General features: G+C 38.9%; 3 protein-coding genes across 3 annotated transcripts; all 3 read right to left on the bottom strand.

Annotated features, from left to right (window-relative positions):
• Positions 1–20,017: 20,017 nt before the first annotated feature.
• Positions 20,018–27,610, bottom strand: LOC140038979 (uncharacterized). Its single transcript, XM_072084758.1, has 4 exons — positions 26,887–27,610; positions 26,570–26,793; positions 24,530–26,191; positions 20,018–20,107 (listed from the first exon to the last, which is right to left on the bottom strand). The coding sequence occupies exons 1-4, from the start codon at positions 27,608–27,610 to the stop codon at positions 20,018–20,020; spliced, it is 2,700 nt and encodes an 899-aa protein (XP_071940859.1).
• A 16,943-nt stretch (positions 27,611–44,553) lies between these two features.
• Positions 44,554–52,146, bottom strand: LOC140038977 (uncharacterized). Its single transcript, XM_072084750.1, has 4 exons — positions 51,423–52,146; positions 51,106–51,329; positions 49,066–50,727; positions 44,554–44,643 (listed from the first exon to the last, which is right to left on the bottom strand). The coding sequence occupies exons 1-4, from the start codon at positions 52,144–52,146 to the stop codon at positions 44,554–44,556; spliced, it is 2,700 nt and encodes an 899-aa protein (XP_071940851.1).
• A 7,233-nt stretch (positions 52,147–59,379) lies between these two features.
• On the bottom strand, positions 59,380–66,972 carry LOC140038976 (uncharacterized). Its single transcript, XM_072084749.1, has 4 exons — positions 66,249–66,972; positions 65,932–66,155; positions 63,892–65,553; positions 59,380–59,469 (listed from the first exon to the last, which is right to left on the bottom strand). The coding sequence occupies exons 1-4, from the start codon at positions 66,970–66,972 to the stop codon at positions 59,380–59,382; spliced, it is 2,700 nt and encodes an 899-aa protein (XP_071940850.1).
• Between the last annotated feature and the right edge of the window lie 4,504 nt (positions 66,973–71,476).

The raw sequence follows: 71,476 nt of genomic DNA, 5'->3' as shown, positions 1-71,476 counted from the left end.
GATGCATGTCCTATTTGGGGGGCCCTTTTTGTGCCAAGGGTAGGCCTAAAAATGGTATGGCATTAATTTATGAACAAGATATATCACAATTTTCACATGTGCAATAGCCTATCTACAAGGGTAGGTTTCTAAAAAAAGTCATGCCAGACCTCTTATTTGCTAGGGTTTGTGAATGCAATTGGGACACAAAACCAAGAAAAGTTAACTCAGTCCGATAAATACACATAACACATTGTAGCAACAAAATCAACACAAGGAAATAAAGCAATAAAAAGAAGAAAGGGGTTGGACCCCTCCCCTCGTGAATAGTGTCCCTAATAGGGTATGGCTGACTCTACCCTAGGCAAGCTAAAATGGATGCATGAGGTTAGGGTTTACTAATGCATCTAGACTCGATAAGCTCAGGTCCCCCGAGCCTTCAGACTTGGAAACCAAGGGTCAAGAACCAACGCGAGGCTCTAGGGTGACCCATACCTCCCAAAAATGCAATGCAAGCGCGAGATAACAAGTAAACATTCACTCAAACATACATTCGTGAGTCGAGGGATTGGTTTGATTACGTACATAAGACAAAAGGTCCTAAAAATAAAAAATGCAATCCTAATATCCACATGCCATGCATAGAAAGGGTAGAAAAAAAAGAAACAAATGGTTAAGTCAAAATGCTTGGACCCACTTAGGAATTCCCCAGTGGAGTCGCCAACTGTCGCGCCCCATTTTTTGGAAAAATAAAATGATTGCTTTTGGGATTTTATTGGTTTGGAAAAAGTGAATTTTTTGATAAAAATAAAAATGGGTTTAAATGGGACTTTTGAAAATGCGACGATTTGACCCAAGAAAATAGTTCAAAAAGGGTTTTTTATATGAAAAATGGAGTCGCCACTTAGTATAGAGTTAGGGTGTACCAAGTCACCCAAAAAGTGAAATTTTTAAGGAAAAAAGTAAGAAACCCTTTTGAACGACTCCTAGTCTACGCAAACAAAGAAAAAGGTTCGGGAGTCACATTTGACGAAGGGGAAGGCAAGGATAAAAATCCAAGGCACCCCTTCGACCTAGCCAAGGCTAGTTGCGTGATTTAACCCTTATTTTCCTAATTTTTTCTACCCAAAGTATGTATTCACAATTTGGACAAAGACTAATGAATGAGAAATGCAATCCTAAATTCTACGATGTCTCTCGTGAGGTTTTTGGTCCCAAACCACATGAATTGTGACGGCCAATAAAGGGAAACCTCATAGAGGTCGATTGATGCAAATGGTGACTCAAGTGCAAGTGTGCAAGTGTATGAAAAAATTCATGTATGAAATGATGTAAAAAACAAAGTGTTTGTGTGCGAATGTGTAAAGAAAGTGCATGTGTGAATTTGTATGAAAATCAAAGTGTTTGTGTGTGCAAATGAATGAAGATAGAATAGTACATATATAAGTGAAACTTGAATTTCATTTGTGAAGTAAAGTAAATAAATGATAAAGATGTAGTGAAAAATATGGATGGAGAAATGTAAGAAAAATGTGATTAAAAGAGTATGGAAGTGATAAAAATGAAAGTATGACCCTAGGGGAATGCAACAAGTCGGGTACGGGGGTTGACTTCTAACTTTTCGACTTCGATTTTCCCTTTGATTAGAAGGCGAAACTAGCGTGCTAAGGCTATCGAGTAGCCACACTCGCTCGTTTCCCTTATCGGAAGGGGATTTTCACACAAATGAACCCTAACTAGCATGAGATGCAAGTCCTAAAGTGAAGGGGAAGGGGTTTGAGGAACATGCCAAATGATAAACTAAGGAAATGCATGATATGTGGTGATCATGCACTTAATGAAAAAGGAAAGAAGAGAAAAAAAACCTATTGGGTCTAGCATTGGACTAGCCCATTCTATGAATTCCGACCAGCGTTGGACTAGTGGAAACAATAAAAGAAGCCACAACTAGCGTTGGACTAGTGTGGTGACGTACATTCATCCATTCCATTCATCTATACTACAAAAAGCGAGTAGACATGCGATTCACTTATAAACACGTAGCACATAACACTTAGCATGCTTGACTAGATGCAAAATCCTAATAAAGCGTTTAACATATAACACATAGGCATGCAACCATTACATTTGCTAATTAAAACAAAAGGGAAAGGGAAAATGGACCAAATTACTTGCTATGCCCTATCTATTACAAGCCAAGAGGTGTACACATACCCCATAATGAATAATTTAAATAAAAGTAAAAGTAAATGAAATAAATGCAAGGAATTAAGAAAGCAAAGTAGACATGCATATTCACGTAACACGTAGGAGCACGTAAGAGAGAAGTAAAGAGGATAAAAGAAAGTTATACCTTCCCCTAATGGTAAGCAAATGAAGGAAAATGGCTTCAAAACAATAAAGGGGTCAAGGCATCAATTTAAAAGTAAAGTATAAGCAAAAACATCAAAAACCACCTAATTGCAACTTGAATGAGCTCAAAAAATGCTTAAAGACCAAGAAAACGGAATAACCCGTTCAATTTCCAAATATAGCATCTACTAAAGACCCAAAACAAGCATTACTCGAACATTCAAGTCCAAATAAATCGTTTAAGCACTTCAAAGATCTTAAAAATAAAGGAAAAGTCAAACAATGATTGAAGTTGCAATGATTTTAGGACTTAATTACAAGATACTAGAACATGCTTGGGCTCTTGTGGAACAAAAAGAAACTTAGAAGGATCAAATTGATTAAATGTTCCAATTACTTGGGCCCTAGTGAGTCAAGAGGGGACTTGGGGGTTAAAAATGTAATTTTCAGAGATTAATTCATGCAGTTTTCATGCAAGCTACGTGAAAATCAACATGAGAAACAACATTCTGCAGCAGAAATTTCTGCTGAAAGCTTTCGGCAACCCAGAAGACAACCGTGACTTTCATTTTCTCAACCTTAACACCATTTTGATCGAAAAATCTTCTAACCAACACATTAAAGCATGAATCTAACAACCAAACAAGCAGGTAAATCAAATTCAAAGTGAGTTTCTGCAATATTTTCTCTCATGTTTGCTCAAACGAAACCCAACTCAAACTCACATCTTATTTTCCAAAAAATCAGATCTCAAGCTCACATACATAGCTTTAACTAAGCTGCAAACTATGTCATTACCATCGCCTCAACAGGTAGAAAACTTAGAAGGAAAAAACATGCAAATTCTATGCAATAGCCATGAAACAAGTTTCTGCAATTACTTCACATACTCTAGCAACCGAAGACTGCTGCACTTTTGTTACAAAAACCCACTCAAAGATTGGTGCATTTTCATTTTTTTTTCAAACAGATTTTGGCAAAACTAACGCCAAGCTTGGACAAATTTTATCTAGCAACATCCCCACTTTGAGTCAAACAACATAACTCCCAACTTGATTCCCCAAACAAACCAAAACATATCAGGAACAAACATGCAAGTGCTAGGAAATTTTATGCCAAGAAGATTCAACATTTCTAATCTCATCAAAAATCCAGCAATGTTTAAAAATGGGTTCACAATGTTTAGAGCCGAGCATACAACTTCAAAACCAATCAAACACCACCCCTTTCTACACCTAATTCAGCTAGCGAAAAGAAATGAGCAAACCAGCTTATGTATTGTTGCGAAAAGCTAGGAAAACAGCAAATTATGAAGATGAACTGCAGCAAAAGAAAGAAAACCATCTACGACGAAAATTTCTGTTGCTATGTCGCAACTCCCTTCACATGAACCTCGCACATATAAAGCTCATCAAGCTTATGGGTTTATGAAAAATGCAGCGAAGGAAACAAAATGATAACTCACGGCTAAATGAAAAGTGCAGCTAAGGAACTAAGATGTGCAACTCATGGCTAGATGAAAAGTGCAGCAAAGGAATGACCAAAGGAAACCACGGCTAAATGAAAGTGCAGCAAGGGAACAATTATGAAAGCTCACGTCTAAACTGGAAAAATTCTTTCTCCCTCCCTCGGATAAATTGAAACATTTCCAGCAGCTATGTGTCAACAATTTTGGCCAAATCACTGAATTATGTACTCAAAGCTATCATGCATGACTAATAAATGAAGTTACTATCAATTCTATTCCAAAGCAGGGTCGGTCACCAACAACATTCATCCAAAATTCCAGAATTTGCTCAACTATTTACGGATGACATGCATGCAACAGATTTTTGGTTTCATTCAAATTTCTGGTTTACACACAGCTAAATCATCTCATGCAGGGCTTAATCATCCAGCATTTAGTTAGCTAAACACACAACCAAGTGAGAATCAAACACTTTCCAGCAAATCTCATACTAAAATACCCATACAACTCCCAAAACAACTCCATCAGCTAAGCTGGGAAAATTGGTTTAGCAGTCCAACAACTTCCAATAAAAATTTCCAGCCATGCAACCGAATTTCTGGCCATAAAGTTCACATGCAAAACCAAATAACAAGTTATCTATCAGATTAGATCCAAAACCAAGTTCGAATGTCATCAAAATCACCATCTTACCAGAAATTCATCCAAACTCTCTCTCGGTTAACATGCATGTAAACAGATTCTATATTCTTTCACTATTCTTGCTTAAACAAGGTTGATTAACCTCATGCAAAGAATAATCATCCAGCTATTAACTAACTAACCACACAACTAAGCTCAGATCATCATAAAGTAACAAGTTAAAGCTGAAATTTCTAGTTCAAACTCACGGCATTTCCAATTCTTTTGAAACCCATTTCTGGTAACTCAATTCTTCATCTAAACGTACAACTCTCACATGCATGCCTCTAAACAGCTTCATCTACCCATAATCAATTAGTTCAAGTCTAGAAATTACCTTAGCTTGAAGCCTAAAACACACGACTAGCAGCTGCAAATCCTCCACTCTCGGCTGTCCAGAATTGCAGTCCGCAACTCTCCCTCTCCCTGGCTCAAACTTGCGGCTGGATTGGAGGAAGTTTGACTCTCGGTTCTCTCTCTCCCTCTCTCGGTTGGGATAATTAATCTACTCCTACACTAACCTAATCTAACCTAAGATCTAAGATCTAGTTAAGATCTACATGATTGTGGTGGTTTTTCTCCTTGTTTTCCTCCCCTTTTCTCCAAAAATTTCATCCATGAGAAGCCGTCTTTTATACGGAAAAGGAAAGGCTCAATTAATATGCAAATTGACCAAGTTGTAGCTTTTGTTTAGACTCAAATCTGGCCGACAATCCATGCACAAATTGTTGGCCAGATTGCTTGTAAGAACCCGAAAAAAATTCTTTATTTTCTAGTCAGTAGTTTATTTTCTGGCATACAATTTCTATACTTTTCTTTATGATATTAATGTTTGAAAGATTTTTATAAAGGAATTAAGTTGTTAAGACATTTTTTCCGGTACAAGTTAGTCTATGTGACGATAGTAGTGTATATTGGACGTGGGACCCACTAGTGCGATAAAATTTTGACGAGTTGTGACATTGTATTAGGGAATATTATTTTTTTACAAGGTGCTAGGGGATAATTAGCTAGGCAAATTAACCATTGGTAGCCAAAAGAATGAGAATAAACCCTAGTGCGCCATTTGTCGCGAACCCAATGGATGGTAGACTTTGACCAAGATCTTCTTACTTTACTAAATACAAAATTTGACTAAAATTCCCTTTTATTTTGACTCAATTACTTTATGATACTTTTATTACTCATTTACACCCTCAATAGTTGTAATGAATAACAGATTTAAGAGTTTTACCCTTAGTTTTATAGTTCGGGTAAATTAGGGTTTCGCGTATTTTGGCCGTGTGATCACTTGGTAAGGTATGTATACTAAATTTGATGTTTAAGAGTGAGTTTTATATAAGAAAAAGTGTGTGATTAGAAGTGATAATAATAAGTGAGTGAATCACAAGTAAAAACCCTAGTACGCACGAGTTAAGGAAAATAAGTTTGAACCGACATGCACTGTTTGCTACCGAATGAGTACACCACTTGAACACTACTTTATTACCTTAATGCCCTTGCTTTTATTTCAGCTAATTAACCCTAAAATATCCCTTAAACCAGTCACAATCTTTGACCAAGAATAAGAGAGAGAAAAGACAATTTTAAGATTCCATCTTGTTGCGACATGTGGCAGAAATCCAACCAACTTTGACCAAGGTTTAATAACTTTCCTAAAATCAGATTTTTGACCAAAAATCTCTTCATTTCCTTGTCTTGTTTGCCGGCCACCTTGAGAGGAAGAACAAGAGAGACTACTTCATTTTTTAGCTACCAAACTTGCTTCAATCTTGAGTTTTACCCAATAACTTTGCAAACCACTCCATACAAGTATTCACTGAGGAGGATTAGAGGTGTTGGTGGAGTGATTTTTGAGGAGGAAGTATTAAGCTACCATCTTTCTAGTGGTTCTAAGGTAACTTGTCTAAGAAATCCCTCTTTGCTCTCAATAATTGCAAATTAGTGGATTAGAGTTATTAAAGATGTAGTTTTGTGAGAATATTTCATAGTTTGAAGTAGTATTATGGCATTTTCAGTTTTATTGCTGATTTTTCTGCCCTCATGTGATGATTAATGATGGCAATGGAATGATAGCTTTGTTATGTGTAAAATTAAAGATTTTATATGTTGGTTTTGGTTGCTTACAAAAATTCCAGCTTGTGTGGTTAATTTCTAGCTTTAGTGATGAACTGCCCTGTTCTAACCAGCTTCATTCGACCATGCTAAAGGCTGAATTAGGCTTATATTAAAACATAAAAATTGTAGGAAATGATGTTATATAGTAGTCTATAAAATTTCAGCTCAATCAGAGCACTGTAGCATATAAAATGACTAAAATACCCGTGACTGCCAAAAGTCTCATTTCGCGGAAAATTTTGTGATTCCACAAGTTTGGCTTCATTTTTCACCTTGATCTGTACCAAATCACCCTTTGGCCAAAACACAAAACTTTTAACCCTATGTTTCAGATTTCCAACGCATCTAAAAGCGCCTCAATCGGACTTTTGTAGCCTAAGTTATTGCCATTTGAATCCAGTGCTGACAACCAGACTGATAATGAACTTCTCGTTCTGTAATCTGCAAATTCGATCTGGATCAACTATGAAATGGGTTGAGTTGTCTTCATGAAAGTTGTGACCCTTTGTCTTAGCTTCAAAACAGTGTAAAGTACACCCCAATCAGATAAATGTAGCTTCAGTTGTCACCGAAATGCGAAGAGACGTTAAACCTGCAATTTAGTTTTTGTTCTTAAAACTTGGTTTCCAGTAGCATTGTTAGACTTGTGTTGAAATTGGATGATTTTGGAGCCTAATTGAAGAGATATTGTGGTAACATTTCTTGTCTGTGACTTTGAGGCTGATTTGAAGAAAATAATGAAGCCATAAATAGCTGGAAAATAGCTAAACACCAAGGGCATGCTATCCAAATTTTCACTCGAGGGCTAGTTGGACGTACTTATGACTTGAGCGAAAGGTTTTAGGGTTGTTTATGCTTTTAAGACCAATTGCTACCTTTTTACTCCAACGTCACATTGTTATTTCTTCGCACTAGTAGTTAACTTGACTAGGTACACAACTTGTAGTTGAGCCTCATTTGTTTGTTCCATTTAGTGGGTTTGTGGATGGGGGAAACCATAATTGTCTTATCTTTGTTATTGTTAGGATGTGACGATGATCAAAGCCATCCTTTGGGAGAAAATTTTGAAGTTATCTTTGCTAAAACTGGTGAGTGTACCATTCCCCTAATTTGTTGCTGTTATTCTTGGTTTTGATGATCACAAAGTACTTTGAAATGTTTGTCTAACTTTCTTCAAATATAAGTGTTTTTGCCTATCAAAGAATCAGGTAAATGCAAATCAACCAAAAGAAGGAGCAAAAACAGGACACTCATGTCGGACGTCCGAAAGGAGAAAGAACATCAAGAAGGAAGCTCTGTCGGACGCTCATAAGGAAGCATCGGACGTCCGGAAGGATCGGACGCACACCTCGGACGCACATCAACCGCATTGGACGTCCGAAAAATTCCAAGATGACTTGTCAACTCTCTGCCAACGATCGGACGCTATGCTGTCGGACGATAAAAACGCATCGGACGTCCGAACTTCAACTTGGCTGCTTTCGGACGATTGGTTCGGACGATGATTTGGTCGTCGGACGTCCGACAGCCCCAACGGCTAGCTGACTCTTCATCTGCCTTCTATCCGTTGGAAGCATTGATGAAACCCATTTTTGGTCCCCTTTAAAACAAACTGTTCTGAACCAAGATGGGACTTTTGTACACTTTGTTTACAAGATCTCAAGAGATATTTTAGCTAGAAAATAGTCTCCAAAACTAGATTTGTTCTCCAAGTGGTGTGAATTTCTTGTGAGTATTTCTTTTGTGGTTGAAAGCTTCATTAGTGTAGCTCTGTTGAGGGTTATCTGAGTGTTTGTAAAACTTCTTAACTTGACTAAGTGAGGCTTAGGGCAAGGAGGAAGTGCTCCCTCCATTGTACATCTAGTTGAACATCTTTCATCAAAGAGAAGTTGCTCAACCTAGTGATTGGTCTTCAAGTTTGAGGAAAGCTTGGTAGTCAATCGGTTTGATATTCTATCTTATTTTTGTTTAATAAAAATCTCATTACTTATCTATACTTGTTTTTCTGATCAATAGTGTTCTCTTATTCTAATCTACTTGGTTGATCATTACTAGAAAAGAAGGTAAATTTTTATTAAAGAAAAAGGTGCATAAATTTGATTAAGATTTTAATCAACCTAATTCACCCCCCCTCTTAGGTTGTATTTGGGCCTTACAATTGGTATCAGAGCTTGGTCTCCTAGAGATTAACCTCAAGCGACTTGGAGTAAAGATGACAACCAGTCATGCTATGTTTGTTGAGGGGCAATCTGTTACTAGGCCTCCCATGTTTAGTGGCTCAAATTATGTTAGCTGGAAAGAAAAAATGATTATTTTTTTGCAATCTATTGATATGGAGTTATGGTTTATTGTGAGTGAAGGACCGCATGAAACTAACTTTCTTGATGCAGATACAGGTTTGCTTCGGCCAAAAACGAGAGCTGAAATGAATGCTCAAGATAGGACTAACCTCACATTGAATGCCAAGGCCATGAACGTTCTTTATAGTGCCTTAGATTCAAATGAATCAATTAGAGTAAAAGGCTGTAAATCGGTCAAAGAAATGTGGGATAAGCTAAGAGAAATCCATGAGGGTGGTGACAACGTGAGAGAACAGAAAAAGGCTATCTTGATCACAAAGTATGAATCATTTAAAATTGAACCTCTTGAGGATATTGACAAAATGTATTGCAGGTTCAATGACTTGATCAAAGATCTCGAGGTGTTGGGCAAAGAGTACACCTTGGGAGAGAAGAACAGGAAAATTCTCAATGCATTGGGTAAAGAATGGGAAAATAAAGTGACTGCAATAGAGGAGGCTAAGGATTTAAATTCTGTGCCTATTGAATCTCTCATTAACTCACTAACCTCTTATGAGTTGAAATTGAAATCCAAAGTGCAGGAGGAAGAGGATGCTAGAGCAAAGAGAAATATTACTTTAAAGACTACTCAAGGTAAAGATGATCCAACTCACCTGGATGATGAAGACTCGGATGGTGATGATAATGACCTTACTCTCATCACAAGAGGCTTCAAGAGAATCTTGAATAAAAGGAAGTTTAGAAAGGGAGGACCTAGCAATCAATTTCAAAATTATTCATCAAATGCAAGGAACAAAGGAAAACAAGAATTCAACAAGAAGCAAGTGGACAAATGCTATGAATGTGGACAACCTGGACACTATGCAAATGAATGTCCCATGAAGAAAATGAAAGATGGTAAAGCTGATCGAAAACCAAGATTCAACAACTTCCAAATTACTTGGAATGAATGTAACTCCGAAGGGGAAGTTGAAGAAGAGGAAGAATCAGCTCAAATGGCCTTCATGGCTATTGGGAATAATGAGGTAACTTTCACACACTCTCAATCTGAAAGTGATGATGATGAAGATGATGATCTTGAATCCTTTATTGAAAAACTGCATAATACCTTGAAGGAATCTTATGATAAAAACAAGCAGTTAAAACAGAAAATGGCTTTTCTCATTCAAGAAAATACAAGTCTTTTTCAACAAAATAAACAACTAAAGACTGACAATGAAAGTCTTGTAAGAGCCGGATGTGATGTTCAAAATGAGCTTGATAGAAAGACAAATATTTGTGAAATGCTGAAGGAAAGACATGGTGATTTGAAAAAAAGAATGGACAACTTGGATGAAACTTTGAAAGCAAGAAAGCAGGATTTTATCAAAAGAAACATGTCATCTACCCATCCTACTGCTCATCAAAGAACTTTAGCACACAACAAAAATGCACATGGTTTCACAACATATAGAAGAGGTGGATTGAGATATGTCAAACCATTACATGTTAAGGACTCTTCCATTATGTGTGGTTTTTGTTGTCAAAAAGGGCATTTGAAAGGTGATTGCTATGTGAAAAGAAATCTGAACAAAGGGATGAAATGCATGTGGTTAGTTAGATACAATGCTAACTATTGTGGACTCAAAAATTAAAAAGGGTACCAAACACTTTCTCTTTTCAGGAAAAAGGCTCAAACAAGTCAAAATAATTTATTGATAGCGGCTGCTCAAGGCATATGACCGGTGATCCTTCTTTGTTCATAAAGCTAAAATCAAAATCAAGTGGGAAGGTGACATTTGGTGATGATGTGAAAGCTAAGACAATTGGAATAGGTGATGTTGGTAAGGATGGTGAAACTTTTGTTCATAATGTGCTCTTAGTTGATAATTTAGGTTATAACTTGCTTAGTGTTAGTCAATTGTGTGATAAAGACTTGAATGTGTTGTTTAAAAAGCATGAATGCATTGTGCTTGATTCCAAATATAATGTTGTGTTCAAAGGTAAGAGGTTCAACGACATATATATTGTGGTTCTTGATAGAATTGATTCATCTAGCTTAAAATGTCTTAAAGCTTCAAATGAAGATCCTTGGTTGTGGCATAGGAGACTTTGTCATTTTAACATGGATTTACTAAAGGAAATTTTGAAAAAGGAGCTTGTTAGAGGCTTGCTAAAAATCAGTTTTGAAAAGGATAAAATTTGTGATGCATGTCAATTTGGAAAGCAAACAAAAGTTTCTTTTAAACCAAAGAAGTGTGTATCTACTTCCAAACTTTTAGAACTCTTGCATCTTGACTTATTTGGTCCTACTCAAATCACTAGCTTGGGAGGTAAGAAATACTGCTTTGTGATTGTGGATGATTATTCTAGATATACTTGGATAATATTTCTTGCTCATAAGGATGATGCGTTCAAGAATTTCACTTCATTGTTTGCTAAAGTGTAAAATCTGCTTGGTTTAACAATTGTTAGAATTAGAAGTAATAATGGAACAGAATTCAAATATTGTGGTTTTTCAGAATTTTGTGATTATAATGGCATAACACATGAGTTTTCTATTGCAAGAACTCCACAGCAAAATGGTATTGTAGAAAGGAAAAATAGGACTCTACAAGAAGCTGCTAGAACCATGTTAAGTGAATGTAGTTTGCCAAAGTACCTGTGGGCTGAAGCGGTAAACACTGCATGTTATGTGATGAATCGAATCCTTTTGAGACCCATTTTGAATAAAACATCTTATGAACTGATTTTTGACAAGAAACCTACAGTTGGATATTTCAAGGTCTTTGGTTGTAAATGTTTTATTTTAAATTTAAAGGAACATCTTGGCAAGTTTGAGAAAAAATCTGATGAAGGAATATTTTTGAGATATTGCGAGAACAAAAGAGGATATAGAGTCTTTAATAGAAGGACTCTTGTGATGGAAGAAGCCATACACATAACATTTGATGAAACTAATGATGATAATTCCAAACGTTCGTGTGAGAATGATGATATAGGTGTTCGTGAAGGAATGGAAAAGCTGAAAATTGGAGATGGAGGAAACTCTGAACCGGAAGCAAAGGAAATGGAGAATGAAGCTCATGAAGATCAAGAAAGGGAAGATGAGGACAGAAATGATGATCCATTCAAAGATCTTCCCAAGGCTTGGAAATTTAGCCAAAATCATCCGAAAGAACTTATAATTGGTGATCCATCCGAGAAGGTAAAGACTCGTTCCTCTTCTAGAAAATTGATAGACAATTTTGCTTTAGTTTCTCTTTTTGAACCCAAAAATATCAATGATGCTTTAAAGGATGAAAACTGGATGTTGGCAATGCAAGAGGAACTTAATCAATTTGAGAGAAATAAGGTTTGGACACTTATTGATAGACCTCAAAATCAACATATCATTGGCACAAAGTGGATATTTAGAAATAAATTGGATGATAAAGGTGTTGTTGTAAGAAATAAAGCCAGATTAGTTGCTAAAGGATATGCACAAGAAGAAGGAATTGATTTTGATGAAACATTTGCTCCCGTAGCTAGATTAGAATCTATTAGAATGCTTCTTGCTTTTGCTTGCTTCAAAGGCTTCAAATTGTTTCAAATGGATGTTAAAAGTGCTTTTTTTTAAATGGTTTTATTGATCAAGAAGTATATGTGGATCAACCCCCCGATTTTGAAAATACAAAATTTCCAAGTCATGTGTTTAAACTATCTAAAGCTTTATATGGTTTAAAACAGGCTCCAAGAACTTGGTATGAAAGACTAAGTGGTTTCTTGATTGAAAATGGTTTCAAAAGAGGTATTGTGGACACCACACTTTTTACTAAGCAAGTGTTGAATGACCTTCTTATTGTGCAAATATATGTTGATGATATTATTTTTAGTGCTACTAATGAGTATTTATGCAAGGATTTTTCCACCACTATGCAAAGTGAATTTGAAATGAGTATGATGGGAGAATTAAATTTCTTTCTTGGACTTCAAATACATCAAGCTCTTGAGGGAATTTTTATAAATCAAGCAAAATATACCAAGGAATTGCTGAAAAGGTTTGGCATGGAGGACTCAAAGCAAGTTGGAACTCCAATGTGCACTTCTACAAAACTTGACAAAGATGAAGAAGGTAATCATGTGGATGAAAAGCACTATAGAGGTATGATCGCAAGCCTACTCTATTTAACCGCAAGTAGACCTGATATTATGTTTACTGTTTGCTTGTGTGCTAGATTTCAATCGTGTCCAAAAGAATCACATTTCAATGCTGTAAAAAGGATTTTTAAGTATTTGAAAGGTACATTAGACTATGGTCTTTGGTATGCTAGATCTAGTGAGTTTGCACTATATGGTTATTCGGATGCTGATTTTGGAGGTTGTCGTGTGGATAGAAAGAGTACTAGTGGAACTTGTCACTTTCTTGGAAATTGTTTAGTCTCTTGGTTTAGCAAGAAACAAAATGCAATCTCTTTGTCTACAACCGAAGCGGAATATATTGCCGCTAGTGCATGTTGTGCTCAACTTTTATGGATGAAGCATACCTTGAATGATTTTGGATTGTTGTATGACTGCATGCCTGTATTCTGTGATAATACTAGTGCTATAAATTTGACCAAAAATCTTATTCAGCATTCTAGGACAAAGCATATAGATATAAAGCACCACTTTATTCGTGATCTTGTTCAAAAAGGTGAAATTTGTGCAAATTATGTTTGTTCTAAAGATCAATTTGCTGATATTTTTACAAAAGCTTTGCCATTAGATCAGTTCATTCATCTAAGATCAAAATTAGGGATAATTGAAAAATCAGCTTAAAATTTTTTTTTTTTGCCTTCGGACGTCCGAAAGAGGATGAACGGACGTCCGATGATGTTCTTCAGCTATTTTCCCAGAATGTACCTGTTCGGACGCACGACTTCGTTCGGCCATTGTCGCGCCCCATTTTTTGGAAAAATAAAATGATTGCTTTTGGGATTTTATTGGTTTGGAAAAAGTGAATTTTTTGATAAAAATAAAAATGGGTCTAAATGGGACTTTTGAAAATGCAACGATTTGACCCAAGAAAATAGTTCAAAAAGGGTTTTTTATATGAAAAATGGAGTCGCCACTTAGTATAGAGTTAGGGTGTACCAAGTCACCCAAAAAGTGAAACTTTTAAGGAAAAAAGTAAGAAACCCTTTTGAACGACTCCTAGTCTACGCAAACAAAGAAAAAGGTTCGGGAGTCACATTTGACGAAGGGGAAGGCAAGGATAAAAATCCAAGGCACCCCTTCGACCTAGCCAAGGCTAGTTGCGTGATTTAACCCTTATTTTCCTACTTTTTTCTACCCAAAGTATGTATTCACAATTTGGACAAAGACTAATGAATGAGAAATGCAATCCTAAATTCTACGATGTCTCTCGTGAGGTTTTTGGTCCCAAACCACATGAATTGTGGCGGCCAATAAAGGGAAACCTCATAGAGGTCGATTGATGCAAATGGTGACTCAAGTGCAAGTGTGCAAGTGTATGAAAAAATTCATGTATGAAATGATGTAAAAAACAAAGTGTTTGTGTGCGAATGTGTAAAGAAAGTGCATGTGTGAATTTGTATGAAAATCAAAGTGTTTGTGTGTGCAAATGAATGAAGATAGAATAGTACATATATAAGTGAAACTTGAATTTCATTTGTGAAGTAAAGTAAATAAATGATAAAGATGTAGTGAAAAATATGGATGGAGAAATGTAAGAAAAATGTGATTAAAAGAGTATGGAAGTGATAAAAATGAAAGTATGACCCTAGGGGAATGCAACAAGTCGGGTACGGGGGTTGACTTCTAACTTTTCGACTTCGATTTTCCCTTTGATTAGAAGGCGAAACTAGCGTGCTAAGGCTATCGAGTAGCCACACTCGCTCGTTTCCCTTATCGGAAGGGGATTTTCACACAAATGAACCCTAACTAGCATGAGATGCAAGTCCTAAAGTGAAGGGGAAGGGGTTTGAGGAACATGCCAAATGATAAACTAAGGAAATGCATGATATGTGGTGATCATGCACTTAATGAAAAAGGAAAGAAGAGAAAAAAAACCTATTGGGTCTAGCATTGGACTAGCCCATTCTATGAATTCCGACCAGCGTTGGACTAGTGGAAACAATAAAAGAAGCCACAACTAGCGTTGGACTAGTGTGGTGACGTACATTCATCCATTCCATTCATCTATACTACAAAAAGCGAGTAGACATGCGATTCACTTATAAACACGTAGCACATAACACTTAGCATGCTTGACTAGATGCAAAATCCTAATAAAGCGTTTAACATATAACACATAGGCATGCAACCATTACATTTGCTAATTAAAACAAAAGGGAAAGGGAAAATGGACCAAATTACTTGCTATGCCCTATCTATTACAAGCCAAGAGGTGTACACATACCCCATAATGAATAATTTAAATAAAAGTAAAAGTAAATGAAATAAATGCAAGGAATTAAGAAAGCAAAGTAGACATGCATATTCACGTAACACGTAGGAGCACGTAAGAGAGAAGTAAAGAGGATAAAAGAAAGTTATACCTTCCCCTAATGGTAAGCAAATGAAGGAAAATGGCTTCAAAACAATAAAGGGGTCAAGGCATCAATTTAAAAGTAAAGTATAAGCAAAAACATCAAAAACCACCTAATTGCAACTTGAATGAGCTCAAAAAATGCTTAAAGACCAAGAAAACGGAATAACCCGTTCAATTTCCAAATATAGCATCTACTAAAGACCCAAAACAAGCATTACTCGAACATTCAAGTCCAAATAAATCGTTTAAGCACTTCAAAGATCTTAAAAATAAAGGAAAAGTCAAACAATGATTGAAGTTGCAATGATTTTAGGACTTAATTACAAGATACTAGAACATGCTTGGGCTCTTGTGGAACAAAAAGAAACTTAGAAGGATCAAATTGATTAAATGTTCCAATTACTTGGGCCCTAGTGAGTCAAGAGGGGACTTGGGGGTTAAAAATGTAATTTTCAGAGATTAATTCATGCAGTTTTCATGCAAGCTACGTGAAAATCAACATGAGAAACAACATTCTGCAGCAGAAATTTCTGCTGAAAGCTTTCGGCAACCCAGAAGACAACCGTGACTTTCATTTTCTCAACCTTAACACCATTTTGATCGAAAAATCTTCTAACCAACACATTAAAGCATGAATCTAACAACCAAACAAGCAGGTAAATCAAATTCAAAGTGAGTTTCTGCAATATTTTCTCTCATGTTTGCTCAAACGAAACCCAACTCAAACTCACATCTTATTTTCCAAAAAATCAGATCTCAAGCTCACATACATAGCTTTAACTAAGCTGCAAACTATGTCATTACCATCGCCTCAACAGGTAGAAAACTTAGAAGGAAAAAACATGCAAATTCTATGCAATAGCCATGAAACAAGTTTCTGCAATTACTTCACATACTCTAGCAACCGAAGACTGCTGCACTTTTGTTACAAAAACCCACTCAAAGATTGGTGCATTTTCATTTTTTTTTCAAACAGATTTTGGCAAAACTAACGCCAAGCTTGGACAAATTTTATCTAGCAACATCCCCACTTTGAGTCAAACAACATAACTCCCAACTTGATTCCCCAAACAAACCAAAACATATCAGGAACAAACATGCAAGTGCTAGGAAATTTTATGCCAAGAAGATTCAACATTTCTAATCTCATCAAAAATCCAGCAATGTTTAAAAATGGGTTCACAATGTTTAGAGCCGAGCATACAACTTCAAAACCAATCAAACACCACCCCTTTCTACACCTAATTCAGCTAGCGAAAAGAAATGAGCAAACCAGCTTATGTATTGTTGCGAAAAGCTAGGAAAACAGCAAATTATGAAGATGAACTGCAGCAAAAGAAAGAAAACCATCTACGACGAAAATTTCTGTTGCTATGTCGCAACTCCCTTCACATGAACCTCGCACATATAAAGCTCATCAAGCTTATGGGTTTATGAAAAATGCAGCGAAGGAAACAAAATGATAACTCACGGCTAAATGAAAAGTGCAGCTAAGGAACTAAGATGTGCAACTCATGGCTAGATGAAAAGTGCAGCAAAGGAATGACCAAAGGAAACCACGGCTAAATGAAAGTGCAGCAAGGGAACAATTATGAAAGCTCACGTCTAAACTGGAAAAATTCTTTCTCCCTCCCTCGGATAAATTGAAACATTTCCAGCAGCTATGTGTCAACAATTTTGGCCAAATCACTGAATTATGTACTCAAAGCTATCATGCATGACTAATAAATGAAGTTACTATCAATTCTATTCCAAAGCAGGGTCGGTCACCAACAACATTCATCCAAAATTCCAGAATTTGCTCAACTATTTACGGATGACATGCATGCAACAGATTTTTGGTTTCATTCAAATTTCTGGTTTACACACAGCTAAATCATCTCATGCAGGGCTTAATCATCCAGCATTTAGTTAGCTAAACACACAACCAAGTGAGAATCAAACACTTTCCAGCAAATCTCATACTAAAATACCCATACAACTCCCAAAACAACTCCATCAGCTAAGCTGGGAAAATTGGTTTAGCAGTCCAACAACTTCCAATAAAAATTTCCAGCCATGCAACCGAATTTCTGGCCATAAAGTTCACATGCAAAACCAAATAACAAGTTATCTATCAGATTAGATCCAAAACCAAGTTCGAATGTCATCAAAATCACCATCTTACCAGAAATTCATCCAAACTCTCTCTCGGTTAACATGCATGTAAACAGATTCTATATTCTTTCACTATTCTTGCTTAAACAAGGTTGATTAACCTCATGCAAAGAATAATCATCCAGCTATTAACTAACTAACCACACAACTAAGCTCAGATCATCATAAAGTAACAAGTTAAAGCTGAAATTTCTAGTTCAAACTCACGGCATTTCCAATTCTTTTGAAACCCATTTCTGGTAACTCAATTCTTCATCTAAACGTACAACTCTCACATGCATGCCTCTAAACAGCTTCATCTACCCATAATCAATTAGTTCAAGTCTAGAAATTACCTTAGCTTGAAGCCTAAAACACACGACTAGCAGCTGCAAATCCTCCACTCTCGGCTGTCCAGAATTGCAGTCCGCAACTCTCCCTCTCCCTGGCTCAAACTTGCGGCTGGATTGGAGGAAGTTTGACTCTCGGTTCTCTCTCTCCCTCTCTCGGTTGGTCTTGAAGTGAGGCTGGAAGATAAGCTAAGTCCTCACCTCTCTCTCTCTCGTCGTTATTTCCAAAGAAGCTGATCACTTCACAGCTCACGGCATAGGAACAATTGAAATGAGAATGTTATGGTGAGTGGTAATGATTGTAGTGAATTGGAAATGATATAGCGTAGTGGGATGTATATATTGAGGTATTGGGAGTGGAGTGGAGTCGGCAATAACAATGGAAAGTGCTAGGTTGAGAAGTGGAAATGGAACCGGCAGAAATAGAATTGTGATTTTTTGATTTTTTTTTTTGAAATTAATTAAATAAAACTGATAATAAAAATAGATAACAAACAACAAAAACAACAAAAAAGGTAATTTAATTAACATTGGATAGAAACTAAATAAACTAGAATCAACAAAGCACAATTTTTCATTTTTCATCAATTTCCTCTTTTCTTTTTTTTTTTCACAAATTTTACGTTAAAACTTAAAACTAAAACTAAAACTAAAACGTGAACAAAATTAATATGACAAATAATTAGCAAATAAAAGACAAATAAAAAGGTAACAACTAAAATGCAGACAATCTAAAACCAAATCATGAATTAGATGCAACATACAAATTATTTAAAAATTTGGTGTCTACAGTTTGCCCCTCTTTGTTTGAGTTTTGAAAAAACTTGAGACAAAGAAGTAGACACCAAATACTTACCTGTGTTATTCAGCTGCAAAATGATTTGAACGGACAGGAATTTTAAAAACGGGACTGACCCGAACAAGGAATTTAAAACGGGACTGACCCGAACAGGAATTTAAAACGGGACTGGCCCGAACAGGAATCTAAAACGGGACTGACCCGAACAGGAATTTAAAACGGGACTGACCCGAACAAGGATTTAAAACGGGACTGGCCCGAACAGGAATTTAAAACGGGACTGGCCCGAACAGGAATTTAAAACGGGACTGACCCGAACAGGAATTTAAAACGAAACTTCATTGGGGAAGTTTAAACAATGAATTGAGTTTTTTTTTTTTTTTTTTTTTACCTGAGAATAGTTCAACTTTTGTACCAAGAGGGAAATTTGGATTTCTGTGACTGAAACGATAGCTGATGCTATTTCTTATGATCGAGTCTTGCAAATAACATCGATCCTTGTTTACTGGAAAGTTTTGTCTGACATCGGTTTAGGTGCCAAAAAGAGAGTGGCTGCTTTTGTTTGTAAATGCAACATTCCTGCAAGAAAAGAAGAAATAATGGGTTTGCCACCATTATTTGATCCGGTTTGCCTTGAGAGTCGTGTAAACATGAGTCTTGTGATGCTTTTATTTCTGCTCGGCGGCGCCTGCCTTAAACCTTTCAATTTCTGAGACTGATAAAATGCAGATTTACCACGTCACCCAATCCAGGTGGTAGCTTTGTTGTATGTTACTTCCTGTAACTGATGATTGAATCCCCTATCTTTGCACAAACCTCAGGGTTTATCATTCATTTGAATTTAATGGTAAAAGAATGATGCATGAAAATTAGTATATGCAAGATGATTTCCTATGTTAGGCAAAGATGAGCATGCAAAAGAATGTAGACAATCATAAGCATTCACACACAAATAATTTGAGAAAACCAAGAGGTTTATAAAGATACATTTTGCAAAAGAATATTTGTAAAGAACAAATACAAATTTAACCAACGAATATCATATTCAAAACTTTGGATATTTTCTCTTCGGAATCCGATATTGGCAGAAGTATCACAAATATGAGGAAAACCCCAAATGAACCAGGTCACCGGCTGTTCCTTCTTGAGCTTGTCTGTCGAGAAAACCTACCTTGGCGCCCTTTCGGGTTTTCACCAAGGTTGCCCCCACCCTTTTTGTTGTTTTTTTTTTCTTTTCTTTTCTTTTCTTTCTTTCTTTCCTTTTTTTTTCGAGGCGCCCTTTCGGGTTTTCACCTAGAGAACCATGAAATATCTCGACCATTATCGGCTCAGAAATATGAATTGAAGATTTCTGTCATCAGTAGAATGCATTTCCCTTGTGAGATTAGGCGAAAGCATTATAGACATCACCTGCCAGTTGATTAACAAATTTCCTAATAGAAATGCAGCAAGTGACGAAAACCAGGACTTTGGGCTTTTGTAATGAGATCCGGTAGGGTGTTTTTCAAGAAAGGTTGAGGCTTGAAAGCAGATTTGATACGAGGGGTGAAATAACTTGAGATTGCACCCTTTTGAAAACAACTCCGAAACTGAGGAAAATTTGCCCCAGTTTGATCAGTTTTTCTCTCTTTGCATTTTTCATTGTATTTTCCTCACTTTTTGCATTTTTCTTTGAAAACTAAATTTGCCCCAGTGTAGGGTTTTTTTTTTTTTTTTTTTTTTCCGAAACAAATTTGCCCCAGTGTGGGGTTTGCAATTCTCAAGAGTTATCAAACGAAATTTGTCAATTCTGACGGCTCAAAGGGGACAAGTAGAGATAAAATGTTTTTAGTGTAAAAGAAGATGGCCTGACTTGCATTTTCGCCATTTGCATGAATTTCTAAAGAAAATTTGCATGATCAAATGAAAAACTTTTTGCACATATCTGAGTTGATGGGTTGAGGGAAAACCCGTCCATCCATTTCCGCCAAAATAAGAGCTCCGCCAGGTAATACCTTTTGGATAATGAACGGCCCTTGCCAATTTTGAGCGAACTTGCCTTTAGCTTCATCTTGCATTGACAAAATTCGCTTCAGTACCTTATCACCTTCTTCAAATGCCCGCCGATGGACTTTTTTGTTGTAAGCTCGGGCCACACGTTTTTGATAGCATTGCCCATGACAGATAGCATTGAATCGCTTCTCATCTATCAAAGTCAATTGCTCATGGCGCTGCTTGATCCAATCGGCCTCCTCCAATTTAGCTTCCATAAGGATTCGTAGCGACGGAATTTCAACCTCAGCTGGTAATACAGCTTCCATCCCATACATAAGTGAATATGGCGTTGCCCCAGTCGATGTCCGAATAGAAGTCCGGTACGCCATCAATGCATAAGGCAACTTTTCATGCCAATCGCGATGCTTTTCTGTCATTTTGCGAATAATTTTCTTCAGATTCTTATTTGCGGCTTCTACAGCTCCATTCATCTGAGGCCTATAAATGGCAGAATTGCGGTGTTTGATTTTGAACTGCTCACATAGTCCATCTACCATGTCATTGTTCAGATTCTTAGCATTGTCTGTAATAAGGGTTTCGGGTACTCCAAAACGACAGATGATGTGATCCCTCAAGAAATTGGCCACTACCTTCTTCGTGACATGTTTGAATGACTCCGCTTCAACCCATTTGGTAAAGTACTCGATCGCCACCAATATAAATCGATGTCCATTTGAAGCGGGAGGATCGATTGTACCAATCACGTCCATACCCCACATTAAACAGGGCCATGGGGCGGTCATGCTATGCAGTTCAGTGGGTGGAGCGCGTATAATGTCACCGTGCATTTGGCATTTTATACATCTCCGGACAAAATCTATACAATCATGCTCCATGGTAAGCCAGAAGTATCCGATTCTCATGATTTTTTTCGCTAGCAAATGGCCGTTCATGTGAGGTCCACAAACGCCACTATGCACCTCTTTCATCATATGTTGAGCTTCATCTTCATCAATGCACCTTAAAAGGTTCAAATCTGAGGTTCTTTTGTATAACACTTCTCCATTTAAGAAAAATTTTGAAGCCATTCTACGCAGAAAATTCTTGTCCTTTGTATTAGCATGCAGAGGGTAAGACCCAGTTTTAAGAAACTCCTTAAGATCACTATACCAAGGAACATTGTCAAAAGACTCATCTGCAACCCAGCAGTGGGCAGGCTTGTCTTGAAGTTGAATTTGGATTGGTTCGATCTTTAATTCATCTGGATACTGGATCATGGAAGCCAAGGTGGCCAAAGCATCAGCAAATGCGTTTCGGGCTCGAGGGAGATGTCTGAATTCCAAATTTTGAAATTGCTTGGCCAGAGTGAGCAGACTACAATGGTAGGGTAGAATTTTTGAATCTTTGGTTATCCACTGCTTCAAAGTTTGGTTCACGAGCAAATCTGAATCACTGAAAGCTATCAACTCTTTGATTTCCATTTCTAAAGCCATTTTGAGACCAAAAATACAGGCTTCATATTCAGCCATGTTGTTTGTGCAGGCAAATTGCAATTTGGCAGCGGCAGGGTAATGTTTCCCTTCGGGTGAAACCAGAACGGCTCCAATTCCAACTCCGAGAGAATTCGAAGCTCCATCGAAGAAAAGCCTCCATTCAGGGCTTTGTTCACTCATATCATCTGTAGCGCCTACGAATAAAACTTTCTCATCAGGGAAATAAGTATGAAGTGGCTGATAATCATCATCCCTTGGATTTTCCGCCAAATGATCAGCTATAGCTTGCCCCTTGACCGCCTTTTGTGAAGTGAAAACAATGTCGAACTCTGATAGAATTATCTGCCATTTGGCCAGGCGTCCGGTTAACATCGGCTTCTCCAAAAGAAACTTCAGAGGATCAGATCGGGAAATAAGATAAGTGGTATGGCTCAACAAGTAGTGTCTCAACTTTTGAGCCGCCCAGGCCAATGCACAACAGCTTTTCTCAATGAATGAATAATTAGCCTCGTACTGCGTGAACTTCTTACTTAGATAGTAAATGGCTTGTTCTTTCCTTCCAGAGTCATCGTGCTGACCTAGAACACACCCTACTGCTCCATCGAGTACAGGTAAATACATAATCAAAGGTCGGCCCGGTTTGGGTGGCACTAAGACTGGTGGATGCAACAAATAATCTTTAATCTTGTCGAAAGCCTGTTGACACTCCTCATTCCAATACAACGGCACATTCTTTCTCAATAATTTGAACAACGGCTCGCATGTGGCAGTTAGTTGGCCGATGAACCTCCCAATAAAATTAATCTTCCCTAAGAAGCTTTTCACGTCCTTCTGAGTTTTTGGCACTGGCATATCTCGAATTGCTTTGATTTTGACTGGATCTATCTCTATGCCCTTCTTGCTGACAATGAAACCCAACAGCTTACCCGCAGGTGCTCCGAAGGCGCATTTTGCAGGATTTAGCTTCAAATTGTACTTCCGTAACCTCCCGAATAATTTCTTCAGATCAACCAAGTGGTCCTCTGCCCTTTTAGACTTGATTATAATATCATCCACGTAGACCTCCATCTCCCGGTGGATCATATCATGAAATAGGGTTGTCATGGTCCTCTGATATGTTGCTCCAGCATTCTTTAAACCGAAAGGCATGACTCGGTAGCAAAAGGTACCCCAAGGGGTAATGAAAGCAGTCTTCTCCCTATCCTCCTCTGCCATCAAAATTTGGTGGTAGCCAGCAAAACAATCACAAAAGGATTCAATCTCATGTCCGGCAGTATTGTCTAAGAGAATGTGAATGTTTGGTAGAGGGAAATCATCTTTAGGATTGGCTTTATTAAGGTCTCTATAATCAACGCAAACTCGCACCTCTCCATTCTTTTTTGGAACAGGGACTGGATTCGAAAGCCAAATTGGGTAATGGGAAACAATGATAATGTTGGCTTTGAGTTGTTTTTCAATTTGCTCTTTTATTTTGAGGCTCATATCTGGTTTGAATTTTCTGGGTTTTTGCTTTACGGGTGGAAAAGAAGGGTCTGTGGGTAACCTATGCACTACTACGTCAGTTGAAATGCCAGTCATATCATCATAGGACCACGCAAATACATCCTGGAACATGGTCAAGAATTCAAGCATCTCATTTTTCTGTCTTTCACTCAAATGAATACTAATTTGAACCTCCTTAACTTCATCCTCAGTGCCAATGTTAACCTTTTCTGTTTCTTCCAGGTTCGGTTTTGGTTTTTCCTCATATTGTTCAAGGTCCTTTGCAAAAGAATCGAATACTTCCTCATTATCACTCTCGCTTTGGAGCTCGGATTCACAGACCTCCAAGTCGTGAGTGATATAGAGATTGCCATTATCGAATTCCAGAATTGTGATATCCAAAGGGTCAAATAATTTTATTTTTGGCCATCTGAAAGAATTAACGAATGTGGGATAATAAGCAAATAAGCATACAACAAACAAATGGTCAAGCAATACAACGAAAATATAAACAAATGAATAAACAAAACAACATGACAAGAACAACTTGTACATTTTCATAAAACCTTTGATTGAAAGCAAATGGAAATGAAAACTTAACAATATTTACATGCGAAAATGTTAGTCAAAAAGTAAAATTGTTTTCATTGGCTATTTACAGATGCAACTTTTCATGAATTCACATGAATGAAAAACCCCTTTCAGTTTACCGAAACTCCTTCCGAACGGGCAGGAACTCGGCTGTCCAATTGGGAATTGATCCTTCGGGGATGTCAGGAAATTCAGCTTCGCCTGGAACACTATCTTCAAATGTTGCCCCAACGAACAATCGGGCCAAACTAGCTTCAATTTCGTCAACTGGGTTGATTTCTGACATGATCACCTCGGCTGGTCGTGGGAAAGTATAATGCAGGGGTGGAATGTCAAGAGCTCTTTGTCTTCCTTCTTTCTCCGCTTTCTTGCGCTCCTTCATTTCTCTGATATCCTTAGCAGTCGGTCGGAAGCCTAAACCAAACGAATCCTTTTTCTCAATAATCTCCACTGGCTTCGAAATTCCTTGCAGATCTCGTCCCAGCCCTTTGTCAAATTCATAGCCTCCACGGATCATTTCTTCAGCCATCATGACACTGGCCCTTGATAGAGCTTGCTCCTCCTTTGTTATCCAACTGACGGAGACAATATCAGATGTGCTATGAGGGGTCACTGTGGAGCTTCGGCTACCCTCTTCTTTGGACTCGGAATCGGTGATTACAAGGCAATCCTCTTCGGCAAATATAGTTATCAGCTTGTCGTTTACTACAAATTTCAGCAACTGATGCAATGAAGACGGCACAGCTCCGGACTTATGAATCCAGGGCCTTCCAAGCAAAACGTTGTAAACACTAGGAAAGTGCATGACTTGGCAGGTTATTTGAAATTGTGCGGGTCCCATCTCGACCACTAAGTCTACTTCTCCTATTGGCTCTCTTTGTGCTCCATCAAAACCTCGGACTACGGTCCCTGAAGGCCTCAGCTTGATGTCTTGCAATCCTAGCTTCTCCAAGGTGCTCCAAGGACAGATATTAAGCGCAGATCCGTTGTCAATCAACACCTTCGGCAGCATTTTTCCGTTGCACCTTACAACTATGTACAGGGCCTTATTATGTCCAATGCCCTCCGCCGGCAATTCCTCGTCAGAGAAAGTGATTTGCTTGGTAAATAACACATTTCCAACTACATGAGAGAAATTATCAACTGAAATGTCCTTAGGGATTTGAGCTTTGGTCAACACCTCGATCAGCGCGTCCCTATGCATATCTGAAGAGAAGAGTAGATCCAACATGGATATCTGGGCAGGCGACTTACTTAGCTTCTCAACTACATTGTACTCACTTCTCTGAAGTCTCTTAAGGAAATCCAAGGCTTCTTTCTCGGTGATTGTTGGTTTGACGAGCGGCTCGGAGTTATTTGCTTGAATCGGAATGGTATTTTCAAATGGACTCGCAACCTTTCCTGATCTGGTGCCCACTGACACTTCCTTTTTAGCAATTGACTTTTCCCCAATCCGTACGTCAGGTTCATCATAATTCCATGGCACTTGTTGCAGGCTTAAAACAGGCTCTTGCTGCGGGAATTCAATAACCACCGGCTCCAAAGCCTCACTCTCGGCTGGCGTGAGATCCAAAATAAAGGGCTTTTCGTCCTCTTCAAGTGGCAATTCTATGACAAAGGGTTGGTCTGTGACCCCAAACACTTTAGCTTCCCTTGTCAATTCTTTGACCGGTTCCACATACTCCGTATCATCCAGAATAACCCCAATGATATTGGCATGTTCCGGTAAAGGGTTCCTATTTACGTTCGGCCCTTGTGACTCCCTTTTTCTGATCACGATTTCTCCAGCTTCAATCATATCTTGAACTTTATGCTTGAGGGCCTTGCAATCAATGGTTGAATGTCCGGGTGCCCCTGAATGATAAGCACAAACAGCTTGCGGGTTATACCACGCGGGCATGCCATATGGATAGGTAGGAGGGGGCACCGTACCAATTTTCCCGGCAGCCTTCAACTGGTCATACAATTAGTTCAGAGGCCTGCCTAAACTGGTAAATGTACGGCTAGGTGGTCGGTTGTAAGGTTCAGGAGGTTGAGGGTGATTGTAAACAGGTCTATTTGGTGGAGGAAATCTTGGGTTATATGGAGGGCGATGTCTGTTTTGGGGTGGATTTGGTTGAGAAATTTGAAAAGGGGCTGAAGGTGGGTTAGGATAGCTTGGGCGGGGTCTAGGGTGGTGGATGTTGGTGGTATATACAGGATGCGGATTTGAGTAGTAAGGGTAATGTGGTTGGTAGGTAGGATTGTGTTGATATCGGGGTCTGGGTGAAGGGTTTTGGTTCCAGATAAAGGTTGCCTCCCCCTCCTTCTTTTTGAACGACGGCTTTCTTACATTGCTTCCTTGACTTTGCAAAGCATCCAACTGGGATTTGAGAGCAGAGACGTTGACAATTTTCCCGGCTCTTACAAAGTCATCAAATTCTTCCAGTTTATTCACAATTGCAGCAAAAGAACAACCAGTCATACGGAAAATTTCTTCAAAATACGGAGGGTCATGTGCCTTTATAAATGTGCGAATAATTTCATCCTCAGTCATCGGAGGCTCCACTTTCGTAGCTATCTTTCTCCATCTTTTAGCATATGTCTTATGATCTTCAGATGGTCGCCTCTTTGTTCCTTCCAAAGTAGTTCGGGTTGGTGCCAGCTCACAGTTATACTCGTATTGTCTGATAAAAGCGTTGGACAGATCGAGCCAGGTCTTCACTTCCTCTGGCTTTAAATTCGAGTACCAATCAAGGGCGTCCCCTTCTAAGCTCTCTGGAAATAATCTCAACGGCAAGTTCTCATCATCCACTGGCTTGCCCAACTTGTTGGCAAACAAGCGCAAGTGTGTCTTAGGGTTACCCGTTCCATCATATTTGTTGAACTTCGGGGTCTTGAACCCTACGGGCAGCTGTACATTTGAAAATAGGCATAAATCATCATAGTCCAACACTCCTGGCTTGCTTAAACTTTGGCTTTTCCGGATAAACTCATCGAAACGATCTAGTCGCTTAAGCAACTTCATGTCCACTGGGGCAGACGACTCTCCCACTTCCGGCTTAGTTTGAATGGTGTGTTCTGGCACAAATGGTTCTGCAGTAGTTTGATAAAAAGCTTGTTGGTCTGGAAGTATGTTGGGAACACCCTGAGGCTGATAGCCTGGCCCGTAAGGAGGATAGAACGGAGGATTTTGGGCATAAGCATATTGCGGGTTGACAATTCCCTCAAACGTGGTTTGAATTGGCGGAATAACAAATGGTAACGTGGTCTGGCTGGGAGGAATAACAAATGGTTCAGATTGTGGTTGTGTGACGGGCACAGGCTCAGGTTGTACTCCGCTACTAACGAGTTCGTCGATTAACCTCTTTTGAGCGGCCATTTCGGATGCCATTTCCCCAAATTTTGCGAGTAATTCAGTCAACTGAACCCCAGGACTTGCGGCCTCCGGCTGGGTAGTTGCAACGGCCTTATCGGATGATTCTGGTTGAGTACTCATGTCTACACGATTCCTTTGGGCTCTACTTCGGGATCGCGTAATAATGGGGCTTTTCCGAAAAGCTATTTTGAAAATTGACCTGAGAATGCAAAAGGCTTCTTTAGATAAACCAATCGTTACTGAATTTCTGCAATTTATTCAAAAGAAAAAAAGAAAAAAAAAAGAAAAAGACATGAGTTAGTAATTATTTGAACAATTCGGATGCATGTCCTATTTGGGGGGCCCTTTTTGTGCCAAGGGTAGGCCTAAAAATGGTATGGCATTAATTTATGAACAAGATATATCACAATTTTCACATGTGCAATAGCCTATCTACAAGGGTAGGTTTCTAAAAAAAGTCATGCCAGACCTCTTATTTGCTAGGGTTTGTGAATGCAATTGGGACACAAAACCAAGAAAAGTTAACTCAGTCCGATAAATACACATAACACATTGTAGCAACAAAATCAACACAAGGAAATAAAGCAATAAAAAGAAGAAAGGGGTTGGACCCCTCCCCTCGTGAATAGTGTCCCTAATAGGGTATGGCTGACTCTACCCTAGGCAAGCTAAAATGGATGCATGAGGTTAGGGTTTACTAATGCATCTAGACTCGATAAGCTCAGGTCCCCCGAGCCTTCAGACTTGGAAACCAAGGGTCAAGAACCAACGCGAGGCTCTAGGGTGACCCATACCTCCCAAAAATGCAATGCAAGCGCGAGATAACAAGTAAACATTCACTCAAACATACATTCGTGAGTCGAGGGATTGGTTTGATTACGTACATAAGACAAAAGGTCCTAAAAATAAAAAATGCAATCCTAATATCCACATGCCATGCATAGAAAGGGTAGAAAAAAAAGAAACAAATGGTTAAGTCAAAATGCTTGGACCCACTTAGGAATTCCCCAGTGGAGTCGCCAACTGTCGCGCCCCATTTTTTGGAAAAATAAAATGATTGCTTTTGGGATTTTATTGGTTTGGAAAAAGTGAATTTTTTGATAAAAATAAAAATGGGTTTAAATGGGACTTTTGAAAATGCGACGATTTGACCCAAGAAAATAGTTCAAAAAGGGTTTTTTATATGAAAAATGGAGTCGCCACTTAGTATAGAGTTAGGGTGTACCAAGTCACCCAAAAAGTGAAATTTTTAAGGAAAAAAGTAAGAAACCCTTTTGAACGACTCCTAGTCTACGCAAACAAAGAAAAAGGTTCGGGAGTCACATTTGACGAAGGGGAAGGCAAGGATAAAAATCCAAGGCACCCCTTCGACCTAGCCAAGGCTAGTTGCGTGATTTAACCCTTATTTTCCTAATTTTTTCTACCCAAAGTATGTATTCACAATTTGGACAAAGACTAATGAATGAGAAATGCAATCCTAAATTCTACGATGTCTCTCGTGAGGTTTTTGGTCCCAAACCACATGAATTGTGACGGCCAATAAAGGGAAACCTCATAGAGGTCGATTGATGCAAATGGTGACTCAAGTGCAAGTGTGCAAGTGTATGAAAAAATTCATGTATGAAATGATGTAAAAAACAAAGTGTTTGTGTGCGAATGTGTAAAGAAAGTGCATGTGTGAATTTGTATGAAAATCAAAGTGTTTGTGTGTGCAAATGAATGAAGATAGAATAGTACATATATAAGTGAAACTTGAATTTCATTTGTGAAGTAAAGTAAATAAATGATAAAGATGTAGTGAAAAATATGGATGGAGAAATGTAAGAAAAATGTGATTAAAAGAGTATGGAAGTGATAAAAATGAAAGTATGACCCTAGGGGAATGCAACAAGTCGGGTACGGGGGTTGACTTCTAACTTTTCGACTTCGATTTTCCCTTTGATTAGAAGGCGAAACTAGCGTGCTAAGGCTATCGAGTAGCCACACTCGCTCGTTTCCCTTATCGGAAGGGGATTTTCACACAAATGAACCCTAACTAGCATGAGATGCAAGTCCTAAAGTGAAGGGGAAGGGGTTTGAGGAACATGCCAAATGATAAACTAAGGAAATGCATGATATGTGGTGATCATGCACTTAATGAAAAAGGAAAGAAGAGAAAAAAAACCTATTGGGTCTAGCATTGGACTAGCCCATTCTATGAATTCCGACCAGCGTTGGACTAGTGGAAACAATAAAAGAAGCCACAACTAGCGTTGGACTAGTGTGGTGACGTACATTCATCCATTCCATTCATCTATACTACAAAAAGCGAGTAGACATGCGATTCACTTATAAACACGTAGCACATAACACTTAGCATGCTTGACTAGATGCAAAATCCTAATAAAGCGTTTAACATATAACACATAGGCATGCAACCATTACATTTGCTAATTAAAACAAAAGGGAAAGGGAAAATGGACCAAATTACTTGCTATGCCCTATCTATTACAAGCCAAGAGGTGTACACATACCCCATAATGAATAATTTAAATAAAAGTAAAAGTAAATGAAATAAATGCAAGGAATTAAGAAAGCAAAGTAGACATGCATATTCACGTAACACGTAGGAGCACGTAAGAGAGAAGTAAAGAGGATAAAAGAAAGTTATACCTTCCCCTAATGGTAAGCAAATGAAGGAAAATGGCTTCAAAACAATAAAGGGGTCAAGGCATCAATTTAAAAGTAAAGTATAAGCAAAAACATCAAAAACCACCTAATTGCAACTTGAATGAGCTCAAAAAATGCTTAAAGACCAAGAAAACGGAATAACCCGTTCAATTTCCAAATATAGCATCTACTAAAGACCCAAAACAAGCATTACTCGAACATTCAAGTCCAAATAAATCGTTTAAGCACTTCAAAGATCTTAAAAATAAAGGAAAAGTCAAACAATGATTGAAGTTGCAATGATTTTAGGACTTAATTACAAGATACTAGAACATGCTTGGGCTCTTGTGGAACAAAAAGAAACTTAGAAGGATCAAATTGATTAAATGTTCCAATTACTTGGGCCCTAGTGAGTCAAGAGGGGACTTGGGGGTTAAAAATGTAATTTTCAGAGATTAATTCATGCAGTTTTCATGCAAGCTACGTGAAAATCAACATGAGAAACAACATTCTGCAGCAGAAATTTCTGCTGAAAGCTTTCGGCAACCCAGAAGACAACCGTGACTTTCATTTTCTCAACCTTAACACCATTTTGATCGAAAAATCTTCTAACCAACACATTAAAGCATGAATCTAACAACCAAACAAGCAGGTAAATCAAATTCAAAGTGAGTTTCTGCAATATTTTCTCTCATGTTTGCTCAAACGAAACCCAACTCAAACTCACATCTTATTTTCCAAAAAATCAGATCTCAAGCTCACATACATAGCTTTAACTAAGCTGCAAACTATGTCATTACCATCGCCTCAACAGGTAGAAAACTTAGAAGGAAAAAACATGCAAATTCTATGCAATAGCCATGAAACAAGTTTCTGCAATTACTTCACATACTCTAGCAACCGAAGACTGCTGCACTTTTGTTACAAAAACCCACTCAAAGATTGGTGCATTTTCATTTTTTTTTCAAACAGATTTTGGCAAAACTAACGCCAAGCTTGGACAAATTTTATCTAGCAACATCCCCACTTTGAGTCAAACAACATAACTCCCAACTTGATTCCCCAAACAAACCAAAACATATCAGGAACAAACATGCAAGTGCTAGGAAATTTTATGCCAAGAAGATTCAACATTTCTAATCTCATCAAAAATCCAGCAATGTTTAAAAATGGGTTCACAATGTTTAGAGCCGAGCATACAACTTCAAAACCAATCAAACACCACCCCTTTCTACACCTAATTCAGCTAGCGAAAAGAAATGAGCAAACCAGCTTATGTATTGTTGCGAAAAGCTAGGAAAACAGCAAATTATGAAGATGAACTGCAGCAAAAGAAAGAAAACCATCTACGACGAAAATTTCTGTTGCTATGTCGCAACTCCCTTCACATGAACCTCGCACATATAAAGCTCATCAAGCTTATGGGTTTATGAAAAATGCAGCGAAGGAAACAAAATGATAACTCACGGCTAAATGAAAAGTGCAGCTAAGGAACTAAGATGTGCAACTCATGGCTAGATGAAAAGTGCAGCAAAGGAATGACCAAAGGAAACCACGGCTAAATGAAAGTGCAGCAAGGGAACAATTATGAAAGCTCACGTCTAAACTGGAAAAATTCTTTCTCCCTCCCTCGGATAAATTGAAACATTTCCAGCAGCTATGTGTCAACAATTTTGGCCAAATCACTGAATTATGTACTCAAAGCTATCATGCATGACTAATAAATGAAGTTACTATCAATTCTATTCCAAAGCAGGGTCGGTCACCAACAACATTCATCCAAAATTCCAGAATTTGCTCAACTATTTACGGATGACATGCATGCAACAGATTTTTGGTTTCATTCAAATTTCTGGTTTACACACAGCTAAATCATCTCATGCAGGGCTTAATCATCCAGCATTTAGTTAGCTAAACACACAACCAAGTGAGAATCAAACACTTTCCAGCAAATCTCATACTAAAATACCCATACAACTCCCAAAACAACTCCATCAGCTAAGCTGGGAAAATTGGTTTAGCAGTCCAACAACTTCCAATAAAAATTTCCAGCCATGCAACCGAATTTCTGGCCATAAAGTTCACATGCAAAACCAAATAACAAGTTATCTATCAGATTAGATCCAAAACCAAGTTCGAATGTCATCAAAATCACCATCTTACCAGAAATTCATCCAAACTCTCTCTCGGTTAACATGCATGTAAACAGATTCTATATTCTTTCACTATTCTTGCTTAAACAAGGTTGATTAACCTCATGCAAAGAATAATCATCCAGCTATTAACTAACTAACCACACAACTAAGCTCAGATCATCATAAAGTAACAAGTTAAAGCTGAAATTTCTAGTTCAAACTCACGGCATTTCCAATTCTTTTGAAACCCATTTCTGGTAACTCAATTCTTCATCTAAACGTACAACTCTCACATGCATGCCTCTAAACAGCTTCATCTACCCATAATCAATTAGTTCAAGTCTAGAAATTACCTTAGCTTGAAGCCTAAAACACACGACTAGCAGCTGCAAATCCTCCACTCTCGGCTGTCCAGAATTGCAGTCCGCAACTCTCCCTCTCCCTGGCTCAAACTTGCGGCTGGATTGGAGGAAGTTTGACTCTCGGTTCTCTCTCTCCCTCTCTCGGTTGGTCTTGAAGTGAGGCTGGAAGATAAGCTAAGTCCTCACCTCTCTCTCTCTCGTCGTTATTTCCAAAGAAGCTGATCACTTCACAGCTCACGGCATAGGAACAATTGAAATGAGAATGTTATGGTGAGTGGTAATGATTGTAGTGAATTGGAAATGATATAGCGTAGTGGGATGTATATATTGAGGTATTGGGAGTGGAGTGGAGTCGGCAATAACAATGGAAAGTGCTAGGTTGAGAAGTGGAAATGGAACCGGCAGAAATAGAATTGTGATTTTTTGATTTTTTTTTTTGAAATTAATTAAATAAAACTGATAATAAAAATAGATAACAAACAACAAAAACAACAAAAAAGGTAATTTAATTAACATTGGATAGAAACTAAATAAACTAGAATCAACAAAGCACAATTTTTCATTTTTCATCAATTTCCTCTTTTCTTTTTTTTTTTCACAAATTTTACGTTAAAACTTAAAACTAAAACTAAAACTAAAACGTGAACAAAATTAATATGACAAATAATTAGCAAATAAAAGACAAATAAAAAGGTAACAACTAAAATGCAGACAATCTAAAACCAAATCATGAATTAGATGCAACATACAAATTATTTAAAAATTTGGTGTCTACAGTTTGCCCCTCTTTGTTTGAGTTTTGAAAAAACTTGAGACAAAGAAGTAGACACCAAATACTTACCTGTGTTATTCAGCTGCAAAATGATTTGAACGGACAGGAATTTTAAAAACGGGACTGACCCGAACAAGGAATTTAAAACGGGACTGACCCGAACAGGAATTTAAAACGGGACTGGCCCGAACAGGAATCTAAAACGGGACTGACCCGAACAGGAATTTAAAACGGGACTGACCCGAACAAGGATTTAAAACGGGACTGGCCCGAACAGGAATTTAAAACGGGACTGGCCCGAACAGGAATTTAAAACGGGACTGACCCGAACAGGAATTTAAAACGAAACTTCATTGGGGAAGTTTAAACAATGAATTGAGTTTTTTTTTTTTTTTTTTTACCTGAGAATAGTTCAACTTTTGTACCAAGAGGGAAATTTGGATTTCTGTGACTGAAACGATAGCTGATGCTATTTCTTATGATCGAGTCTTGCAAATAACATCGATCCTTGTTTACTGGAAAGTTTTGTCTGACATCGGTTTAGGTGCCAAAAAGAGAGTGGCTGCTTTTGTTTGTAAATGCAACATTCCTGCAAGAAAAGAAGAAATAATGGGTTTGCCACCATTATTTGATCCGGTTTGCCTTGAGAGTCGTGTAAACATGAGTCTTGTGATGCTTTTATTTCTGCTCGGCGGCGCCTGCCTTAAACCTTTCAATTTCTGAGACTGATAAAATGCAGATTTACCACGTCACCCAATCCAGGTGGTAGCTTTGTTGTATGTTACTTCCTGTAACTGATGATTGAATCCCCTATCTTTGCACAAACCTCAGGGTTTATCATTCATTTGAATTTAATGGTAAAAGAATGATGCATGAAAATTAGTATATGCAAGATGATTTCCTATGTTAGGCAAAGATGAGCATGCAAAAGAATGTAGACAATCATAAGCATTCACACACAAATAATTTGAGAAAACCAAGAGGTTTATAAAGATACATTTTGCAAAAGAATATTTGTAAAGAACAAATACAAATTTAACCAACGAATATCATATTCAAAACTTTGGATATTTTCTCTTCGGAATCCGATATTGGCAGAAGTATCACAAATATGAGGAAAACCCCAAATGAACCAGGTCACCGGCTGTTCCTTCTTGAGCTTGTCTGTCGAGAAAACCTACCTTGGCGCCCTTTCGGGTTTTCACCAAGGTTGCCCCCACCCTTTTTGTTGTTTTTTTTTTCTTTTCTTTTCTTTTCTTTCTTTCTTTCCTTTTTTTTTCGAGGCGCCCTTTCGGGTTTTCACCTAGAGAACCATGAAATATCTCGACCATTATCGGCTCAGAAATATGAATTGAAGATTTCTGTCATCAGTAGAATGCATTTCCCTTGTGAGATTAGGCGAAAGCATTATAGACATCACCTGCCAGTTGATTAACAAATTTCCTAATAGAAATGCAGCAAGTGACGAAAACCAGGACTTTGGGCTTTTGTAATGAGATCCGGTAGGGTGTTTTTCAAGAAAGGTTGAGGCTTGAAAGCAGATTTGATACGAGGGGTGAAATAACTTGAGATTGCACCCTTTTGAAAACAACTCCGAAACTGAGGAAAATTTGCCCCAGTTTGATCAGTTTTTCTCTCTTTGCATTTTTCATTGTATTTTCCTCACTTTTTGCATTTTTCTTTGAAAACTAAATTTGCCCCAGTGTAGGGTTTTTTTTTTTTTTTTTTTTTTCCGAAACAAATTTGCCCCAGTGTGGGGTTTGCAATTCTCAAGAGTTATCAAACGAAATTTGTCAATTCTGACGGCTCAAAGGGGACAAGTAGAGATAAAATGTTTTTAGTGTAAAAGAAGATGGCCTGACTTGCATTTTCGCCATTTGCATGAATTTCTAAAGAAAATTTGCATGATCAAATGAAAAACTTTTTGCACATATCTGAGTTGATGGGTTGAGGGAAAACCCGTCCATCCATTTCCGCCAAAATAAGAGCTCCGCCAGGTAATACCTTTTGGATAATGAACGGCCCTTGCCAATTTTGAGCGAACTTGCCTTTAGCTTCATCTTGCATTGACAAAATTCGCTTCAGTACCTTATCACCTTCTTCAAATGCCCGCCGATGGACTTTTTTGTTGTAAGCTCGGGCCACACGTTTTTGATAGCATTGCCCATGACAGATAGCATTGAATCGCTTCTCATCTATCAAAGTCAATTGCTCATGGCGCTGCTTGATCCAATCGGCCTCCTCCAATTTAGCTTCCATAAGGATTCGTAGCGACGGAATTTCAACCTCAGCTGGTAATACAGCTTCCATCCCATACATAAGTGAATATGGCGTTGCCCCAGTCGATGTCCGAATAGAAGTCCGGTACGCCATCAATGCATAAGGCAACTTTTCATGCCAATCGCGATGCTTTTCTGTCATTTTGCGAATAATTTTCTTCAGATTCTTATTTGCGGCTTCTACAGCTCCATTCATCTGAGGCCTATAAATGGCAGAATTGCGGTGTTTGATTTTGAACTGCTCACATAGTCCATCTACCATGTCATTGTTCAGATTCTTAGCATTGTCTGTAATAAGGGTTTCGGGTACTCCAAAACGACAGATGATGTGATCCCTCAAGAAATTGGCCACTACCTTCTTCGTGACATGTTTGAATGACTCCGCTTCAACCCATTTGGTAAAGTACTCGATCGCCACCAATATAAATCGATGTCCATTTGAAGCGGGAGGATCGATTGTACCAATCACGTCCATACCCCACATTAAACAGGGCCATGGGGCGGTCATGCTATGCAGTTCAGTGGGTGGAGCGCGTATAATGTCACCGTGCATTTGGCATTTTATACATCTCCGGACAAAATCTATACAATCATGCTCCATGGTAAGCCAGAAGTATCCGATTCTCATGATTTTTTTCGCTAGCAAATGGCCGTTCATGTGAGGTCCACAAACGCCACTATGCACCTCTTTCATCATATGTTGAGCTTCATCTTCATCAATGCACCTTAAAAGGTTCAAATCTGAGGTTCTTTTGTATAACACTTCTCCATTTAAGAAAAATTTTGAAGCCATTCTACGCAGAAAATTCTTGTCCTTTGTATTAGCATGCAGAGGGTAAGACCCAGTTTTAAGAAACTCCTTAAGATCACTATACCAAGGAACATTGTCAAAAGACTCATCTGCAACCCAGCAGTGGGCAGGCTTGTCTTGAAGTTGAATTTGGATTGGTTCGATCTTTAATTCATCTGGATACTGGATCATGGAAGCCAAGGTGGCCAAAGCATCAGCAAATGCGTTTCGGGCTCGAGGGAGATGTCTGAATTCCAAATTTTGAAATTGCTTGGCCAGAGTGAGCAGACTACAATGGTAGGGTAGAATTTTTGAATCTTTGGTTATCCACTGCTTCAAAGTTTGGTTCACGAGCAAATCTGAATCACTGAAAGCTATCAACTCTTTGATTTCCATTTCTAAAGCCATTTTGAGACCAAAAATACAGGCTTCATATTCAGCCATGTTGTTTGTGCAGGCAAATTGCAATTTGGCAGCGGCAGGGTAATGTTTCCCTTCGGGTGAAACCAGAACGGCTCCAATTCCAACTCCGAGAGAATTCGAAGCTCCATCGAAGAAAAGCCTCCATTCAGGGCTTTGTTCACTCATATCATCTGTAGCGCCTACGAATAAAACTTTCTCATCAGGGAAATAAGTATGAAGTGGCTGATAATCATCATCCCTTGGATTTTCCGCCAAATGATCAGCTATAGCTTGCCCCTTGACCGCCTTTTGTGAAGTGAAAACAATGTCGAACTCTGATAGAATTATCTGCCATTTGGCCAGGCGTCCGGTTAACATCGGCTTCTCCAAAAGAAACTTCCCCTTTTAGACTTGATTATAATATCATCCACGTAGACCTCCATCTCCCGGTGGATCATATCATGAAATAGGGTTGTCATGGTCCTCTGATATGTTGCTCCAGCATTCTTTAAACCGAAAGGCATGACTCGGTAGCAAAAGGTACCCCAAGGGGTAATGAAAGCAGTCTTCTCCCTATCCTCCTCTGCCATCAAAATTTGGTGGTAGCCAGCAAAACAATCACAAAAGGATTCAATCTCATGTCCGGCAGTATTGTCTAAGAGAATGTGAATGTTTGGTAGAGGGAAATCATCTTTAGGATTGGCTTTATTAAGGTCTCTATAATCAACGCAAACTCGCACCTCTCCATTCTTTTTTGGAACAGGGACTGGATTCGAAAGCCAAATTGGGTAATGGGAAACAATGATAATGTTGGCTTTGAGTTGTTTTTCAATTTGCTCTTTTATTTTGAGGCTCATATCTGGTTTGAATTTTCTGGGTTTTTGCTTTACGGGTGGAAAAGAAGGGTCTGTGGGTAACCTATGCACTACTACGTCAGTTGAAATGCCAGTCATATCATCATAGGACCACGCAAATACATCCTGGAACATGGTCAAGAATTCAAGCATCTCATTTTTCTGTCTTTCACTCAAATGAATACTAATTTGAACCTCCTTAACTTCATCCTCAGTGCCAATGTTAACCTTTTCTGTTTCTTCCAGGTTCGGTTTTGGTTTTTCCTCATATTGTTCAAGGTCCTTTGCAAAAGAATCGAATACTTCCTCATTATCACTCTCGGAGGTTGTCGTGTGGATAGAAAGAGTACTAGTGGAACTTGTCACTTTCTTGGAAATTGTTTAGTCTCTTGGTTTAGCAAGAAACAAAATGCAATCTCTTTGTCTACAACCGAAGCGGAATATATTGCCGCTAGTGCATGTTGTGCTCAACTTTTATGGATGAAGCATACCTTGAATGATTTTGGATTGTTGTATGACTGCATGCCTGTATTCTGTGATAATACTAGTGCTATAAATTTGACCAAAAATCTTATTCAGCATTCTAGGACAAAGCATATAGATATAAAGCACCACTTTATTCGTGATCTTGTTCAAAAAGGTGAAATTTGTGCAAATTATGTTTGTTCTAAAGATCAATTTGCTGATATTTTTACAAAAGCTTTGCCATTAGATCAGTTCATTCATCTAAGATCAAAATTAGGGATAATTGAAAAATCAGCTTAAAATTTTTTTTTTTTGCCTTCGGACGTCCGAAAGAGGATGAACGGACGTCCGATGATGTTCTTCAGCTATTTTCCCAGAATGTACCTGTTCGGACGCACGACTTCGTTCGGCCATTGTCGCGCCCCATTTTTTGGAAAAATAAAATGATTGCTTTTGGGATTTTATTGGTTTGGAAAAAGTGAATTTTTTGATAAAAATAAAAATGGGTCTAAATGGGACTTTTGAAAATGCAACGATTTGACCCAAGAAAATAGTTCAAAAAGGGTTTTTTATATGAAAAATGGAGTCGCCACTTAGTATAGAGTTAGGGTGTACCAAGTCACCCAAAAAGTGAAACTTTTAAGGAAAAAAGTAAGAAACCCTTTTGAACGACTCCTAGTCTACGCAAACAAAGAAAAAGGTTCGGGAGTCACATTTGACGAAGGGGAAGGCAAGGATAAAAATCCAAGGCACCCCTTCGACCTAGCCAAGGCTAGTTGCGTGATTTAACCCTTATTTTCCTACTTTTTTCTACCCAAAGTATGTATTCACAATTTGGACAAAGACTAATGAATGAGAAATGCAATCCTAAATTCTACGATGTCTCTCGTGAGGTTTTTGGTCCCAAACCACATGAATTGTGGCGGCCAATAAAGGGAAACCTCATAGAGGTCGATTGATGCAAATGGTGACTCAAGTGCAAGTGTGCGCTCGTTTCCCTTATCGGAAGGGGATTTTCACACAAATGAACCCTAACTAGCATGAGATGCAAGTCCTAAAGTGAAGGGGAAGGGGTTTGAGGAACATGCCAAATGATAAACTAAGGAAATGCATGATATGTGGTGATCATGCACTTAATGAAAAAGGAAAGAAGAGAAAAAAAACCTATTGGGTCTAGCATTGGACTAGCCCATTCTATGAATTCCGACCAGCGTTGGACTAGTGGAAACAATAAAAGAAGCCACAACTAGCGTTGGACTAGTGTGGTGACGTACATTCATCCATTCCATTCATCTATACTACAAAAAGCGAGTAGACATGCGATTCACTTATAAACACGTAGCACATAACACTTAGCATGCTTGACTAGATGCAAAATCCTAATAAAGCGTTTAACATATAACACATAGGCATGCAACCATTACATTTGCTAATTAAAACAAAAGGGAAAGGGAAAATGGACCAAATTACTTGCTATGCCCTATCTATTACAAGCCAAGAGGTGTACACATACCCCATAATGAATAATTTAAATAAAAGTAAAAGTAAATGAAATAAATGCAAGGAATTAAGAAAGCAAAGTAGACATGCATATTCACGTAACACGTAGGAGCACGTAAGAGAGAAGTAAAGAGGATAAAAGAAAGTTATACCTTCCCCTAATGGTAAGCAAATGAAGGAAAATGGCTTCAAAACAATAAAGGGGTCAAGGCATCAATTTAAAAGTAAAGTATAAGCAAAAACATCAAAAACCACCTAATTGCAACTTGAATGAGCTCAAAAAATGCTTAAAGACCAAGAAAACGGAATAACCCGTTCAATTTCCAAATATAGCATCTACTAAAGACCCAAAACAAGCATTACTCGAACATTCAAGTCCAAATAAATCGTTTAAGCACTTCAAAGATCTTAAAAATAAAGGAAAAGTCAAACAATGATTGAAGTTGCAATGATTTTAGGACTTAATTACAAGATACTAGAACATGCTTGGGCTCTTGTGGAACAAAAAGAAACTTAGAAGGATCAAATTGATTAAATGTTCCAATTACTTGGGCCCTAGTGAGTCAAGAGGGGACTTGGGGGTTAAAAATGTAATTTTCAGAGATTAATTCATGCAGTTTTCATGCAAGCTACGTGAAAATCAACATGAGAAACAACATTCTGCAGCAGAAATTTCTGCTGAAAGCTTTCGGCAACCCAGAAGACAACCGTGACTTTCATTTTCTCAACCTTAACACCATTTTGATCGAAAAATCTTCTAACCAACACATTAAAGCATGAATCTAACAACCAAACAAGCAGGTAAATCAAATTCAAAGTGAGTTTCTGCAATATTTTCTCTCATGTTTGCTCAAACGAAACCCAACTCAAACTCACATCTTATTTTCCAAAAAATCAGATCTCAAGCTCACATACATAGCTTTAACTAAGCTGCAAACTATGTCATTACCATCGCCTCAACAGGTAGAAAACTTAGAAGGAAAAAACATGCAAATTCTATGCAATAGCCATGAAACAAGTTTCTGCAATTACTTCACATACTCTAGCAACCGAAGACTGCTGCACTTTTGTTACAAAAACCCACTCAAAGATTGGTGCATTTTCATTTTTTTTTCAAACAGATTTTGGCAAAACTAACGCCAAGCTTGGACAAATTTTATCTAGCAACATCCCCACTTTGAGTCAAACAACATAACTCCCAACTTGATTCCCCAAACAAACCAAAACATATCAGGAACAAACATGCAAGTGCTAGGAAATTTTATGCCAAGAAGATTCAACATTTCTAATCTCATCAAAAATCCAGCAATGTTTAAAAATGGGTTCACAATGTTTAGAGCCGAGCATACAACTTCAAAACCAATCAAACACCACCCCTTTCTACACCTAATTCAGCTAGCGAAAAGAAATGAGCAAACCAGCTTATGTATTGTTGCGAAAAGCTAGGAAAACAGCAAATTATGAAGATGAACTGCAGCAAAAGAAAGAAAACCATCTACGACGAAAATTTCTGTTGCTATGTCGCAACTCCCTTCACATGAACCTCGCACATATAAAGCTCATCAAGCTTATGGGTTTATGAAAAATGCAGCGAAGGAAACAAAATGATAACTCACGGCTAAATGAAAAGTGCAGCTAAGGAACTAAGATGTGCAACTCATGGCTAGATGAAAAGTGCAGCAAAGGAATGACCAAAGGAAACCACGGCTAAATGAAAGTGCAGCAAGGGAACAATTATGAAAGCTCACGTCTAAACTGGAAAAATTCTTTCTCCCTCCCTCGGATAAATTGAAACATTTCCAGCAGCTATGTGTCAACAATTTTGGCCAAATCACTGAATTATGTACTCAAAGCTATCATGCATGACTAATAAATGAAGTTACTATCAATTCTATTCCAAAGCAGGGTCGGTCACCAACAACATTCATCCAAAATTCCAGAATTTGCTCAACTATTTACGGATGACATGCATGCAACAGATTTTTGGTTTCATTCAAATTTCTGGTTTACACACAGCTAAATCATCTCATGCAGGGCTTAATCATCCAGCATTTAGTTAGCTAAACACACAACCAAGTGAGAATCAAACACTTTCCAGCAAATCTCATACTAAAATACCCATACAACTCCCAAAACAACTCCATCAGCTAAGCTGGGAAAATTGGTTTAGCAGTCCAACAACTTCCAATAAAAATTTCCAGCCATGCAACCGAATTTCTGGCCATAAAGTTCACATGCAAAACCAAATAACAAGTTATCTATCAGATTAGATCCAAAACCAAGTTCGAATGTCATCAAAATCACCATCTTACCAGAAATTCATCCAAACTCTCTCTCGGTTAACATGCATGTAAACAGATTCTATATTCTTTCACTATTCTTGCTTAAACAAGGTTGATTAACCTCATGCAAAGAATAATCATCCAGCTATTAACTAACTAACCACACAACTAAGCTCAGATCATCATAAAGTAACAAGTTAAAGCTGAAATTTCTAGTTCAAACTCACGGCATTTCCAATTCTTTTGAAACCCATTTCTGGTAACTCAATTCTTCATCTAAACGTACAACTCTCACATGCATGCCTCTAAACAGCTTCATCTACCCATAATCAATTAGTTCAAGTCTAGAAATTACCTTAGCTTGAAGCCTAAAACACACGACTAGCAGCTGCAAATCCTCCACTCTCGGCTGTCCAGAATTGCAGTCCGCAACTCTCCCTCTCCCTGGCTCAAACTTGCGGCTGGATTGGAGGAAGTTTGACTCTCGGTTCTCTCTCTCCCTCTCTCGGTTGGTCTTGAAGTGAGGCTGGAAGATAAGCTAAGTCCTCACCTCTCTCTCTCTCGTCGTTATTTCCAAAGAAGCTGATCACTTCACAGCTCACGGCATAGGAACAATTGAAATGAGAATGTTATGGTGAGTGGTAATGATTGTAGTGAATTGGAAATGATATAGCGTAGTGGGATGTATATATTGAGGTATTGGGAGTGGAGTGGAGTCGGCAATAACAATGGAAAGTGCTAGGTTGAGAAGTGGAAATGGAACCGGCAGAAATAGAATTGTGATTTTTTGATTTTTTTTTTTGAAATTAATTAAATAAAACTGATAATAAAAATAGATAACAAACAACAAAAACAACAAAAAAGGTAATTTAATTAACATTGGATAGAAACTAAATAAACTAGAATCAACAAAGCACAATTTTTCATTTTTCATCAATTTCCTCTTTTCTTTTTTTTTTTCACAAATTTTACGTTAAAACTTAAAACTAAAACTAAAACTAAAACGTGAACAAAATTAATATGACAAATAATTAGCAAATAAAAGACAAATAAAAAGGTAACAACTAAAATGCAGACAATCTAAAACCAAATCATGAATTAGATGCAACATACAAATTATTTAAAAATTTGGTGTCTACAGTTTGCCCCTCTTTGTTTGAGTTTTGAAAAAACTTGAGACAAAGAAGTAGACACCAAATACTTACCTGTGTTATTCAGCTGCAAAATGATTTGAACGGACAGGAATTTTAAAAACGGGACTGACCCGAACAAGGAATTTAAAACGGGACTGACCCGAACAGGAATTTAAAACGGGACTGGCCCGAACAGGAATCTAAAACGGGACTGACCCGAACAGGAATTTAAAACGGGACTGACCCGAACAAGGATTTAAAACGGGACTGGCCCGAACAGGAATTTAAAACGGGACTGGCCCGAACAGGAATTTAAAACGGGACTGACCCGAACAGGAATTTAAAACGAAACTTCATTGGGGAAGTTTAAACAATGAATTGAGTTTTTTTTTTTTTTTTTTTTTACCTGAGAATAGTTCAACTTTTGTACCAAGAGGGAAATTTGGATTTCTGTGACTGAAACGATAGCTGATGCTATTTCTTATGATCGAGTCTTGCAAATAACATCGATCCTTGTTTACTGGAAAGTTTTGTCTGACATCGGTTTAGGTGCCAAAAAGAGAGTGGCTGCTTTTGTTTGTAAATGCAACATTCCTGCAAGAAAAGAAGAAATAATGGGTTTGCCACCATTATTTGATCCGGTTTGCCTTGAGAGTCGTGTAAACATGAGTCTTGTGATGCTTTTATTTCTGCTCGGCGGCGCCTGCCTTAAACCTTTCAATTTCTGAGACTGATAAAATGCAGATTTACCACGTCACCCAATCCAGGTGGTAGCTTTGTTGTATGTTACTTCCTGTAACTGATGATTGAATCCCCTATCTTTGCACAAACCTCAGGGTTTATCATTCATTTGAATTTAATGGTAAAAGAATGATGCATGAAAATTAGTATATGCAAGATGATTTCCTATGTTAGGCAAAGATGAGCATGCAAAAGAATGTAGACAATCATAAGCATTCACACACAAATAATTTGAGAAAACCAAGAGGTTTATAAAGATACATTTTGCAAAAGAATATTTGTAAAGAACAAATACAAATTTAACCAACGAATATCATATTCAAAACTTTGGATATTTTCTCTTCGGAATCCGATATTGGCAGAAGTATCACAAATATGAGGAAAACCCCAAATGAACCAGGTCACCGGCTGTTCCTTCTTGAGCTTGTCTGTCGAGAAAACCTACCTTGGCGCCCTTTCGGGTTTTCACCAAGGTTGCCCCCACCCTTTTTGTTGTTTTTTTTTTCTTTTCTTTTCTTTTCTTTCTTTCTTTCCTTTTTTTTTCGAGGCGCCCTTTCGGGTTTTCACCTAGAGAACCATGAAATATCTCGACCATTATCGGCTCAGAAATATGAATTGAAGATTTCTGTCATCAGTAGAATGCATTTCCCTTGTGAGATTAGGCGAAAGCATTATAGACATCACCTGCCAGTTGATTAACAAATTTCCTAATAGAAATGCAGCAAGTGACGAAAACCAGGACTTTGGGCTTTTGTAATGAGATCCGGTAGGGTGTTTTTCAAGAAAGGTTGAGGCTTGAAAGCAGATTTGATACGAGGGGTGAAATAACTTGAGATTGCACCCTTTTGAAAACAACTCCGAAACTGAGGAAAATTTGCCCCAGTTTGATCAGTTTTTCTCTCTTTGCATTTTTCATTGTATTTTCCTCACTTTTTGCATTTTTCTTTGAAAACTAAATTTGCCCCAGTGTAGGGTTTTTTTTTTTTTTTTTTTTTTCCGAAACAAATTTGCCCCAGTGTGGGGTTTGCAATTCTCAAGAGTTATCAAACGAAATTTGTCAATTCTGACGGCTCAAAGGGGACAAGTAGAGATAAAATGTTTTTAGTGTAAAAGAAGATGGCCTGACTTGCATTTTCGCCATTTGCATGAATTTCTAAAGAAAATTTGCATGATCAAATGAAAAACTTTTTGCACATATCTGAGTTGATGGGTTGAGGGAAAACCCGTCCATCCATTTCCGCCAAAATAAGAGCTCCGCCAGGTAATACCTTTTGGATAATGAACGGCCCTTGCCAATTTTGAGCGAACTTGCCTTTAGCTTCATCTTGCATTGACAAAATTCGCTTCAGTACCTTATCACCTTCTTCAAATGCCCGCCGATGGACTTTTTTGTTGTAAGCTCGGGCCACACGTTTTTGATAGCATTGCCCATGACAGATAGCATTGAATCGCTTCTCATCTATCAAAGTCAATTGCTCATGGCGCTGCTTGATCCAATCGGCCTCCTCCAATTTAGCTTCCATAAGGATTCGTAGCGACGGAATTTCAACCTCAGCTGGTAATACAGCTTCCATCCCATACATAAGTGAATATGGCGTTGCCCCAGTCGATGTCCGAATAGAAGTCCGGTACGCCATCAATGCATAAGGCAACTTTTCATGCCAATCGCGATGCTTTTCTGTCATTTTGCGAATAATTTTCTTCAGATTCTTATTTGCGGCTTCTACAGCTCCATTCATCTGAGGCCTATAAATGGCAGAATTGCGGTGTTTGATTTTGAACTGCTCACATAGTCCATCTACCATGTCATTGTTCAGATTCTTAGCATTGTCTGTAATAAGGGTTTCGGGTACTCCAAAACGACAGATGATGTGATCCCTCAAGAAATTGGCCACTACCTTCTTCGTGACATGTTTGAATGACTCCGCTTCAACCCATTTGGTAAAGTACTCGATCGCCACCAATATAAATCGATGTCCATTTGAAGCGGGAGGATCGATTGTACCAATCACGTCCATACCCCACATTAAACAGGGCCATGGGGCGGTCATGCTATGCAGTTCAGTGGGTGGAGCGCGTATAATGTCACCGTGCATTTGGCATTTTATACATCTCCGGACAAAATCTATACAATCATGCTCCATGGTAAGCCAGAAGTATCCGATTCTCATGATTTTTTTCGCTAGCAAATGGCCGTTCATGTGAGGTCCACAAACGCCACTATGCACCTCTTTCATCATATGTTGAGCTTCATCTTCATCAATGCACCTTAAAAGGTTCAAATCTGAGGTTCTTTTGTATAACACTTCTCCATTTAAGAAAAATTTTGAAGCCATTCTACGCAGAAAATTCTTGTCCTTTGTATTAGCATGCAGAGGGTAAGACCCAGTTTTAAGAAACTCCTTAAGATCACTATACCAAGGAACATTGTCAAAAGACTCATCTGCAACCCAGCAGTGGGCAGGCTTGTCTTGAAGTTGAATTTGGATTGGTTCGATCTTTAATTCATCTGGATACTGGATCATGGAAGCCAAGGTGGCCAAAGCATCAGCAAATGCGTTTCGGGCTCGAGGGAGATGTCTGAATTCCAAATTTTGAAATTGCTTGGCCAGAGTGAGCAGACTACAATGGTAGGGTAGAATTTTTGAATCTTTGGTTATCCACTGCTTCAAAGTTTGGTTCACGAGCAAATCTGAATCACTGAAAGCTATCAACTCTTTGATTTCCATTTCTAAAGCCATTTTGAGACCAAAAATACAGGCTTCATATTCAGCCATGTTGTTTGTGCAGGCAAATTGCAATTTGGCAGCGGCAGGGTAATGTTTCCCTTCGGGTGAAACCAGAACGGCTCCAATTCCAACTCCGAGAGAATTCGAAGCTCCATCGAAGAAAAGCCTCCATTCAGGGCTTTGTTCACTCATATCATCTGTAGCGCCTACGAATAAAACTTTCTCATCAGGGAAATAAGTATGAAGTGGCTGATAATCATCATCCCTTGGATTTTCCGCCAAATGATCAGCTATAGCTTGCCCCTTGACCGCCTTTTGTGAAGTGAAAACAATGTCGAACTCTGATAGAATTATCTGCCATTTGGCCAGGCGTCCGGTTAACATCGGCTTCTCCAAAAGAAACTTCAGAGGATCAGATCGGGAAATAAGATAAGTGGTATGGCTCAACAAGTAGTGTCTCAACTTTTGAGCCGCCCAGGCCAATGCACAACAGCTTTTCTCAATGAATGAATAATTAGCCTCGTACTGCGTGAACTTCTTACTTAGATAGTAAATGGCTTGTTCTTTCCTTCCAGAGTCATCGTGCTGACCTAGAACACACCCTACTGCTCCATCGAGTACAGGTAAATACATAATCAAAGGTCGGCCCGGTTTGGGTGGCACTAAGACTGGTGGATGCAACAAATAATCTTTAATCTTGTCGAAAGCCTGTTGACACTCCTCATTCCAATACAACGGCACATTCTTTCTCAATAATTTGAACAACGGCTCGCATGTGGCAGTTAGTTGGCCGATGAACCTCCCAATAAAATTAATCTTCCCTAAGAAGCTTTTCACGTCCTTCTGAGTTTTTGGCACTGGCATATCTCGAATTGCTTTGATTTTGACTGGATCTATCTCTATGCCCTTCTTGCTGACAATGAAACCCAACAGCTTACCCGCAGGTGCTCCGAAGGCGCATTTTGCAGGATTTAGCTTCAAATTGTACTTCCGTAACCTCCCGAATAATTTCTTCAGATCAACCAAGTGGTCCTCTGCCCTTTTAGACTTGATTATAATATCATCCACGTAGACCTCCATCTCCCGGTGGATCATATCATGAAATAGGGTTGTCATGGTCCTCTGATATGTTGCTCCAGCATTCTTTAAACCGAAAGGCATGACTCGGTAGCAAAAGGTACCCCAAGGGGTAATGAAAGCAGTCTTCTCCCTATCCTCCTCTGCCATCAAAATTTGGTGGTAGCCAGCAAAACAATCACAAAAGGATTCAATCTCATGTCCGGCAGTATTGTCTAAGAGAATGTGAATGTTTGGTAGAGGGAAATCATCTTTAGGATTGGCTTTATTAAGGTCTCTATAATCAACGCAAACTCGCACCTCTCCATTCTTTTTTGGAACAGGGACTGGATTCGAAAGCCAAATTGGGTAATGGGAAACAATGATAATGTTGGCTTTGAGTTGTTTTTCAATTTGCTCTTTTATTTTGAGGCTCATATCTGGTTTGAATTTTCTGGGTTTTTGCTTTACGGGTGGAAAAGAAGGGTCTGTGGGTAACCTATGCACTACTACGTCAGTTGAAATGCCAGTCATATCATCATAGGACCACGCAAATACATCCTGGAACATGGTCAAGAATTCAAGCATCTCATTTTTCTGTCTTTCACTCAAATGAATACTAATTTGAACCTCCTTAACTTCATCCTCAGTGCCAATGTTAACCTTTTCTGTTTCTTCCAGGTTCGGTTTTGGTTTTTCCTCATATTGTTCAAGGTCCTTTGCAAAAGAATCGAATACTTCCTCATTATCACTCTCGCTTTGGAGCTCGGATTCACAGACCTCCAAGTCGTGAGTGATATAGAGATTGCCATTATCGAATTCCAGAATTGTGATATCCAAAGGGTCAAATAATTTTATTTTTGGCCATCTGAAAGAATTAACGAATGTGGGATAATAAGCAAATAAGCATACAACAAACAAATGGTCAAGCAATACAACGAAAATATAAACAAATGAATAAACAAAACAACATGACAAGAACAACTTGTACATTTTCATAAAACCTTTGATTGAAAGCAAATGGAAATGAAAACTTAACAATATTTACATGCGAAAATGTTAGTCAAAAAGTAAAATTGTTTTCATTGGCTATTTACAGATGCAACTTTTCATGAATTCACATGAATGAAAAACCCCTTTCAGTTTACCGAAACTCCTTCCGAACGGGCAGGAACTCGGCTGTCCAATTGGGAATTGATCCTTCGGGGATGTCAGGAAATTCAGCTTCGCCTGGAACACTATCTTCAAATGTTGCCCCAACGAACAATCGGGCCAAACTAGCTTCAATTTCGTCAACTGGGTTGATTTCTGACATGATCACCTCGGCTGGTCGTGGGAAAGTATAATGCAGGGGTGGAATGTCAAGAGCTCTTTGTCTTCCTTCTTTCTCCGCTTTCTTGCGCTCCTTCATTTCTCTGATATCCTTAGCAGTCGGTCGGAAGCCTAAACCAAACGAATCCTTTTTCTCAATAATCTCCACTGGCTTCGAAATTCCTTGCAGATCTCGTCCCAGCCCTTTGTCAAATTCATAGCCTCCACGGATCATTTCTTCAGCCATCATGACACTGGCCCTTGATAGAGCTTGCTCCTCCTTTGTTATCCAACTGACGGAGACAATATCAGATGTGCTATGAGGGGTCACTGTGGAGCTTCGGCTACCCTCTTCTTTGGACTCGGAATCGGTGATTACAAGGCAATCCTCTTCGGCAAATATAGTTATCAGCTTGTCGTTTACTACAAATTTCAGCAACTGATGCAATGAAGACGGCACAGCTCCGGACTTATGAATCCAGGGCCTTCCAAGCAAAACGTTGTAAACACTAGGAAAGTGCATGACTTGGCAGGTTATTTGAAATTGTGCGGGTCCCATCTCGACCACTAAGTCTACTTCTCCTATTGGCTCTCTTTGTGCTCCATCAAAACCTCGGACTACGGTCCCTGAAGGCCTCAGCTTGATGTCTTGCAATCCTAGCTTCTCCAAGGTGCTCCAAGGACAGATATTAAGCGCAGATCCGTTGTCAATCAACACCTTCGGCAGCATTTTTCCGTTGCACCTTACAACTATGTACAGGGCCTTATTATGTCCAATGCCCTCCGCCGGCAATTCCTCGTCAGAGAAAGTGATTTGCTTGGTAAATAACACATTTCCAACTACATGAGAGAAATTATCAACTGAAATGTCCTTAGGGATTTGAGCTTTGGTCAACACCTCGATCAGCGCGTCCCTATGCATATCTGAAGAGAAGAGTAGATCCAACATGGATATCTGGGCAGGCGACTTACTTAGCTTCTCAACTACATTGTACTCACTTCTCTGAAGTCTCTTAAGGAAATCCAAGGCTTCTTTCTCGGTGATTGTTGGTTTGACGAGCGGCTCGGAGTTATTTGCTTGAATCGGAATGGTATTTTCAAATGGACTCGCAACCTTTCCTGATCTGGTGCCCACTGACACTTCCTTTTTAGCAATTGACTTTTCCCCAATCCGTACGTCAGGTTCATCATAATTCCATGGCACTTGTTGCAGGCTTAAAACAGGCTCTTGCTGCGGGAATTCAATAACCACCGGCTCCAAAGCCTCACTCTCGGCTGGCGTGAGATCCAAAATAAAGGGCTTTTCGTCCTCTTCAAGTGGCAATTCTATGACAAAGGGTTGGTCTGTGACCCCAAACACTTTAGCTTCCCTTGTCAATTCTTTGACCGGTTCCACATACTCCGTATCATCCAGAATAACCCCAATGATATTGGCATGTTCCGGTAAAGGGTTCCTATTTACGTTCGGCCCTTGTGACTCCCTTTTTCTGATCACGATTTCTCCAGCTTCAATCATATCTTGAACTTTATGCTTGAGGGCCTTGCAATCAATGGTTGAATGTCCGGGTGCCCCTGAATGATAAGCACAAACAGCTTGCGGGTTATACCACGCGGGCATGCCATATGGATAGGTAGGAGGGGGCACCGTACCAATTTTCCCGGCAGCCTTCAACTGGTCATACAATTAGTTCAGAGGCCTGCCTAAACTGGTAAATGTACGGCTAGGTGGTCGGTTGTAAGGTTCAGGAGGTTGAGGGTGATTGTAAACAGGTCTATTTGGTGGAGGAAATCTTGGGTTATATGGAGGGCGATGTCTGTTTTGGGGTGGATTTGGTTGAGAAATTTGAAAAGGGGCTGAAGGTGGGTTAGGATAGCTTGGGCGGGGTCTAGGGTGGTGGATGTTGGTGGTATATACAGGATGCGGATTTGAGTAGTAAGGGTAATGTGGTTGGTAGGTAGGATTGTGTTGATATCGGGGTCTGGGTGAAGGGTTTTGGTTCCAGATAAAGGTTGCCTCCCCCTCCTTCTTTTTGAACGACGGCTTTCTTACATTGCTTCCTTGACTTTGCAAAGCATCCAACTGGGATTTGAGAGCAGAGACGTTGACAATTTTCCCGGCTCTTACAAAGTCATCAAATTCTTCCAGTTTATTCACAATTGCAGCAAAAGAACAACCAGTCATACGGAAAATTTCTTCAAAATACGGAGGGTCATGTGCCTTTATAAATGTGCGAATAATTTCATCCTCAGTCATCGGAGGCTCCACTTTCGTAGCTATCTTTCTCCATCTTTTAGCATATGTCTTATGATCTTCAGATGGTCGCCTCTTTGTTCCTTCCAAAGTAGTTCGGGTTGGTGCCAGCTCACAGTTATACTCGTATTGTCTGATAAAAGCGTTGGACAGATCGAGCCAGGTCTTCACTTCCTCTGGCTTTAAATTCGAGTACCAATCAAGGGCGTCCCCTTCTAAGCTCTCTGGAAATAATCTCAACGGCAAGTTCTCATCATCCACTGGCTTGCCCAACTTGTTGGCAAACAAGCGCAAGTGTGTCTTAGGGTTACCCGTTCCATCATATTTGTTGAACTTCGGGGTCTTGAACCCTACGGGCAGCTGTACATTTGAAAATAGGCATAAATCATCATAGTCCAACACTCCTGGCTTGCTTAAACTTTGGCTTTTCCGGATAAACTCATCGAAACGATCTAGTCGCTTAAGCAACTTCATGTCCACTGGGGCAGACGACTCTCCCACTTCCGGCTTAGTTTGAATGGTGTGTTCTGGCACAAATGGTTCTGCAGTAGTTTGATAAAAAGCTTGTTGGTCTGGAAGTATGTTGGGAACACCCTGAGGCTGATAGCCTGGCCCGTAAGGAGGATAGAACGGAGGATTTTGGGCATAAGCATATTGCGGGTTGACAATTCCCTCAAACGTGGTTTGAATTGGCGGAATAACAAATGGTAACGTGGTCTGGCTGGGAGGAATAACAAATGGTTCAGATTGTGGTTGTGTGACGGGCACAGGCTCAGGTTGTACTCCGCTACTAACGAGTTCGTCGATTAACCTCTTTTGAGCGGCCATTTCGGATGCCATTTCCCCAAATTTTGCGAGTAATTCAGTCAACTGAACCCCAGGACTTGCGGCCTCCGGCTGGGTAGTTGCAACGGCCTTATCGGATGATTCTGGTTGAGTACTCATGTCTACACGATTCCTTTGGGCTCTACTTCGGGATCGCGTAATAATGGGGCTTTTCCGAAAAGCTATTTTGAAAATTGACCTGAGAATGCAAAAGGCTTCTTTAGATAAACCAATCGTTACTGAATTTCTGCAATTTATTCAAAAGAAAAAAAGAAAAAAAAAAGAAAAAGACATGAGTTAGTAATTATTTGAACAATTCGGATGCATGTCCTATTTGGGGGGCCCTTTTTGTGCCAAGGGTAGGCCTAAAAATGGTATGGCATTAATTTATGAACAAGATATATCACAATTTTCACATGTGCAATAGCCTATCTACAAGGGTAGGTTTCTAAAAAAAGTCATGCCAGACCTCTTATTTGCTAGGGTTTGTGAATGCAATTGGGACACAAAACCAAGAAAAGTTAACTCAGTCCGATAAATACACATAACACATTGTAGCAACAAAATCAACACAAGGAAATAAAGCAATAAAAAGAAGAAAGGGGTTGGACCCCTCCCCTCGTGAATAGTGTCCCTAATAGGGTATGGCTGACTCTACCCTAGGCAAGCTAAAATGGATGCATGAGGTTAGGGTTTACTAATGCATCTAGACTCGATAAGCTCAGGTCCCCCGAGCCTTCAGACTTGGAAACCAAGGGTCAAGAACCAACGCGAGGCTCTAGGGTGACCCATACCTCCCAAAAATGCAATGCAAGCGCGAGATAACAAGTAAACATTCACTCAAACATACATTCGTGAGTCGAGGGATTGGTTTGATTACGTACATAAGACAAAAGGTCCTAAAAATAAAAAATGCAATCCTAATATCCACATGCCATGCATAGAAAGGGTAGAAAAAAAAGAAACAAATGGTTAAGTCAAAATGCTTGGACCCACTTAGGAATTCCCCAGTGGAGTCGCCAACTGTCGCGCCCCATTTTTTGGAAAAATAAAATGATTGCTTTTGGGATTTTATTGGTTTGGAAAAAGTGAATTTTTTGATAAAAATAAAAATGGGTTTAAATGGGACTTTTGAAAATGCGACGATTTGACCCAAGAAAATAGTTCAAAAAGGGTTTTTTATATGAAAAATGGAGTCGCCACTTAGTATAGAGTTAGGGTGTACCAAGTCACCCAAAAAGTGAAATTTTTAAGGAAAAAAGTAAGAAACCCTTTTGAACGACTCCTAGTCTACGCAAACAAAGAAAAAGGTTCGGGAGTCACATTTGACGAAGGGGAAGGCAAGGATAAAAATCCAAGGCACCCCTTCGACCTAGCCAAGGCTAGTTGCGTGATTTAACCCTTATTTTCCTAATTTTTTCTACCCAAAGTATGTATTCACAATTTGGACAAAGACTAATGAATGAGAAATGCAATCCTAAATTCTACGATGTCTCTCGTGAGGTTTTTGGTCCCAAACCACATGAATTGTGACGGCCAATAAAGGGAAACCTCATAGAGGTCGATTGATGCAAATGGTGACTCAAGTGCAAGTGTGCAAGTGTATGAAAAAATTCATGTATGAAATGATGTAAAAAACAAAGTGTTTGTGTGCGAATGTGTAAAGAAAGTGCATGTGTGAATTTGTATGAAAATCAAAGTGTTTGTGTGTGCAAATGAATGAAGATAGAATAGTACATATATAAGTGAAACTTGAATTTCATTTGTGAAGTAAAGTAAATAAATGATAAAGATGTAGTGAAAAATATGGATGGAGAAATGTAAGAAAAATGTGATTAAAAGAGTATGGAAGTGATAAAAATGAAAGTATGACCCTAGGGGAATGCAACAAGTCGGGTACGGGGGTTGACTTCTAACTTTTCGACTTCGATTTTCCCTTTGATTAGAAGGCGAAACTAGCGTGCTAAGGCTATCGAGTAGCCACACTCGCTCGTTTCCCTTATCGGAAGGGGATTTTCACACAAATGAACCCTAACTAGCATGAGATGCAAGTCCTAAAGTGAAGGGGAAGGGGTTTGAGGAACATGCCAAATGATAAACTAAGGAAATGCATGATATGTGGTGATCATGCACTTAATGAAAAAGGAAAGAAGAGAAAAAAAACCTATTGGGTCTAGCATTGGACTAGCCCATTCTATGAATTCCGACCAGCGTTGGACTAGTGGAAACAATAAAAGAAGCCACAACTAGCGTTGGACTAGTGTGGTGACGTACATTCATCCATTCCATTCATCTATACTACAAAAAGCGAGTAGACATGCGATTCACTTATAAACACGTAGCACATAACACTTAGCATGCTTGACTAGATGCAAAATCCTAATAAAGCGTTTAACATATAACACATAGGCATGCAACCATTACATTTGCTAATTAAAACAAAAGGGAAAGGGAAAATGGACCAAATTACTTGCTATGCCCTATCTATTACAAGCCAAGAGGTGTACACATACCCCATAATGAATAATTTAAATAAAAGTAAAAGTAAATGAAATAAATGCAAGGAATTAAGAAAGCAAAGTAGACATGCATATTCACGTAACACGTAGGAGCACGTAAGAGAGAAGTAAAGAGGATAAAAGAAAGTTATACCTTCCCCTAATGGTAAGCAAATGAAGGAAAATGGCTTCAAAACAATAAAGGGGTCAAGGCATCAATTTAAAAGTAAAGTATAAGCAAAAACATCAAAAACCACCTAATTGCAACTTGAATGAGCTCAAAAAATGCTTAAAGACCAAGAAAACGGAATAACCCGTTCAATTTCCAAATATAGCATCTACTAAAGACCCAAAACAAGCATTACTCGAACATTCAAGTCCAAATAAATCGTTTAAGCACTTCAAAGATCTTAAAAATAAAGGAAAAGTCAAACAATGATTGAAGTTGCAATGATTTTAGGACTTAATTACAAGATACTAGAACATGCTTGGGCTCTTGTGGAACAAAAAGAAACTTAGAAGGATCAAATTGATTAAATGTTCCAATTACTTGGGCCCTAGTGAGTCAAGAGGGGACTTGGGGGTTAAAAATGTAATTTTCAGAGATTAATTCATGCAGTTTTCATGCAAGCTACGTGAAAATCAACATGAGAAACAACATTCTGCAGCAGAAATTTCTGCTGAAAGCTTTCGGCAACCCAGAAGACAACCGTGACTTTCATTTTCTCAACCTTAACACCATTTTGATCGAAAAATCTTCTAACCAACACATTAAAGCATGAATCTAACAACCAAACAAGCAGGTAAATCAAATTCAAAGTGAGTTTCTGCAATATTTTCTCTCATGTTTGCTCAAACGAAACCCAACTCAAACTCACATCTTATTTTCCAAAAAATCAGATCTCAAGCTCACATACATAGCTTTAACTAAGCTGCAAACTATGTCATTACCATCGCCTCAACAGGTAGAAAACTTAGAAGGAAAAAACATGCAAATTCTATGCAATAGCCATGAAACAAGTTTCTGCAATTACTTCACATACTCTAGCAACCGAAGACTGCTGCACTTTTGTTACAAAAACCCACTCAAAGATTGGTGCATTTTCATTTTTTTTTCAAACAGATTTTGGCAAAACTAACGCCAAGCTTGGACAAATTTTATCTAGCAACATCCCCACTTTGAGTCAAACAACATAACTCCCAACTTGATTCCCCAAACAAACCAAAACATATCAGGAACAAACATGCAAGTGCTAGGAAATTTTATGCCAAGAAGATTCAACATTTCTAATCTCATCAAAAATCCAGCAATGTTTAAAAATGGGTTCACAATGTTTAGAGCCGAGCATACAACTTCAAAACCAATCAAACACCACCCCTTTCTACACCTAATTCAGCTAGCGAAAAGAAATGAGCAAACCAGCTTATGTATTGTTGCGAAAAGCTAGGAAAACAGCAAATTATGAAGATGAACTGCAGCAAAAGAAAGAAAACCATCTACGACGAAAATTTCTGTTGCTATGTCGCAACTCCCTTCACATGAACCTCGCACATATAAAGCTCATCAAGCTTATGGGTTTATGAAAAATGCAGCGAAGGAAACAAAATGATAACTCACGGCTAAATGAAAAGTGCAGCTAAGGAACTAAGATGTGCAACTCATGGCTAGATGAAAAGTGCAGCAAAGGAATGACCAAAGGAAACCACGGCTAAATGAAAGTGCAGCAAGGGAACAATTATGAAAGCTCACGTCTAAACTGGAAAAATTCTTTCTCCCTCCCTCGGATAAATTGAAACATTTCCAGCAGCTATGTGTCAACAATTTTGGCCAAATCACTGAATTATGTACTCAAAGCTATCATGCATGACTAATAAATGAAGTTACTATCAATTCTATTCCAAAGCAGGGTCGGTCACCAACAACATTCATCCAAAATTCCAGAATTTGCTCAACTATTTACGGATGACATGCATGCAACAGATTTTTGGTTTCATTCAAATTTCTGGTTTACACACAGCTAAATCATCTCATGCAGGGCTTAATCATCCAGCATTTAGTTAGCTAAACACACAACCAAGTGAGAATCAAACACTTTCCAGCAAATCTCATACTAAAATACCCATACAACTCCCAAAACAACTCCATCAGCTAAGCTGGGAAAATTGGTTTAGCAGTCCAACAACTTCCAATAAAAATTTCCAGCCATGCAACCGAATTTCTGGCCATAAAGTTCACATGCAAAACCAAATAACAAGTTATCTATCAGATTAGATCCAAAACCAAGTTCGAATGTCATCAAAATCACCATCTTACCAGAAATTCATCCAAACTCTCTCTCGGTTAACATGCATGTAAACAGATTCTATATTCTTTCACTATTCTTGCTTAAACAAGGTTGATTAACCTCATGCAAAGAATAATCATCCAGCTATTAACTAACTAACCACACAACTAAGCTCAGATCATCATAAAGTAACAAGTTAAAGCTGAAATTTCTAGTTCAAACTCACGGCATTTCCAATTCTTTTGAAACCCATTTCTGGTAACTCAATTCTTCATCTAAACGTACAACTCTCACATGCATGCCTCTAAACAGCTTCATCTACCCATAATCAATTAGTTCAAGTCTAGAAATTACCTTAGCTTGAAGCCTAAAACACACGACTAGCAGCTGCAAATCCTCCACTCTCGGCTGTCCAGAATTGCAGTCCGCAACTCTCCCTCTCCCTGGCTCAAACTTGCGGCTGGATTGGAGGAAGTTTGACTCTCGGTTCTCTCTCTCCCTCTCTCGGTTGGTCTTGAAGTGAGGCTGGAAGATAAGCTAAGTCCTCACCTCTCTCTCTCTCGTCGTTATTTCCAAAGAAGCTGATCACTTCACAGCTCACGGCATAGGAACAATTGAAATGAGAATGTTATGGTGAGTGGTAATGATTGTAGTGAATTGGAAATGATATAGCGTAGTGGGATGTATATATTGAGGTATTGGGAGTGGAGTGGAGTCGGCAATAACAATGGAAAGTGCTAGGTTGAGAAGTGGAAATGGAACCGGCAGAAATAGAATTGTGATTTTTTGATTTTTTTTTTTGAAATTAATTAAATAAAACTGATAATAAAAATAGATAACAAACAACAAAAACAACAAAAAAGGTAATTTAATTAACATTGGATAGAAACTAAATAAACTAGAATCAACAAAGCACAATTTTTCATTTTTCATCAATTTCCTCTTTTCTTTTTTTTTTTCACAAATTTTACGTTAAAACTTAAAACTAAAACTAAAACTAAAACGTGAACAAAATTAATATGACAAATAATTAGCAAATAAAAGACAAATAAAAAGGTAACAACTAAAATGCAGACAATCTAAAACCAAATCATGAATTAGATGCAACATACAAATTATTTAAAAATTTGGTGTCTACAGTTTGCCCCTCTTTGTTTGAGTTTTGAAAAAACTTGAGACAAAGAAGTAGACACCAAATACTTACCTGTGTTATTCAGCTGCAAAATGATTTGAACGGACAGGAATTTTAAAAACGGGACTGACCCGAACAAGGAATTTAAAACGGGACTGACCCGAACAGGAATTTAAAACGGGACTGGCCCGAACAGGAATCTAAAACGGGACTGACCCGAACAGGAATTTAAAACGGGACTGACCCGAACAAGGATTTAAAACGGGACTGGCCCGAACAGGAATTTAAAACGGGACTGGCCCGAACAGGAATTTAAAACGGGACTGACCCGAACAGGAATTTAAAACGAAACTTCATTGGGGAAGTTTAAACAATGAATTGAGTTTTTTTTTTTTTTTTTTTACCTGAGAATAGTTCAACTTTTGTACCAAGAGGGAAATTTGGATTTCTGTGACTGAAACGATAGCTGATGCTATTTCTTATGATCGAGTCTTGCAAATAACATCGATCCTTGTTTACTGGAAAGTTTTGTCTGACATCGGTTTAGGTGCCAAAAAGAGAGTGGCTGCTTTTGTTTGTAAATGCAACATTCCTGCAAGAAAAGAAGAAATAATGGGTTTGCCACCATTATTTGATCCGGTTTGCCTTGAGAGTCGTGTAAACATGAGTCTTGTGATGCTTTTATTTCTGCTCGGCGGCGCCTGCCTTAAACCTTTCAATTTCTGAGACTGATAAAATGCAGATTTACCACGTCACCCAATCCAGGTGGTAGCTTTGTTGTATGTTACTTCCTGTAACTGATGATTGAATCCCCTATCTTTGCACAAACCTCAGGGTTTATCATTCATTTGAATTTAATGGTAAAAGAATGATGCATGAAAATTAGTATATGCAAGATGATTTCCTATGTTAGGCAAAGATGAGCATGCAAAAGAATGTAGACAATCATAAGCATTCACACACAAATAATTTGAGAAAACCAAGAGGTTTATAAAGATACATTTTGCAAAAGAATATTTGTAAAGAACAAATACAAATTTAACCAACGAATATCATATTCAAAACTTTGGATATTTTCTCTTCGGAATCCGATATTGGCAGAAGTATCACAAATATGAGGAAAACCCCAAATGAACCAGGTCACCGGCTGTTCCTTCTTGAGCTTGTCTGTCGAGAAAACCTACCTTGGCGCCCTTTCGGGTTTTCACCAAGGTTGCCCCCACCCTTTTTGTTGTTTTTTTTTTCTTTTCTTTTCTTTTCTTTCTTTCTTTCCTTTTTTTTTCGAGGCGCCCTTTCGGGTTTTCACCTAGAGAACCATGAAATATCTCGACCATTATCGGCTCAGAAATATGAATTGAAGATTTCTGTCATCAGTAGAATGCATTTCCCTTGTGAGATTAGGCGAAAGCATTATAGACATCACCTGCCAGTTGATTAACAAATTTCCTAATAGAAATGCAGCAAGTGACGAAAACCAGGACTTTGGGCTTTTGTAATGAGATCCGGTAGGGTGTTTTTCAAGAAAGGTTGAGGCTTGAAAGCAGATTTGATACGAGGGGTGAAATAACTTGAGATTGCACCCTTTTGAAAACAACTCCGAAACTGAGGAAAATTTGCCCCAGTTTGATCAGTTTTTCTCTCTTTGCATTTTTCATTGTATTTTCCTCACTTTTTGCATTTTTCTTTGAAAACTAAATTTGCCCCAGTGTAGGGTTTTTTTTTTTTTTTTTTTTTTCCGAAACAAATTTGCCCCAGTGTGGGGTTTGCAATTCTCAAGAGTTATCAAACGAAATTTGTCAATTCTGACGGCTCAAAGGGGACAAGTAGAGATAAAATGTTTTTAGTGTAAAAGAAGATGGCCTGACTTGCATTTTCGCCATTTGCATGAATTTCTAAAGAAAATTTGCATGATCAAATGAAAAACTTTTTGCACATATCTGAGTTGATGGGTTGAGGGAAAACCCGTCCATCCATTTCCGCCAAAATAAGAGCTCCGCCAGGTAATACCTTTTGGATAATGAACGGCCCTTGCCAATTTTGAGCGAACTTGCCTTTAGCTTCATCTTGCATTGACAAAATTCGCTTCAGTACCTTATCACCTTCTTCAAATGCCCGCCGATGGACTTTTTTGTTGTAAGCTCGGGCCACACGTTTTTGATAGCATTGCCCATGACAGATAGCATTGAATCGCTTCTCATCTATCAAAGTCAATTGCTCATGGCGCTGCTTGATCCAATCGGCCTCCTCCAATTTAGCTTCCATAAGGATTCGTAGCGACGGAATTTCAACCTCAGCTGGTAATACAGCTTCCATCCCATACATAAGTGAATATGGCGTTGCCCCAGTCGATGTCCGAATAGAAGTCCGGTACGCCATCAATGCATAAGGCAACTTTTCATGCCAATCGCGATGCTTTTCTGTCATTTTGCGAATAATTTTCTTCAGATTCTTATTTGCGGCTTCTACAGCTCCATTCATCTGAGGCCTATAAATGGCAGAATTGCGGTGTTTGATTTTGAACTGCTCACATAGTCCATCTACCATGTCATTGTTCAGATTCTTAGCATTGTCTGTAATAAGGGTTTCGGGTACTCCAAAACGACAGATGATGTGATCCCTCAAGAAATTGGCCACTACCTTCTTCGTGACATGTTTGAATGACTCCGCTTCAACCCATTTGGTAAAGTACTCGATCGCCACCAATATAAATCGATGTCCATTTGAAGCGGGAGGATCGATTGTACCAATCACGTCCATACCCCACATTAAACAGGGCCATGGGGCGGTCATGCTATGCAGTTCAGTGGGTGGAGCGCGTATAATGTCACCGTGCATTTGGCATTTTATACATCTCCGGACAAAATCTATACAATCATGCTCCATGGTAAGCCAGAAGTATCCGATTCTCATGATTTTTTTCGCTAGCAAATGGCCGTTCATGTGAGGTCCACAAACGCCACTATGCACCTCTTTCATCATATGTTGAGCTTCATCTTCATCAATGCACCTTAAAAGGTTCAAATCTGAGGTTCTTTTGTATAACACTTCTCCATTTAAGAAAAATTTTGAAGCCATTCTACGCAGAAAATTCTTGTCCTTTGTATTAGCATGCAGAGGGTAAGACCCAGTTTTAAGAAACTCCTTAAGATCACTATACCAAGGAACATTGTCAAAAGACTCATCTGCAACCCAGCAGTGGGCAGGCTTGTCTTGAAGTTGAATTTGGATTGGTTCGATCTTTAATTCATCTGGATACTGGATCATGGAAGCCAAGGTGGCCAAAGCATCAGCAAATGCGTTTCGGGCTCGAGGGAGATGTCTGAATTCCAAATTTTGAAATTGCTTGGCCAGAGTGAGCAGACTACAATGGTAGGGTAGAATTTTTGAATCTTTGGTTATCCACTGCTTCAAAGTTTGGTTCACGAGCAAATCTGAATCACTGAAAGCTATCAACTCTTTGATTTCCATTTCTAAAGCCATTTTGAGACCAAAAATACAGGCTTCATATTCAGCCATGTTGTTTGTGCAGGCAAATTGCAATTTGGCAGCGGCAGGGTAATGTTTCCCTTCGGGTGAAACCAGAACGGCTCCAATTCCAACTCCGAGAGAATTCGAAGCTCCATCGAAGAAAAGCCTCCATTCAGGGCTTTGTTCACTCATATCATCTGTAGCGCCTACGAATAAAACTTTCTCATCAGGGAAATAAGTATGAAGTGGCTGATAATCATCATCCCTTGGATTTTCCGCCAAATGATCAGCTATAGCTTGCCCCTTGACCGCCTTTTGTGAAGTGAAAACAATGTCGAACTCTGATAGAATTATCTGCCATTTGGCCAGGCGTCCGGTTAACATCGGCTTCTCCAAAAGAAACTTCAGAGGATCAGATCGGGAAATAAGATAAGTGGTATGGCTCAACAAGTAGTGTCTCAACTTTTGAGCCGCCCAGGCCAATGCACAACAGCTTTTCTCAATGAATGAATAATTAGCCTCGTACTGCGTGAACTTCTTACTTAGATAGTAAATGGCTTGTTCTTTCCTTCCAGAGTCATCGTGCTGACCTAGAACACACCCTACTGCTCCATCGAGTACAGGTAAATACATAATCAAAGGTCGGCCCGGTTTGGGTGGCACTAAGACTGGTGGATGCAACAAATAATCTTTAATCTTGTCGAAAGCCTGTTGACACTCCTCATTCCAATACAACGGCACATTCTTTCTCAATAATTTGAACAACGGCTCGCATGTGGCAGTTAGTTGGCCGATGAACCTCCCAATAAAATTAATCTTCCCTAAGAAGCTTTTCACGTCCTTCTGAGTTTTTGGCACTGGCATATCTCGAATTGCTTTGATTTTGACTGGATCTATCTCTATGCCCTTCTTGCTGACAATGAAACCCAACAGCTTACCCGCAGGTGCTCCGAAGGCGCATTTTGCAGGATTTAGCTTCAAATTGTACTTCCGTAACCTCCCGAATAATTTCTTCAGATCAACCAAGTGGTCCTCTGCCCTTTTAGACTTGATTATAATATCATCCACGTAGACCTCCATCTCCCGGTGGATCATATCATGAAATAGGGTTGTCATGGTCCTCTGATATGTTGCTCCAGCATTCTTTAAACCGAAAGGCATGACTCGGTAGCAAAAGGTACCCCAAGGGGTAATGAAAGCAGTCTTCTCCCTATCCTCCTCTGCCATCAAAATTTGGTGGTAGCCAGCAAAACAATCACAAAAGGATTCAATCTCATGTCCGGCAGTATTGTCTAAGAGAATGTGAATGTTTGGTAGAGGGAAATCATCTTTAGGATTGGCTTTATTAAGGTCTCTATAATCAACGCAAACTCGCACCTCTCCATTCTTTTTTGGAACAGGGACTGGATTCGAAAGCCAAATTGGGTAATGGGAAACAATGATAATGTTGGCTTTGAGTTGTTTTTCAATTTGCTCTTTTATTTTGAGGCTCATATCTGGTTTGAATTTTCTGGGTTTTTGCTTTACGGGTGGAAAAGAAGGGTCTGTGGGTAACCTATGCACTACTACGTCAGTTGAAATGCCAGTCATATCATCATAGGACCACGCAAATACATCCTGGAACATGGTCAAGAATTCAAGCATCTCATTTTTCTGTCTTTCACTCAAATGAATACTAATTTGAACCTCCTTAACTTCATCCTCAGTGCCAATGTTAACCTTTTCTGTTTCTTCCAGGTTCGGTTTTGGTTTTTCCTCATATTGTTCAAGGTCCTTTGCAAAAGAATCGAATACTTCCTCATTATCACTCTCGCTTTGGAGCTCGGATTCACAGACCTCCAAGTCGTGAGTGATATAGAGATTGCCATTATCGAATTCCAGAATTGTGATATCCAAAGGGTCAAATAATTTTATTTTTGGCCATCTGAAAGAATTAACGAATGTGGGATAATAAGCAAATAAGCATACAACAAACAAATGGTCAAGCAATACAACGAAAATATAAACAAATGAATAAACAAAACAACATGACAAGAACAACTTGTACATTTTCATAAAACCTTTGATTGAAAGCAAATGGAAATGAAAACTTAACAATATTTACATGCGAAAATGTTAGTCAAAAAGTAAAATTGTTTTCATTGGCTATTTACAGATGCAACTTTTCATGAATTCACATGAATGAAAAACCCCTTTCAGTTTACCGAAACTCCTTCCGAACGGGCAGGAACTCGGCTGTCCAATTGGGAATTGATCCTTCGGGGATGTCAGGAAATTCAGCTTCGCCTGGAACACTATCTTCAAATGTTGCCCCAACGAACAATCGGGCCAAACTAGCTTCAATTTCGTCAACTGGGTTGATTTCTGACATGATCACCTCGGCTGGTCGTGGGAAAGTATAATGCAGGGGTGGAATGTCAAGAGCTCTTTGTCTTCCTTCTTTCTCCGCTTTCTTGCGCTCCTTCATTTCTCTGATATCCTTAGCAGTCGGTCGGAAGCCTAAACCAAACGAATCCTTTTTCTCAATAATCTCCACTGGCTTCGAAATTCCTTGCAGATCTCGTCCCAGCCCTTTGTCAAATTCATAGCCTCCACGGATCATTTCTTCAGCCATCATGACACTGGCCCTTGATAGAGCTTGCTCCTCCTTTGTTATCCAACTGACGGAGACAATATCAGATGTGCTATGAGGGGTCACTGTGGAGCTTCGGCTACCCTCTTCTTTGGACTCGGAATCGGTGATTACAAGGCAATCCTCTTCGGCAAATATAGTTATCAGCTTGTCGTTTACTACAAATTTCAGCAACTGATGCAATGAAGACGGCACAGCTCCGGACTTATGAATCCAGGGCCTTCCAAGCAAAACGTTGTAAACACTAGGAAAGTGCATGACTTGGCAGGTTATTTGAAATTGTGCGGGTCCCATCTCGACCACTAAGTCTACTTCTCCTATTGGCTCTCTTTGTGCTCCATCAAAACCTCGGACTACGGTCCCTGAAGGCCTCAGCTTGATGTCTTGCAATCCTAGCTTCTCCAAGGTGCTCCAAGGACAGATATTAAGCGCAGATCCGTTGTCAATCAACACCTTCGGCAGCATTTTTCCGTTGCACCTTACAACTATGTACAGGGCCTTATTATGTCCAATGCCCTCCGCCGGCAATTCCTCGTCAGAGAAAGTGATTTGCTTGGTAAATAACACATTTCCAACTACATGAGAGAAATTATCAACTGAAATGTCCTTAGGGATTTGAGCTTTGGTCAACACCTCGATCAGCGCGTCCCTATGCATATCTGAAGAGAAGAGTAGATCCAACATGGATATCTGGGCAGGCGACTTACTTAGCTTCTCAACTACATTGTACTCACTTCTCTGAAGTCTCTTAAGGAAATCCAAGGCTTCTTTCTCGGTGATTGTTGGTTTGACGAGCGGCTCGGAGTTATTTGCTTGAATCGGAATGGTATTTTCAAATGGACTCGCAACCTTTCCTGATCTGGTGCCCACTGACACTTCCTTTTTAGCAATTGACTTTTCCCCAATCCGTACGTCAGGTTCATCATAATTCCATGGCACTTGTTGCAGGCTTAAAACAGGCTCTTGCTGCGGGAATTCAATAACCACCGGCTCCAAAGCCTCACTCTCGGCTGGCGTGAGATCCAAAATAAAGGGCTTTTCGTCCTCTTCAAGTGGCAATTCTATGACAAAGGGTTGGTCTGTGACCCCAAACACTTTAGCTTCCCTTGTCAATTCTTTGACCGGTTCCACATACTCCGTATCATCCAGAATAACCCCAATGATATTGGCATGTTCCGGTAAAGGGTTCCTATTTACGTTCGGCCCTTGTGACTCCCTTTTTCTGATCACGATTTCTCCAGCTTCAATCATATCTTGAACTTTATGCTTGAGGGCCTTGCAATCAATGGTTGAATGTCCGGGTGCCCCTGAATGATAAGCACAAACAGCTTGCGGGTTATACCACGCGGGCATGCCATATGGATAGGTAGGAGGGGGCACCGTACCAATTTTCCCGGCAGCCTTCAACTGGTCATACAATTAGTTCAGAGGCCTGCCTAAACTGGTAAATGTACGGCTAGGTGGTCGGTTGTAAGGTTCAGGAGGTTGAGGGTGATTGTAAACAGGTCTATTTGGTGGAGGAAATCTTGGGTTATATGGAGGGCGATGTCTGTTTTGGGGTGGATTTGGTTGAGAAATTTGAAAAGGGGCTGAAGGTGGGTTAGGATAGCTTGGGCGGGGTCTAGGGTGGTGGATGTTGGTGGTATATACAGGATGCGGATTTGAGTAGTAAGGGTAATGTGGTTGGTAGGTAGGATTGTGTTGATATCGGGGTCTGGGTGAAGGGTTTTGGTTCCAGATAAAGGTTGCCTCCCCCTCCTTCTTTTTGAACGACGGCTTTCTTACATTGCTTCCTTGACTTTGCAAAGCATCCAACTGGGATTTGAGAGCAGAGACGTTGACAATTTTCCCGGCTCTTACAAAGTCATCAAATTCTTCCAGTTTATTCACAATTGCAGCAAAAGAACAACCAGTCATACGGAAAATTTCTTCAAAATACGGAGGGTCATGTGCCTTTATAAATGTGCGAATAATTTCATCCTCAGTCATCGGAGGCTCCACTTTCGTAGCTATCTTTCTCCATCTTTTAGCATATGTCTTATGATCTTCAGATGGTCGCCTCTTTGTTCCTTCCAAAGTAGTTCGGGTTGGTGCCAGCTCACAGTTATACTCGTATTGTCTGATAAAAGCGTTGGACAGATCGAGCCAGGTCTTCACTTCCTCTGGCTTTAAATTCGAGTACCAATCAAGGGCGTCCCCTTCTAAGCTCTCTGGAAATAATCTCAACGGCAAGTTCTCATCATCCACTGGCTTGCCCAACTTGTTGGCAAACAAGCGCAAGTGTGTCTTAGGGTTACCCGTTCCATCATATTTGTTGAACTTCGGGGTCTTGAACCCTACGGGCAGCTGTACATTTGAAAATAGGCATAAATCATCATAGTCCAACACTCCTGGCTTGCTTAAACTTTGGCTTTTCCGGATAAACTCATCGAAACGATCTAGTCGCTTAAGCAACTTCATGTCCACTGGGGCAGACGACTCTCCCACTTCCGGCTTAGTTTGAATGGTGTGTTCTGGCACAAATGGTTCTGCAGTAGTTTGATAAAAAGCTTGTTGGTCTGGAAGTATGTTGGGAACACCCTGAGGCTGATAGCCTGGCCCGTAAGGAGGATAGAACGGAGGATTTTGGGCATAAGCATATTGCGGGTTGACAATTCCCTCAAACGTGGTTTGAATTGGCGGAATAACAAATGGTAACGTGGTCTGGCTGGGAGGAATAACAAATGGTTCAGATTGTGGTTGTGTGACGGGCACAGGCTCAGGTTGTACTCCGCTACTAACGAGTTCGTCGATTAACCTCTTTTGAGCGGCCATTTCGGATGCCATTTCCCCAAATTTTGCGAGTAATTCAGTCAACTGAACCCCAGGACTTGCGGCCTCCGGCTGGGTAGTTGCAACGGCCTTATCGGATGATTCTGGTTGAGTACTCATGTCTACACGATTCCTTTGGGCTCTACTTCGGGATCGCGTAATAATGGGGCTTTTCCGAAAAGCTATTTTGAAAATTGACCTGAGAATGCAAAAGGCTTCTTTAGATAAACCAATCGTTACTGAATTTCTGCAATTTATTCAAAAGAAAAAAAGAAAAAAAAAAGAAAAAGACATGAGTTAGTAATTATTTGAACAATTCGGATGCATGTCCTATTTGGGGGGCCCTTTTTGTGCCAAGGGTAGGCCTAAAAATGGTATGGCATTAATTTATGAACAAGATATATCACAATTTTCACATGTGCAATAGCCTATCTACAAGGGTAGGTTTCTAAAAAAAGTCATGCCAGACCTCTTATTTGCTAGGGTTTGTGAATGCAATTGGGACACAAAACCAAGAAAAGTTAACTCAGTCCGATAAATACACATAACACATTGTAGCAACAAAATCAACACAAGGAAATAAAGCAATAAAAAGAAGAAAGGGGTTGGACCCCTCCCCTCGTGAATAGTGTCCCTAATAGGGTATGGCTGACTCTACCCTAGGCAAGCTAAAATGGATGCATGAGGTTAGGGTTTACTAATGCATCTAGACTCGATAAGCTCAGGTCCCCCGAGCCTTCAGACTTGGAAACCAAGGGTCAAGAACCAACGCGAGGCTCTAGGGTGACCCATACCTCCCAAAAATGCAATGCAAGCGCGAGATAACAAGTAAACATTCACTCAAACATACATTCGTGAGTCGAGGGATTGGTTTGATTACGTACATAAGACAAAAGGTCCTAAAAATAAAAAATGCAATCCTAATATCCACATGCCATGCATAGAAAGGGTAGAAAAAAAAGAAACAAATGGTTAAGTCAAAATGCTTGGACCCACTTAGGAATTCCCCAGTGGAGTCGCCAACTGTCGCGCCCCATTTTTTGGAAAAATAAAATGATTGCTTTTGGGATTTTATTGGTTTGGAAAAAGTGAATTTTTTGATAAAAATAAAAATGGGTTTAAATGGGACTTTTGAAAATGCGACGATTTGACCCAAGAAAATAGTTCAAAAAGGGTTTTTTATATGAAAAATGGAGTCGCCACTTAGTATAGAGTTAGGGTGTACCAAGTCACCCAAAAAGTGAAATTTTTAAGGAAAAAAGTAAGAAACCCTTTTGAACGACTCCTAGTCTACGCAAACAAAGAAAAAGGTTCGGGAGTCACATTTGACGAAGGGGAAGGCAAGGATAAAAATCCAAGGCACCCCTTCGACCTAGCCAAGGCTAGTTGCGTGATTTAACCCTTATTTTCCTAATTTTTTCTACCCAAAGTATGTATTCACAATTTGGACAAAGACTAATGAATGAGAAATGCAATCCTAAATTCTACGATGTCTCTCGTGAGGTTTTTGGTCCCAAACCACATGAATTGTGACGGCCAATAAAGGGAAACCTCATAGAGGTCGATTGATGCAAATGGTGACTCAAGTGCAAGTGTGCAAGTGTATGAAAAAATTCATGTATGAAATGATGTAAAAAACAAAGTGTTTGTGTGCGAATGTGTAAAGAAAGTGCATGTGTGAATTTGTATGAAAATCAAAGTGTTTGTGTGTGCAAATGAATGAAGATAGAATAGTACATATATAAGTGAAACTTGAATTTCATTTGTGAAGTAAAGTAAATAAATGATAAAGATGTAGTGAAAAATATGGATGGAGAAATGTAAGAAAAATGTGATTAAAAGAGTATGGAAGTGATAAAAATGAAAGTATGACCCTAGGGGAATGCAACAAGTCGGGTACGGGGGTTGACTTCTAACTTTTCGACTTCGATTTTCCCTTTGATTAGAAGGCGAAACTAGCGTGCTAAGGCTATCGAGTAGCCACACTCGCTCGTTTCCCTTATCGGAAGGGGATTTTCACACAAATGAACCCTAACTAGCATGAGATGCAAGTCCTAAAGTGAAGGGGAAGGGGTTTGAGGAACATGCCAAATGATAAACTAAGGAAATGCATGATATGTGGTGATCATGCACTTAATGAAAAAGGAAAGAAGAGAAAAAAAACCTATTGGGTCTAGCATTGGACTAGCCCATTCTATGAATTCCGACCAGCGTTGGACTAGTGGAAACAATAAAAGAAGCCACAACTAGCGTTGGACTAGTGTGGTGACGTACATTCATCCATTCCATTCATCTATACTACAAAAAGCGAGTAGACATGCGATTCACTTATAAACACGTAGCACATAACACTTAGCATGCTTGACTAGATGCAAAATCCTAATAAAGCGTTTAACATATAACACATAGGCATGCAACCATTACATTTGCTAATTAAAACAAAAGGGAAAGGGAAAATGGACCAAATTACTTGCTATGCCCTATCTATTACAAGCCAAGAGGTGTACACATACCCCATAATGAATAATTTAAATAAAAGTAAAAGTAAATGAAATAAATGCAAGGAATTAAGAAAGCAAAGTAGACATGCATATTCACGTAACACGTAGGAGCACGTAAGAGAGAAGTAAAGAGGATAAAAGAAAGTTATACCTTCCCCTAATGGTAAGCAAATGAAGGAAAATGGCTTCAAAACAATAAAGGGGTCAAGGCATCAATTTAAAAGTAAAGTATAAGCAAAAACATCAAAAACCACCTAATTGCAACTTGAATGAGCTCAAAAAATGCTTAAAGACCAAGAAAACGGAATAACCCGTTCAATTTCCAAATATAGCATCTACTAAAGACCCAAAACAAGCATTACTCGAACATTCAAGTCCAAATAAATCGTTTAAGCACTTCAAAGATCTTAAAAATAAAGGAAAAGTCAAACAATGATTGAAGTTGCAATGATTTTAGGACTTAATTACAAGATACTAGAACATGCTTGGGCTCTTGTGGAACAAAAAGAAACTTAGAAGGATCAAATTGATTAAATGTTCCAATTACTTGGGCCCTAGTGAGTCAAGAGGGGACTTGGGGGTTAAAAATGTAATTTTCAGAGATTAATTCATGCAGTTTTCATGCAAGCTACGTGAAAATCAACATGAGAAACAACATTCTGCAGCAGAAATTTCTGCTGAAAGCTTTCGGCAACCCAGAAGACAACCGTGACTTTCATTTTCTCAACCTTAACACCATTTTGATCGAAAAATCTTCTAACCAACACATTAAAGCATGAATCTAACAACCAAACAAGCAGGTAAATCAAATTCAAAGTGAGTTTCTGCAATATTTTCTCTCATGTTTGCTCAAACGAAACCCAACTCAAACTCACATCTTATTTTCCAAAAAATCAGATCTCAAGCTCACATACATAGCTTTAACTAAGCTGCAAACTATGTCATTACCATCGCCTCAACAGGTAGAAAACTTAGAAGGAAAAAACATGCAAATTCTATGCAATAGCCATGAAACAAGTTTCTGCAATTACTTCACATACTCTAGCAACCGAAGACTGCTGCACTTTTGTTACAAAAACCCACTCAAAGATTGGTGCATTTTCATTTTTTTTTCAAACAGATTTTGGCAAAACTAACGCCAAGCTTGGACAAATTTTATCTAGCAACATCCCCACTTTGAGTCAAACAACATAACTCCCAACTTGATTCCCCAAACAAACCAAAACATATCAGGAACAAACATGCAAGTGCTAGGAAATTTTATGCCAAGAAGATTCAACATTTCTAATCTCATCAAAAATCCAGCAATGTTTAAAAATGGGTTCACAATGTTTAGAGCCGAGCATACAACTTCAAAACCAATCAAACACCACCCCTTTCTACACCTAATTCAGCTAGCGAAAAGAAATGAGCAAACCAGCTTATGTATTGTTGCGAAAAGCTAGGAAAACAGCAAATTATGAAGATGAACTGCAGCAAAAGAAAGAAAACCATCTACGACGAAAATTTCTGTTGCTATGTCGCAACTCCCTTCACATGAACCTCGCACATATAAAGCTCATCAAGCTTATGGGTTTATGAAAAATGCAGCGAAGGAAACAAAATGATAACTCACGGCTAAATGAAAAGTGCAGCTAAGGAACTAAGATGTGCAACTCATGGCTAGATGAAAAGTGCAGCAAAGGAATGACCAAAGGAAACCACGGCTAAATGAAAGTGCAGCAAGGGAACAATTATGAAAGCTCACGTCTAAACTGGAAAAATTCTTTCTCCCTCCCTCGGATAAATTGAAACATTTCCAGCAGCTATGTGTCAACAATTTTGGCCAAATCACTGAATTATGTACTCAAAGCTATCATGCATGACTAATAAATGAAGTTACTATCAATTCTATTCCAAAGCAGGGTCGGTCACCAACAACATTCATCCAAAATTCCAGAATTTGCTCAACTATTTACGGATGACATGCATGCAACAGATTTTTGGTTTCATTCAAATTTCTGGTTTACACACAGCTA

This window comes from Coffea arabica, chromosome 1c (assembly GCF_036785885.1).
Source record: "Coffea arabica cultivar ET-39 chromosome 1c, Coffea Arabica ET-39 HiFi, whole genome shotgun sequence".
In the NCBI taxonomy this organism is placed as follows: Eukaryota; Viridiplantae; Streptophyta; class Magnoliopsida; order Gentianales; family Rubiaceae; genus Coffea; species Coffea arabica.
The sequence above is the reverse complement of the archived record's forward strand: the minus strand, read 5'-3'. Positions and strand labels throughout refer to the sequence as shown.

What these genes read in the sequence shown, in the direction of transcription:
- LOC140038979 (XM_072084758.1), bottom strand. Translation starts at nt 27,610, where the DNA reads ATGGCATCCGAAATGGCCGCTCAAAAGAGGTTAATCGACGAACTCGTT. An exon ending in TGCAAAGTCAAGGAAGCAAT is followed by an intron (nt 26,192 to 26,569) that starts GTAAGAAAGCCG and finishes TTGTATGACCAG; the next exon opens with TTGAAGGCTGCCGGGAAAAT. An exon ending in CTTTCCCACGACCAGCCGAG is followed by an intron (nt 20,108 to 24,529) that starts GTGATCATGTCA and finishes ATCAACTGGCAG; the next exon opens with GTGATGTCTATAATGCTTTC.
- LOC140038977 (XM_072084750.1), bottom strand. Translation starts at nt 52,146, where the DNA reads ATGGCATCCGAAATGGCCGCTCAAAAGAGGTTAATCGACGAACTCGTT. An exon ending in CAGACAATACGAGTATAACT is followed by an intron (nt 51,330 to 51,422) that starts GTGAGCTGGCAC and finishes GGAGAAAGATAG; the next exon opens with CTACGAAAGTGGAGCCTCCG. An exon ending in CTTTCCCACGACCAGCCGAG is followed by an intron (nt 44,644 to 49,065) that starts GTGATCATGTCA and finishes ATCAACTGGCAG; the next exon opens with GTGATGTCTATAATGCTTTC.
- LOC140038976 (XM_072084749.1), bottom strand. Translation starts at nt 66,972, where the DNA reads ATGGCATCCGAAATGGCCGCTCAAAAGAGGTTAATCGACGAACTCGTT. An exon ending in CAGACAATACGAGTATAACT is followed by an intron (nt 66,156 to 66,248) that starts GTGAGCTGGCAC and finishes GGAGAAAGATAG; the next exon opens with CTACGAAAGTGGAGCCTCCG. An exon ending in TGCAAAGTCAAGGAAGCAAT is followed by an intron (nt 65,554 to 65,931) that starts GTAAGAAAGCCG and finishes TTGTATGACCAG; the next exon opens with TTGAAGGCTGCCGGGAAAAT.